The sequence below is a fragment of the Nicotiana sylvestris genome, chromosome 5 (assembly GCF_000393655.2).
Source record: "Nicotiana sylvestris chromosome 5, ASM39365v2, whole genome shotgun sequence".
NCBI classification, from domain to species: Eukaryota; Viridiplantae; Streptophyta; class Magnoliopsida; order Solanales; family Solanaceae; genus Nicotiana; species Nicotiana sylvestris.
The window spans coordinates 178204675-178276763 of record NC_091061.1 but is presented as its reverse complement, the minus strand read 5'-3'; the positions used below and the strand labels follow the sequence as shown (position 1 = coordinate 178276763).

The following is a 72089-nucleotide window of genomic DNA, read 5'->3' as shown; positions in this document are numbered from 1 at the left end:
ACCTGATGTTGCAAACACGGCCCTTCAGCGCCTGGGGACGAAGATTTATAGGGCTGTGTGGGTCAACTAGACCAAAATCCTAAACAGGACCCAAAAAAAAAAGTGGCTGTTTATGCAAAGTCAGCCTTCCGGCGTCTCTCTCGGGAACATTCGGCTATTTTTGACAAAACATCATCACCCGACTTATTTATGACTCTTTTTATCATTTTTCGAATTAGAAAAGTCAATATTGCAAACACGGCCTTTCAACGCCTCGGGGACGAAGATTTTTAAGGCTGTGTGGGTCAACTGGTCAAAATCTTAAAAATGACCCAAAGGTGGCTGTTTATGCAAAGTCAGCCTCCCGGCGTCCCTTTCGGGAACATTCGGCTATGTCTTCATAAAACAGCGTCACCTGACTTCTCTATGACAAAATTAAAATTTTGACATGTTTTTTTTTTTTGGCTATTTTAGCAAAAGGGAAGGTTGGACACCACTAGACTTATTTATGACAAAATAAAAAATTTTGATACGTTTTTTATTTATTTTTTTGGTTTTTGACTATTTTAGCAAAAAGGGGGTTGGACCCGATGAGGGTTGCCTACGTATCTCACATCCGGTGAGAATCAAACCCGCGTAGTTCGGGCCTCGCGAATAAGTAAATGAACTAATATATTATTTTTTTTAATTGGAACTGTGAAAGAACTGCTTCAAAAGAAGAAAGGAAGTATATATATATATTTTTTTTTGATTGATTTCTTTTTGAAAGAAAGACTTGTAAAAATTCCTTTTCTTTTGATTTGAACTTTTAGAATTTCAAAAGTAAAAGGAAGTTTTTTTTTTTTTTGAATTTCCATTTGTTTTTTTTTCTTATTCTAAAGAAAAAAAAATATTTTTGGAATTTTACTTTTGATAAAAGAAATGTTTCTAAAAAATATTTTTTGAATTTTGAATTTTCTTTTCAATTTTGAAAGAAGTATCAAAATATTTTCGGATTTTTTTTTTTAAAAAAAACATTTTTATTATTTTTGTTTTATCAACAATGGAAAATAAAGATATTTATATTATTTTTTGCAAGACATATCTTTTTTGGAATTTTACTTTGAATTTTCTTGGCAAGACAAATACTCTTTGCAACAAATAAAGATATATATATCTTTTGGAAATAAAAAAACTTTTCAGATTTATATATATATTTGCGACAAATAATGAAAGACTTTTTTTTTATTTTTTTATTTTTTGCATTTTCATAAGCAAATAAATAATAAAAAAAACCCATTTTGAAAATAAGACTCTTTTCATTTTCATTTTCATGGCAAGACAAACTATATATTTTTTCTATTTTTTTTTTTGAAAAACACAACAGAACAACGACTCTTTTTTTCTTTTCTTAGCTTTTAATAAAACAAACTAATAAGACATTTTTTTTCATTTTCTCAAAATTTCGGCAGAGTTTTGACAGTATTTGGGCATTTGTTTTCTTTTCAAAATAAACAATCAATTCCCTAACCGCTATTTCTTTTTTTTCAATTTCAAAATATTATTCCTGATATTCACAAGTCAGTCAACACACAAGTCCGAATCAAATTAATGCGCAAGTAGTAACAAGTAAGATGCATCAGGATGGTCATTTTCATTTTTGGTGCACCTGTCCTAGACAGACCCAACCCCTGTGTTGAGCCTCCAAAGTCAGATGCACGTGATGCAAACAAACGTTCCTACTAGGGATCCGGCATGTGGCTTTGTTATACTAGGTTCAGAACCTGGGTGTTTGTTCTAGACCTGGCTTACCCGAGCGGACAGCTCGAGCCGAGGGGGGTAGCGTACCGGGAATACAGAAGCTTCACCGGCTTAGCAACTTGTCCGAACCTCGTTCTAAATTGGGATTTGACACTATACAGAAAAGAAGTCGTACGAAGTACACCCTTCTTCATGATTTAGAAGACTCAGAGAGGAGATGGGTTTCGGCACAGTTTATACACAGTTCACGTAATATCAAAGCGGTAAAAGCAGCATTTAGCACATTAGGCTCAAACATGTAAAAATCAGATAAAACCAAATATAACAATTTATATGAGCTCGAATTTCTAACCCTGAACCACTGGTTCTGGGCTAGTCCCCAGCAGAGTCGCCAGAGCTGTCGCACCTCCTTTTTCCGCCCCCGCGAGGGTGCAAGGGAGTTTTTCCAATTAAAGGACAATCGAAACGGGATTGGTTTATTTATTTCAGAGTCGCCACTTGGGAGATTTAGGGTGTCCCAAGTCACCAATTTTAATCCCTGAATCGAGGAAAAGAATGACTCCATATTACAGTCAGCGTACCAGAAATCCGGATAAGGAATTCTGTTAACCCGGGAGAAGGTGTTAGGCATTCCCGAGTTCCGTGGTTCTAGCACGGTCGCTCAACTGTCATATTTGGCTTATTTATCTGATTTTAATACAATTATGAACCGATGTGCCAATTTTAACTCTTTACCACTTTATTATTATTATTATTATTTTTAAAAAAAAATTGTGAACATCGTTTTAAAACATGTCTTTGGATTACGTCACATGAAATGCACCCGCAATCCGGAACACATTTTTATTCAATGTTTTAGGATTTAGATTTGGGTTGCATGAAATGCGCATCCGAGTTTAAAAAGGTAAAATTAATTAAATCGCGCCTAAAGAGTCTAGCGTATCATTATTTTGGGTAGGGCCGTGAAATTTGCTAAAACGGCTCCTCCCTAATTCTAAGCGATTAAATGTACATTTATTGAGGGCCCCGCAATCTATACATTTCATTAAGCGAGACTCATCTCATTTATTTGGACAAATCTTAAAACGACTACATTTTTCAATAAAAATGAGTCTCTAAAATAAAGAAAGAAAATTCTAATTTATTACTAGCTTTTATTATTTAAGAAGACATGACATGCTAATTGCTTGATTAATACAAATATTGATGAAAAAAGAATTTCACTCTTAATTTCGAAATTATAAATAAAATAAAAATTCAACAACTAATATTCAAAATAAACAAATATAGCTAGATTAAAACTCAGCATTGTTATTTTTTTAAAAAAAAATTATTGAGATTAATTATTCACAATCATTTGAAACTAGATTTAACCATAATTACTAAAGCTTATTAGAAAGTTTATTAGACTTAAACGTTCTCTTAATCTTGCTTAAGCTCAAGTCATGCCTTAATGCCTAATTTACGATGTTTAATTTAAATTCGTGTCTTAGCTAAATTTAGCTACTTGTTCATGATCAACCTATAATCTTGAAGCCTTCATAACTAGTGAATTAACCTGTTTTGCCGAACTGATTCATTAAAGACTAACTTATGTTATTTTTTCTTATTCCAATTATTATTTAGTAATACATGAAATAGCTTAAATACAATCAACAAAATGAATAAAGAAAAACGAAATTAAAACTTCAAAATTTCATTCTTCATATGTATTCATGCTTCATATTTCGGATTACAATAACCAGCGTGTCAGTTGTGTACCTGATATTGGAAGCAAAAGAAAATGAATATGAGAATCAGCAACAGCAGTAAAATCAGTACAACACAGCAACAATAGCCCAGCAACAGTAACAACCCAGTAACAGACCGGTGGAGTAGTAATCCAAAAAAAACAAAAGCTTCCAGCTTTTATGAAACAACAATTAATTCTGATTTCAAACAACAAAAGAAAACAGAATATATTTTTTTAGTTTTTTTTTATATTTGAAAGCTTAAATATTTTTCGGAATTTTCTATCTCTTAAATGTTCAGCCCTTTTCTCTCTCTCTTATTTTCAGATTTGTTTCTCTCTCCCGTTTTTTTCTGTCTGTGTATTTCTCCTCCTGTATTCTTGTTCTTTTTTCTTCAAGACTTCACATATATAACACATCTCATAAACCTTTTAATCAATTAAATCAATACTTTTTCTCTACCCAACCCATTATCTTTCCACTCATCCCCATTACATTAAATAAACATATCACACCACCCCATTATATTTTGTCCCCCATGCTTTATTTAAAATAATGCAAGATTCCCCTTTAATTTAAATCTTGTCCCCCCTTTATATTAAATAATCATATCACAACCCACCCCATTTCATTTTGTCCCCCATGCTTCAAATAAACAATTTCAAAATGTACAATTCCTAAACTACCCCTTCCGACCTTACTGAAATTACCAAACTACCCCTAAACGTACTACAAATTTACCAAACTAACCATCAGCTATAACACATCAATTAATCAAACTTAACCAAAATATAGACAATATGATCAATTTCTAACAATGTTCAAACAACAATATGAACATGGATGAACATCATAACAACAATATCACATGAACACGATTTTAACAACATTTCAACAACAAATCACATGAACACGAATTGAACAACAAAGAACAACTAAAATTTGATTGAACAATATTTTAGCAACAAACAATCCTATTTTCGGATTCAACAACAACAACAATCAAAGTATGAAGATTTCTAAATTCAATCATATTGAACTTAAAATCAACTCTAACAACATTACAACAAACAATTCTTATATTAAACTTAAAACAAGATTATGAGAACAATTCAAGCAATAATCATAAATGGTAAACAAGAAATCAAACTATATAAAATTCGGATTCAAGATCATCCAAACAAAGTATGAACATGAATGAATCTATTTTAAGACAACAAACATGACGGATTAAACGATTAAAACAATATATTCCTTTAATACAACTAAATTCTTTAAACAAATAACAAGATCGACGAAGAAACAATTATGAACTTAAACTTGAACTTAACAATATTAACAATTTCTAACAATACATAAACACATGAAACAAATTGAAGAAATAGTTGATTAAATTTCAATTTGAATCTAACAAACATCAAACTAACAAATACTTACTTAAACAATAATACAAACATGAAATAAACATGAAAACAACTAATTAAACTTCTATTTTGAAATCTGAAAATTAATTTAACAAACAACATGAACACAATAGAAAATTATTTCAAAGATGAACAACGAACAAAACAAGGATTAAATCATTTAACGATTTTGGATCCGGAAAATATCAAACAAAATATGAACAAAAATAAAACTCAAAAACAACTAACCGGAGATGAATCAACGACGAACTTTGATTGTAAACAAATCTGTCCAAGCCTCGACCAAAGCTCGAACGAAGGACGACGAAGACGAAGAAGAAGTAGAAGCAGCGGCGGAGGAAGGAGGAGCAGCGGCAGCGTCGCGGACAGCCATGGCTGCTCGTCGCAGCTGGACACGGGCAGCAGCTGGTCGTCTACTGCTGCTGCGTTCAGCAGCTTATGGAGAAAATGGAGCAGCAGTTCGGGAAGCCATGGACGACGCAGAGGCAGCAAGAAAAAGCAACAAACATGGCGATGGGTTGACGACGAAGACGCAGCCATGGACGAGCCTTTTGAGCTTGACATGGAGAAGATGGGCTTCTTGGTGGTGTGTGCGCTTGTGTCGAAGGAGATTAAGCTGCTGGAGCTTAGCCATGGCAGCCATGGATGTGTGTTTTAGAGTTTGGAGAAGAAAGAAGAAAAGAAGAAGAAGAATGATAGGGGGGGCGGATGACTTAGGTCATTTTTAGGATTTTTTTTTTTTTTTTGTTTTGTTTTGTGTCTTTGAAATGCAAGATAGGGGTATTGGGTCTTTTGGGTTATGGACTGGGTCGACCCAGTTCGAAATGGACTGGGTCGTAGGGAAGATTGGGCCATTTTTTGGGCCTATGTCTTGAAATTGAAGAAGAGGCCTAATTCCGACTTTCTTTATATTTTCGCTCTCTTTTCTTCTTTTATTTTTTCTAAAACTAAATTATAAAAATACTTAAACTATTATTAAAGAACTAAATTAAGTTATAAAAGTGCAAATTAACTCCCAATAACAATTAACGCACAATTAAGTATTAATTAAGCATAAAATTGTATATTTGGACATTAAATGCTAAAAATGCAAACGATGCCTATTTTTGTAATTTTTAATTTTTGTAAAACAATTTTAATTACTAACAATTGTAGAATTAAATACTACATGCAAAATGCGACATATTTTTGTATTTTTTTATTAATTTAGCGAATAAACACGCACAGACAAATACAAATAATTCTTCAAAATATCACAAAATATCACAAAATTACACACCAAAGAAAAATCATTTTATTTTTGAATTTTTTGGGAGTAATTCTCATATAGGGCAAAAATCACGTGCTTACAAATCTCACTTCATTTAGTAGGCTGCCTCGTTATAACTTGCAGCAATAGAATAAATAACACCAGTTTCCATTTCAGCCTTATAAATGTTGGGCCTGAGTCGAATGAACTAACAGGCCCTTATCGGAAAAGGAATGACCTAGGTCCAGTCAATACAGTGTGCGCTGGGCCCGGGCCGTAATATCCAAATAACTGCCCATATACGCGTTCATGTTTCGGATTTTGCAAATCATATTCGGAGCCTAACTATAACTAACTTGTGAGCATGTAAATAAAGTTGGACCAGTTTTCTTCTTTCATTATTAGAGACAAACTTAATAGAAAATATAGCCACTATAGGACGACCTTTAAAAATAAAAACGAGACAAGCCTCGCCAAATAAAACTCACAGATTGCGGGGCCCTCACAAAAATGTATGTGTTAATTACTTAGAACTCGGGATAGGCCGCTTAGCGAACTCCACGGCCTTACCCAAAATAATAATACGCTAATCGCTTTAGGCGCGCATTTTAATAATCTTACCTTCTTAAACTCGGGTGCACATTTATGTGACCCAAATCCAAATCTCAACAAAGTTGAAATGTGCCAACAACCACGGGTGCATTGATGTGACGTGGTTCGAGACGTATTTCCACGATGTTGCAATTCTTGATAAAAATAATAATAATGACAAAAACGGTTAAAAGTTAAAATTCGCACATAGGTTCAACATGTATTAAATCAGATAATCAAGCCGAATATGACAGTTGGGCGACCGTGCTAGAACCACGGAACTCGGGAATGCCTAACACCTTCTCCCGGGTTAACAGAATTCCTTATCCGGATTTCTGGTTCGTGGACTGTTAAACAGAGTCATTCTTTTCCTCGATTCGGGATTAAACCGGTGACTTGGGACACCCTAAATCTCCCAAGTAGCGACTCTGAAATAAATAAACAAATCCCGTTTCGATTGTCCTTTAATTGAAAAAACTCCTTCACCCCTCGCGGGGGTGGAAAAAGGAGGTGTGACAGCTGGTCCGTCGTGGGCTGGTGGACGTGAGGGAGCTGGTTGCTCCGACGAAGAAGAAGGCGAAGCAGAATGGGTGGTCGACGGAGCAGCTGGGGTTGTCGGTAGGACAATGGAGGTCGACGAAGAGGGGGGGTGGTTCGCTGGTTAAAGAAGAAGGGAGAGGGGGCGGGCAGCCATGGGAGGTGATGGTGGAGGGGGAAGCAGCGAGGGCAGCCATGGGAGGGTTGATGGGGAAGGGGGGTGGTTTGGAGAAGGAGAAGAATAGGATGGGGGCGGGTGTTTTTTAGGGTTTTGGGGTGGAAGAATGAAAAATGGGAAGGGGAGGGGGTAACTCGTTTGGTTATGGGGCGGACCGGGTCGGGTTGACCTGGTAGGGGTTTAGTTAAGGGGTTATCCGGTTTTGGGCTTGTGGTTTAGAATTGAAGAAAAGGCCCAATCCGATTTTCTTCTTCTTTTATTGCTTCTTTTTTCTTCTTTTATTTTTTCTTAAACTAAAACGAAATTCTAAAAATCCTAAATTATCCTATAGAACTAAATTAATTTATAAAAGTGCAAATTAACTCTTAATAACAATTAACACACAATTAAATAGCAATTACGATAAAATCACACAATTTGGACATTAAATGCTAAAAATGCAACGTACATTATTTTTATGATTTTTGTTCTTATAAAACAAACTTAATTGCTCCTAATTGTAGAATTAAATCCTAAATGTAAATGTGACATATTTTTATATTTTTTATTAATTTAACAAATAAACATGCACGGACAAATACAAATAATTATCAAAAACTGCCACGAAAATTCTCAAAATTGCACACAAAGAAAAATTATTTTATTTTGAATTTTTGGGAGTAATTCTCACATAGGGAAAAAATCACGTGCTTACAATTATCATGCTTATAGTTATAGCAAGATACATATGTGCACAAATTGCACTTAGGATGTGGTACTTCAAGACCAAGAATTGTATATGCTTTAAGCAACTTATATCCTTCATGGATTGTCATATAAGTTAAGTCATATAAGCCATCTAAAGAGACTTTAGATGCATATCAAGTTTTCATGTCATGCTAGACATATAAGATATCGAAAACTGATTGCACATATCATTGACTTTATACTTTCAAGTGTTTGAACTACAGGTCCAAAACTATATGTCTTTCATATGGAATCAATTCTACTTGAATTGTTTCTCTTCCATTTGGCCAATACTTTTGTATCTATATTCGATAGACTTAAGATCCTCATCTATACTTAGCGCTATGATAGATGTCGTCGACGAACATTTTATATCGGTTCCAATAATTTTTCATAAAGACATAACATAGAGATCTCTTCATTCATATATTCAGGTACCTAAATCTCTCATGAGATTTTATGAAGTGTTATGTTATGTGATCTTCTAGATTACTTGCCTCCTTTATTATGATCATTTTGATCATTTGCTCATCTTCTTTATCAAGAAGTTTATTTGAAACCGATCTGTCTATACGCTTTAAGCGTACCATAGACTTTGTCCTTCTAGGCCTTAATATGAGCATTTGCAATAAGAATATAGTTACTTTCTTTGGGTCAGCAAATGCGCATGACATGCTTTGCAATATATTGCGAATGAATTTTTTTTATGAACTTCAAGTTCATATTATCGTATTCGAGGATCTAGATATACAAATGTAATTCATTCCACGTAACTTTTCTCTCAATTGTTTATCATATCTTCCCCTCATGTTAGAAAAACTAACTTGTTTCTTCAACTTTGAGAACCCATCTTTGTGCGTTATGGTGTTAATCAAAATGTACACCGCACATCAATAATAATAAGATGGAATTATTTGGTTCCTGACCCTGAACCACTTGTGAGGGGAGAATGTACTATACTTTCGTATATAACCTATATCAAACTTATATAGATAACTTTGTTCTCATAAGCAATAGTTTAGCTATTAAGTGGAGGCACTTAATAAATTATTTTGCTAAAACAACTGTAATGTAAACCAACTTATCAAGATGGACTTCTTGAATAGAAAATATAGAAATTATGCTCAAAATTAAATTATTGAGCAAGTTACCTCGCAAACACCGGCCATGTTGCGGGTTAATAATAATCGCACATGTAACCATCTCATACATGCATCTTATGTGGTATACATGGCAGGTGAATGAGCACATATTCACCTTTGATATTTCCAGCATTCATGGGATTCAATCCCAATTTTAGCTGGTCAATTAATTAATGAGAACAAGCAATATAAGAGATTTCGTAAAGAATTTTCTAGTTCTTTAATATTTACCCATGTGAATTCTCTATTATTTTTGCACATCATACTTAAATTGGTATGGCTAAACTAATTATTCAATTGAATAAATTATCAATATTGATAAACTTCAGATTTACACCATGATGTGTGCAATTATCAATAAACTTCAAGTTTATTATGATATGGGTTTTTATATCAATAAACTTCTACTTCATTGTGGCATTCTTTTATTTGTGTAGTACAAAATGGAGAATAAAGCGGGTAACTTTTAATATACATATTACCCCGCTACAAGTTATAGTAATAGAAGATATTAAATCTTTCCTTTATTTATAGACTCAATATAATCAACCGCTTTCGCGTATACTTTGGAAACTGAATAAGTTTCTTTAAGACTTACTACAACATAATACTTTATTGGTAATCAATTGTGTTTCTCCAAAATAGTATAATTGGCTCTTCTAGAGTTCTCAATTAATTTGGTACTACCACATATTCATCAATATCCATATGGTGAATATCTTTTTTAAAGAGAAAGTTATACCATTATAGTTATAGTCAAAATTATATGCAAAATATGTTTCTTGCATTAATGCTATTCTTTAATAATCACATTACCAAAACATTTTGGCGTGCAATAGGTACATAACCAATGACCATTCATGCCATAATAATGATATTATTTTCTTATATCATCTCAAACCTCCTTCTGTAGGTGAGTGTGGTATATTCACTACCACCAGCACGTTCATATTTTTTCAAGAATGAATATGTATTCATAAATCAAATGTTGTCACATTCACATCATGAATGGACCATAATCATCTATATGTACTTTATAAAATCTCATGTTAAATCGATGACAAATATTACTTTCACAGAGTGAAAGATTATTTTGAGAATTCTTATTATTCTCATTATCACAATGATGACGATTATAATTTCGTTTATTCCCATATCCACATCCATTGATACATTCATAGTAGTAATTTTGTCTTCTTTCAGACTTATCACATACTGCTATCACATTCTCTAAAGGGAATGAGAATGGAGCAAATTCAATGGGACGGGTTTTCAATTCTTTGCCCACATTCATACATGAATTTGATCATGACAAGACATAGAAATTTTACCACTTTGGGTGGTTATAATTTCTTTCAAACTCCATTAGAGTTACAATCAAAATTTATCGTCTTCATTTGTATTTAAAATCAAATTATAGAATAAAAGAGAAAAATATGGTAAAATACATACCTTAAATCCAGAATTTAATCACGAAGGAAATTCATGGAACAATTGACAATCATTATGCTCAATCCCAAAGCTTCTACTCAATTGTTTAGAGTCTCGTGCTGATAACGTGTTATGAAACTATAAAAGAAGAAGAGTAGTATTGCAGAGAAAAGTAGGGAGAGAGAATTCTTATTGAATTTTGGGATGAATTACAATGGAATAGAACCCTCTATTTATAGGGAGAGAGTGACTTAGCCACCAAGTAATAAACCCTAGAATCTCTCTAAATATGGACATTCACCATAAATAAAATTCTATTTATAACACAAGCATTAAAGTCCAAACTTGTATGAATTTTATAATCAAATTCATATATATGTTTTAATTAATTAGTAGAGTTTTTTTATATTATTTCAAATATGCATATAAATTATGTTAATTAATGAATTTTAATTAACATTCATCAATGTTAGGAATTTACACTATTTTCTTTAAATTCTATTTTGTAACTCAAAATACAATTCCTAATTTATGTGGGTTTTTAAAATCTTTTACTCAGCGCCACAAGGTACACGCGCAATGCGCGTACCATAAGACTAGTAAAATAAAAATGATAGATTTTAAAATGCCATTAGTCCCTCAATCTAATAGTGGCCATTCACACTAGGCACAACTCCATCACGTGAATCTTCTAACAAACGTAAAAGGAAAACTCAAGAGCAAATAACAAAAATGGTCCCTTAAACACATTCCTAAGAAGTATTGAGCTATTAAGTTTGTCAAAAGTGAATATTTTGGGTCCTTGTCAAATATTTAACAAATTATGGTATGAAAAATATGATAAAGACACCAAAACTAGATTTAACGGGCACTTTGCTGACCAGAATACTGTGCCCCCGCCGCGTAAAAATCGTGAATCCGCCTCTGGATCACTATACAGACACTAGCATTAGATTAAAAATATTTAAATTTACACCTTGAAAAGCTGCAACAGAATCCAAAAATAGACCCAAAAAAAATAGCAAAAACTGAAAAAATGCAAATTCAAATGTGAGTTCATATAAAATCATACATATTTTTCTTAGTTCCAATCAAATCTAACAATCAAAGTTGAGACTAAACTGCTCTCCTTTTACAAATTTAAAGGGCCGTTTGGCCATAAAAAATATTCCTTTCCTTTTGATTTTTTATTTATTTTTTTCTAAATCAGTATTTGACCATGAAAATTTTAAATTTTATTTAAAGTTGAATTTCAAATTTTTTTCGAAATTTGAAAAACTCCAAAAAACTGTTTTTCAAAATTTTCAACTCAAAGCATTCACAAAAATGTAAAAATAGCTCCAAATTGTTGTCCAAACACACAAAAAATCACTTTTTTCGAAAATTTACTGTCCAAACGCCCACAAAGTACCAAAACTATAGTTAGGGGTATTCATGGTTTGGATTGGATTTTCCCTAAAAAGAAACCAAATCAAGTAAGTCAGTTCTTTAAATATTGGAATCAAACCAATTAAGTCGGTTTTTGTCGGTTTTTTAGTTTTTTCGGTTATTTATCAGTTTTTTCTTAAATATGAGATATACACTAACAAATACATATTCCGACGACTACATTTTCAGCGTAACACTATCAAACCAATTACTCTTTGAGAAATCTATCATTTACCAAGGTATATTAAAGATAAGTGAACCAAATAGTGATAAATAATTTAAGTACTCAATTAAAAATCGATTATTTTTAACATAAAATAAATTCTTGTACTTAGCGAAAGAAGACTATAAATCAAACTAGAATATAAAGAATTAGATTATTATAGTAGCAAATAATTAGACTGAAAATACAAACGACTAATATGCACCATAAAATTTTAGAAGCTTTATATATATATATATATATATATATATATATATATATATATATATATATATATATATATATATATATATATGCGCATAATAATAATTTAAATAACTATTTCTATAGTCGTTTTGGTTCGTTTTTCCGTTTTTTTTATTAAAATCAAAACTAAACCAGATTTGAGCGGTTTTTAAAATTCAAAACTAAAACCAAACCAAACCTTAAAAGTATCGATTTTTTTGATCGGTTTGGTTTGGTTTTTCGGGTTTTTATGAACACCCTAACTGTTAGGGCCTGACTCTTTGTCATCGAGCATGGCAGAACTGTGGCAAGGATTTGGGCGTGATGGCCTTGTCATTGGCCTATGTGCAGGCAAAACGATCATGCGGACGATGAACAAGACATTGCATTAAGGGCTGTTGTGGGCAAGTATTGGCCAAGGCCATGAGACAGGCAAGGCGCGCTTAGCAAAGGCTTGACAAAGCTGCGTGGGCAAATGTTAGGGCGGCATGGCACGACATGCACGCCAAAGTCAGTGGCACGACACTTTGGGTTGTGGCAGCTAAGGGCAGGCTAAGCTAAGGCAAGGCGGAAATACGGGATGATGGCAAAGGCTTTCAATAGCTAAGACAAAGCTATGTGAAGGAAAATACAAGCAATGGCACGAGGGAAATGAAGGTTGACACGGGCAAGGCAGGAACTCGGCCAAGGCAGTGTGCGTGCGGCAGCGACGTCGGGCATGTGCTGCAAAATCATGGGCGGCGGATTGCGGTCATGGAATTGGTGCGGAGAAATGTCAATATGAGCCAAGGCTGGGCGCAATGCCAACCTTGGGCATGATTTAGCTGGGCAAGTGAAGATGGCACATGCAATGCACATGAAAAGTAGTTTGGCAGTTACCTTGTCATAACCTCTTTGTACCATGACTGATTTATGCTTGTATAATTATACCATTTCGTGTATATCATGTCCTAAGTAGTTGGGGATGTCAACTACATGTTAGGAACAGATTTAGTCTTAGCCCGACAAGTGGCAAAAGCTGTAGACGACAAGTGTCATTGTGCTGTCAAGTTTTAAGGGTTGCCTATATGTTATAAATAGGGCCTTTGGACTTAGTCAGATGGGTGTGGATAATTTTGTGTGAAATTATAAGTGGAAAACAAGAGCGAAACGTGAGGGTTTCAAGGTGTTTCAAAAGGGACTAAGGCTAGGCTTGGGCAGGTCTTAGTATTGGCCAAGAACGACTTGTATTCTTCGTCAAGAGTGGGCTGTGAACGACTTGTGTTCATAGCAAAGTGAGGGGTCCTTTGTATATTTTCAAAATTAATGTAAAGGTTGGGATTTTCCCGTATTTGCTGGTGTTCCTATTGAATTGCTGCCTAAAAATCGTTAAGGCCGAACTTGCTGAAAATTGGCTAAGTGTTTAGGGAAGGCTGAGTCAAGTGCGCCACTTGACTGCCGCGCGAGTATGACTTTGGACTGACCAAAAACTCCCCCGTGACAACTGGTATTAGAGCGGAGCAGGTTCGTGGCAGTGGCAAGACGATCGGTGGCAGATTTCGTTGGGCTATTTGAGAACATGGCTGGTGGCACAAATGCTGAGCTGCGTCAAAGGGTAGAGCAGTTGGAAGCACTCGTTGGGCATGCTCTTGAAGTAGATGGCGATTCTTCTGTTCTTGCGAGAATGACACGTTTGGAGGCAGATTATGCGTCGAGACATGAGACAACGCTGGCAGAAATGGCCTTGGTACGCAAAGAAAAGAAAGAACTGCGTGAGGAAGTGGTTTAACTTTGAAGGGAATTGCAAACTGTTGCCCCTAAAAGTGATGAACGCACAAAATTGAGGATTCCGGAGTCAAAGGCATATGGGGGTGCAAGAAGTGCCAAAGAACTGGAAAATTTCTTGTGGGATATGGAGCAGTATTTCCAGGTTGCCCGTGTGCCGGATGATGAAAAGGTAACGATCACACCAATGTATTTGACTAACGATGCAAAAGTGTGGTGGTGTACACGAGTGGCAGAAGTGGAAAGTGCTGGACTGCCCAAGATCAAAACTTGGGAGATGCTGAAGAAGGAATTAAAATCCCAATTCCTTCCAGCTAACGCGTCATGGATTGCACGAGATGGACTGCGTCACTTGAAACAAAGTGGCACGGTGAGGGAGTATGTCAAGGAATTTTCGTCCTTGATGCTGAATGTAAGTAATATGGTAGAGGAAGACAAGCTGCATTACTTCATGAGTGGACAGAAGGGAGTTGAGAAGGCAGAATGTTCAAAGCCTCTCTACTGCCATTACTGCGGCAGATGCGTTGGCTGACCTAAACATAGGTGATGACCCTGTTGAAACTTCGCATTCAAAAGCTGACGGGAAGAAAGACAAAGCTAGGGAATGGAAGAAAAGTGGGAAAGGCCAAGCTATCGAAGATGAGGGATTTGCCAAGAATGTGAGACAGGAGATTCACAATGACAAAGAAAGGAGCGGCAAGTTCAAGGCTGCTTTACTTATGGGGGACCGCACTTATATAAGGACTATCTAGTGCAGGCTAGGGTGAACACTATACTGGCTGCAGAAAAATAGGAACAAGTGGCGGAGGCGAATGCCATTGTGGCAGATGGGAATGGAGCACCAGGGGTGATGTATGTCAACAACCCCTTGGGGCTGCTTCATTGAGTTGGCTCGACGAGGACGTCGATTGCAAAGGGTGCGGGTGGTTTGTTAGGGCCTGACTCTTTGTCATCGAGCGTGGCACGGCTGTGGCAAGGATTTGGGCGTGATGGCCTTGTCATTGGCCTATGTGTGGGCAAAACGATCATGCGGACGACGGACAAGATATTGCATTGAGGGCTGTTGTGGGCAAGTATTTACCAAGGCCTTGAGACAGGCAAGACGCGCTTGGCAAAGACTTGACAAAGCTGCGTGGGCAAATGTTAGGGCGGCATGGCACGACATGTACGCCAAAGTTAGTGGCACGATACTTTGGGTTGTGGCAGCTAAGGGCGGGCTAAGCTAAGGCAAGGCGGAAATGCGGGATGATGGCAAAGGCTTTCAATAGCTAAGGCAAAGCTATGTGAAGGAAAATACAAGCAATGTCACAAGGGAAATGAAGGTTGACATGGGCAAGGCAGGAACTCGGCCAAGGTAGTGTGCATGCGGCAGCGGCATTGGACATGTGCGGAAAAATCATGGGCGGCGGATTGCGGTCATGGCATTGGTGCGGAGCAATGTCAATATGAGCCAAGGCTGGGCGCAATCCCAGCCTTGGGCGTGATTCAACTGGGCAAGTGAAGATGGCACATGCAATGCATATGAAAAGTAGTTTGGCGGTTACCTTGTCATAACCTCTTTGTACCATGACTGATTTATGCTTGTATCATTATCCCATTTCGTGTATATCATGTCCTAAGTAGTTGGGGATGTCAACTACATGTTAGGAACAGATCTAGTCTTAGCCCGACAAGTGGCAAAAGCTGTAGACGACAAGTGTCATTGTGCTGTCAAGTTCTAAGGGCTGCCTATATGTTATAAATAGGGTCTTTGGACTTAGTCAGATGAGTGTGGATAATTTCGTGTGAAATTATAAGTGGGAAACAAGAGTGAAACACGAGGGTTTCAAGGTGTTTCAAAAGGAACTAAGGCTAGGCTTGGGCAGGTCTTAGTGTTGGCCAAGAACGACTTGTGTTCTTCGTCAAGAGTGGGCTGTGAATGACTTGTGTTCATAGCAAAGTGAGGGGTCCTTTGTATATTTTCAAAATTAATGCAAAGGTTGGGATTTTTCCGTATTTGCTGGTGTTCCTATTGAATTGCTGCCTAAAAATCGTTAAGGCCAAACTTGCTGAAAATTGGCTAAGTGTTTAGGGAAGGCTGAGTCAAGTGCGCCACTTGACTGCCGCGCGGGTGTGACTTTGGACTGACCAAAAACGCCCCCGTGACACTAACTATAGTATAGGCCTGGGAACATTTTAAATTTGTTTGGGGGACATTTCTGTCATTCTCTCAGAAAATCTCTGTAAATATCTTTCCTTAAATGGCGACAAATTCGCTGTGCTGTGTTGACTTTTGTGTACTCTTTTAGCAGATGAGAAGAACAGTAGGAGTAGGCTCGTCTCCTCCGGCGATATTCCGCTGTGAGTTGCTTCACCTTTTTCTCCTTTGTAAAAATATGTTATTTTATACTGTTTGAGTTTATTTGTCTTGAACAAGAACAATCAATAATCTACTAAATTGCTCAATCTAAATCGGTCTCTTTTGAGGAAATGAAAGATTGTTACTAAATTCAGGTCAGGTACATCAAGTTGTATATCCAAATGCATTCAAGGATATGGCCTAGTAATCAAATTGCTCGGAAATTACCCTTCTTTTTCTTTGTAGCTTCATCTGCTTGTACTTTTAGCTATCCATTGTGTACATATTACAGGCTTACAGTGGACTAAAGAAGGGTAGTTCCTACTTCCTTATATTAAAGTTCAAAGAAAACAAAATAAATTCAAATCAACTGGAGTAGAGCATTAAGAAGAAGCTTCACAATAATTTCCTACCACATTAAATATTACAGTATGTATCAGTTGACTCGGTCCTATACCAATAATTCTATGGAGTATAGCCCAACTCATTCAAATTTTTCTTATTTGAATTGCTACTAATTGTTTATTTCTTTCTCTCCTATTATCATCAGTTTATCTCTTACCACAACACTACAATTTATCCACGTTTGGGTTATTTTTTCTTTTCAGATAATTAATTGAATCAATGGCATCATCTTCTGCTTCTGGTACTTCACAGTTTCCTCGATGGAACTACGATGTCTTCCTAAGTTTTAGAGGTGAAGATACTCGGAAAACATTTACGAGTCACCTGTACGAAATCTTGGATATCAGGGGAATAAAAACCTTTCAAGATGATAAAAGGCTAGAGCATGGCGCATCCATTTCGGATGAACTATGTAAAGCTATCGAAGAGTCTCAATGTGCAGTCATCATTTTCTCAAAAAATTATGCAACATCGAGGTGGTGCTTGAATGAACTAGTGAAGATCATGGATGTCAAGACTCAATTTGGACAAACTGTCATACCGGTCTTCTATGATGTGGATCCATCACATGTTCGGAACCAGAGGGAGAGCTTTGCTGAAGCATTTTCCAAACATGAAACAAAGTATAAGGATGATGTCGAAGGAATGCAAAGATGGAGGATTGCTTTAACTGCAGCGGCCAATCTCAAAGGTTGTGATATTCGTGACAAGTGAGTTAAAAACACATAACTGCTTATAAATATGGAGTAATTTCCATTCAGTTTTGGATGATTATGTGAAGACTAATACATATTCTACTATAGAACAAAGAATCTATACCTCCAAAAATGAGTTAAACGGAATCGACACTAAGCTCTCGTTTGGCCATATATTTTGGCTAGTTTTTTTAAAAAAAACATGAAAACACTGTTTATTTCATGGAACATGACAATTTTTGAAACAAATTTAATTTTTTTTCAAGTTCCCAAAAACTGGTTTAGGACCCCCTTTTGGTGAATTTTTCTCTTCCACGCACAAAATTTCAAGTTTTTTTTTCAAATAAAATGCATGTCCAAACACAACTTCAACTTCTAAAACTTATTTTGTAATTTTATTTTTTCAAGTTTCAACCAAATCTATGTCCAAACTCTAGCTAAATAAATCTATCATATTTACAAAAATAAAAATTAAAAGGCGGAAACATAATATTTTGATTGGTAATTCAAGAGATTGATTTATGTGCATAGTCCTTTTTATCATAATTCTGCACTCTACAGTGTGAAATACCTCTTGTAATTCTTGACTTAATTACCTGTATATATCGGCAATCTTCTTATTTTTGTAGGACTGAATCAGACTGTATTCGACAGATTGTTGATCAAATCTCGTCCAAATTATGCAAGATTTCTTTATCTTATTTGCAAAACATTGTTGGAATAGATACTCATTTAGAGAAAATAGAATCCTTACTAGGGATAGGAATCAATGATGTTCGGATTGTGGGGATTTGGGGCATGGGGGGAGTCGGTAAAACGACAATAGCTAGAGCTATGTTTGATATTCTCTTAGTAAGAAGGGATAGTTCCTATCAATTTGATGGTGCTTGTTTCCTTGCGAATATTAAAGAAAACAAACGTGGAATGCATTCTCTGCAAAATATTATTTTCTCTGAACTTTTAAAGGAAAAAGCTGATTACAACAATAAGGAGGACGGAAAGCACCAAATGGCTAGTAGGCTTCGTTCAAAGAAGGTCCTAATTGTGCTTGATGACATAGATGATAAAGATCATTATTTGGAGTATTTAGCAGGTGATCTTGATTGGTTTGGTAATGGCAGTAGAATTATTATAACAACTAGAGACAAGCATTTGATGGGGAAGAATGGTGTAATATATGAAGTGACTGCACTACCTAATCATGAATCCATTCAATTGTTCTATCAGCATGCTTTCAAAAAAGAGGTTCCAAATGAGCATTTTAAGAAGCTTTCATTGGAAGTCGTAAATTATGCTAAAGGCCTTCCTTTAGCCCTCAGAGTGTGGGGTTCTTTGCTGCATAACCTAGGACTAACTGAATGGAAAAGTGCTATAGAGCACATGAAAAATAACTCTAATTCTGAAATTGTTAAAAAGCTCAAAATTAGTTATGATGGATTAATAGAGCCCATACAAGAGATTTTTCTGGATATAGCATGCTTCTTCCGAGGGACAAAAAAAGAGTACGCCATGCAAATTCTTGAGAGCTGTCATTGTGCAGTTGAATACGGATTGCGTGTCTTAATTGACAAATCTCTTGTGTCCATCTCTGAAAATGATCAGATTCAAATGCATGACTTGATGCAAGATATGGGTAAATATATAGTGAACTTGCAAAAGAATCCGGGAGAACGCAGCAGATTATGGCTCGACAAGGATTTCGAAGAAGTGATGATGAACAATACAGTAAGTAAGCTAAACAATGTAATACTAGTATTTATTTCTAATATTCATATTCCAAAAACATATAGGGAAGTCAATTCCAATTATTTGTTCATCTTACTTCATACTCTTGCAGGTACAACATTTTAGTTGTTCCCTTTAGTTAGGAGAAGCAAAAGTAATATTAATTGCCTAATTAGTAAAAAAAGACATTAATTGCCTATTTCGTTAAGTAGACTCTTTAATTTACATTGTCTAATTCGGTTTTCTTATATTTTTAAGCGATGGATTAGTCTAGTGGCCACTTAATCTGTTTGATCCAATGTCATTCTTTGGATTAACTTGAAAATTTTATGACATTTTATTACATAATAACTCAATCAGATATTCACTTTACCATTATTTTTTATGGAAAGTTACAATTTATTGGTATTGTTTCAATTACAATTACTTTCTATCACAATACGAAAAACTTATACACTTGACTCTAATGAACTTCTAAGAAAAATGTAATAATAGAGAATAAAACTATAGAATTAATTGCAAAAAGTATTTTTCTGAAGTAACATTAGTATTTCTTAAAAAGAATCTAATTAATATTGCATCTTATACTTTGGCGTTGCAAAGCGTGAGAAAGTAGTCATATTAGCAAGCGGATTTTATACAACGTTTGATATTATACTTTGTAGACTAATGATCTTCTTACCAGGGGACCACGAAAATGGAAGCAATCTGGTTTCCTTATTACCATTATGTTACATTACGCTTTGGCAAAGAGGCCATGAAAAATATGAAAAAGCTTAGGATATTAAACATAGAGATGTCGTGGCCTTGTGATGGTTCCATTGAGTATCTGCCCAACAGCTTGCGTTGGTTTGTCTGGACTGACTATCCTTGGGAGTCGTTGCCAGCTGAATTTGAACCCAAAAAGCTTGTTCATCTTGCACTCAAATCCAGTTCACTGTGTTATTTATGGACGGAAGCAAAGGTACAATTGTTGAGTTCTATTTTACTTATATATTTCTCTCTAACTATTTTTGTCCTTTAATTTAGTGATAATGAACAAATATTATTGCTTTTTTCACGTATTATTTGAGGTACTTCCTATTTTTGCTAGAATTATGATGCATGTCTTTGAATGGACAAAAGTTATTAATTGCATAAGCTCAAATTAATGTATTTCCATCTCCAAAAAATTATTGTATTTTGTATTATTTATGGTTGTTCTCATTACTATTGTAAGATCTTTATGTCTTTTTTTCTCCAAATCTTCCCATCATCATTTTAACTAAGAAGCTCAATTTAAAAACTCATTCAATTATTTCTCATAGTAAGATTAGATTCATATAAAATTTCATCCTAGGTTGTACATAGTGGGACCGAAGGAATACTTATTAGTAAAACAAAAGGAGTTTATTCTGTACAACTATTTTCTAGAATGATGTGTACACATTCATACATTGCTTCCGGATTTAACATTTAGGTTTCCCCATTTTATATCACCCTTCTTTGAAGCACTTTTCTTTTTGCTACAGGTTTTTTCAATCAATTTTAATTGAATTTAGCAATATTATTTTAATTATAATTTACTTTTACTTAGTTTCGAAACAAGTAATTTTCCATATATAAAAAATAAATTTCTGATTTCATACAAAATAATGTGTTGCCCCTCAAATGCTATCATTCATTTGTTGTCGAGGGAGTAATAAATGGAGTACTTTTTAGGAACACTAGCAACAAGTAATTAAGAATTCAAGAAAACAGAGGTCATTTGATGCCCACAAATACAAATGAAAAAACAAAATAGTTTCTACATTCATAGATAGCCCCACTAGCCAAATATTTTATTATTGGAATCCAGCGGTGTTTAATCCAAAAATAGATTTCTCGGTCAAAGTCATTGTCAAGAAGAAATCGGATTAATGATAACCAAAATTACTTCACTTTCATGGTAGTCCGAAGAATAAAAAGAATAATGAAAATAATAGACAAGGAAAGAAAACTCAAAGTAGACCGCTAATCTCTCCCAAAATTGCGGTTTGAACCTTTTGAATAAAGTAAAAGAATAATTGCATATATTGATAAAAATTTCAGATCCCATTACAAATGAGGACCGAGTCTTTATATACGGGTACATAATTAAAACAGTTTTCCTACTTAATTCTGGCTTGTTAATGACATTAATTGCCTTGATTACCCGTTACCATATATAATTGTAACGGCAACATTAATGACTGAGGATTTCTCGTAACCACGATCAGCGTCGATATCTCTTCCTTATTTATAACAGATTCATGTACCTTCCCTCTTTATGGTCTTTATCCATTTCGTCCCTATTTCTTTTTTTCCCGCTGTCAGGACCGATTCCTTCTCTAAAGAAACACCGGGGGTGTTTCTCCTGCGCCTTCTTGAATTCTTTAATTTTCTTGATTGAAAGTGCCACTTGTCACCTTGACGGTAGTCCACGTGTCATGCCTTTTTTCCACCAATACAAGCGGAGCAACAAAATAGGTTCTTTTTTTTCTCTCTCTATCTCATTATGTTTGTATTCTGAACAGCAATTGTCGTCTCTACGGACGCTAGATCTCAGATACTCTGAAAGCCTAGTGCGAACACCAGATTTCACAGGGATGCCAAATTTGGAGTATTTGAATCTGGAGGAATGTCGTGATCTTGAAGAGGTGCACCATTCCCTGGGATTTTGCAGAAAACTCATTCGATTAAATTTGGAGTCTTGTGGACGCCTTAATTGGTTTCCATGTGTTAACGTGGAATCTCTTGAATATCTGGATCTAGATTTTTGCTCTAGTTTAGAGAAATTTCCAGAAATCCATGGGAGAATGAAGCCGGAGATACAGATTCACATGAAACGCTCTGGGATAAGGGAACTACCATCATCTATTATTCAGTACCAAACTCATATTACCTTCCTAGATTTGAGCGCTATGAAAAACCTTGTAGCTCTTCCAAGCAGCATCTGTAGGTTGAAAAGTTTGGTTAGTCTAAATGTGTCGGGCTGCACAAAACTTGAAAGCTTGCCAGAAGAGATAGGGGATTTAGAAAACTTGGAGGAGTTTTATGCCAGGTATGCTCTAATTTCACGACCTCCGTCTACCATCGTACGCTTGAACAAACTTAAAATCTTGAAGTTTGGAGGCCTCCATGATGGAGTGCACTTTTTGTTCCCTCCAGTGGCTGAAGGATTACGGTCATTGGAACATCTGGATCTCACTTGTTGCAATCTAATAGATGAAGGACTTCCGGAAGACATTGGATGCCTATCTTCTTTGAAAGAACTGTATCTCAGTGGTAATAATTTTGAGCATTTGCCTCGAAGTATAGCCCAACTTGGTGCTCTTCGAATCTTGGACTTGAGAAATTGCAAGAGGCTTACACAGCTGCCAGAACTTCCACCAGAATCAGATACAATATATGCAGATTGGAGCAATGATTTGATCTGTAATTCGTTGTTTCAGAATATCTCGTCAGTGCAGCATGACATCTCTGCTTCAGATTCCTTGTCACTAAGAGCATTTACCAGTGTGCATCTTGGGAAGAAGATCCCAAGTTGGTTCCTCTATCAGGGAATGGATAGTGGTGTATCAGTCAATTTGCCTGGAAATTGGTATATACCTGATAAATTCTTGGGATTTGCTGTATATTACTCAGGCAGCTTAATTGACACCACAACTCAATTGATTCCCGTATGTGATGATGGGATGTTGTGGATGACCCAGAAACTTGCCTTATCCAACCATTCAGAATGTGATACAAAATATAATATTAATTTTTTCTTGGTACCTCTTGCTGGCTTATGGGATACATCTAAGGCAAATGGAAAAACACCAAACGACTATGGGCTTATTAGGCTATCTTTTTCTGGAGTAATGAAGGATTATGGACTTCGTTTGTTGTATAAAGAAGAACCTGAGCTTGAGGCCTTGTTACAGAATATTGCATTGGAGGAGCAGATATGACAATGGTGAACAACATGACTCCGTGACCAGTGAAGCCAGCTGCTTCGCTTCTAAGAAACAAAGGTCACATTTCTAATATTCATTGGAGCTCTGTCTTTGATAATCTTCAGCAACATGTAGACTGGCCAGCTCTTCAGAAACATTGCAACTCTTTCCTGCAAACCCAGGATTTTAGCTCATATACAGGTATATACCTCATGCCTTGTTTTTTCCCCTAGTTGGTGTTGAAATTTGTGTTTTCTCTTTTTATGTAATTCTCTCCTTCTATTAGCTACTAAGTCTTCTTCCAAACCAATATATTTTTTCTTCTCATTCTTTCTTACTTTTTCCTTTTTCGTTTTCTTTCCCCTATTTACAGGAGCTCATCAATGGGTGATGTAGATATCAACAATGAGTTTTTGTCTATTGATTCTCCATCTTAACCATGGTGAGTTAAAGGATTCCAACAAGTATAACTTTTTATGCTCAAATCAGAACCTGAAATTGTGAATCCGGAGAAAGCTGAGTACGAGATGAAGTTGAGGTTCGTTCTCCCTCATGATCTCTCAGGCCAGGAAGTGATTTATGTTATTAGACAACCTAAGACTACCATCTGTAACTGCCTTTAGTAGGTGGATTTCGTTTCAAAAGTTAATTGGAGTGATGAAAGATGTTATCCAAATAGTATTGAAATTTGAATAGATTGGTGGAAGTTTCTCCTGACTTGTGAATGATGCTGTAAGATGGATTCCAACTAATGCAATTTTGGATAAACTGATGAAGTTGATGTTAGGTTTTGATGGCTTGTGACTCCCCATGATAGCTAGGTGAATTTTCATTAGCTCACAAAACTGCTACAAAGAGAGTAACTTTACTTTATTTCTTCTTGTTGTTATACCATTCTTTGTCTATAACACCAAAAGAGAAAAAGTCAATAATGTATATGAACTGTTGTGTGCATACTTTTTTGTATTTGTGGACAAGGATGCTTCATACTTTTTTGTATTATCTTATCACAAACGAGTCAGTTGATTCAAAGAGGCAAATTACTTTTAGCATGAACTATCTTTGGTGACATATTTTTGTTTGTTTTGTTAGTACTATTCATTCTTTCTGGTTTTTCATAACCAAGTTGGTTTCGTTATGTAGGCATATTATATTAATTAAGCTACTTTTGGGATTGTTCAACTCAAGTATCAATTTTAAGATATGTGTGTATAGCCCAAATTGCTACTCTATTGCAATTTTGCTCTTTCACCTCTATTGCAATTCGTTTGGCTTCTTTAAAGCTTGTGCCTTGATTCTTTCTTGTTTCCTGTCTTTGTTATCTTACTTCCTTTTCTGGTGTTTTGCCGTGTATTACCTTAATGCCAAGTTCAACAGCTTTGTTGAAAATGCAAGTTCAGGCTCAGAGATAAAAACAAATTTCGAGTATCCTTGTCTCACTCCTAAACTGATAAACGCACAGAGACCTGATCCTAGCAGTTTTTCCATGCAGGGAGAACAGTTCCAGGTGGTTGCATTTCATCAGTTAATTTTACTGGGGTTATGTAGGGCGATTCTTTGACGCATAGTAGCTGCAAGAAAACTCGGGCTGTTTCGATTTTTGACTGACAAGTGCAGATGAAACACTTTTGAATAAGTATGTGTACATGCAAAAGAAAACTTATGCTGCAGTCAAATTTACATAAAGAAGGCAGAATTATTTAAAAGTGGTTCACGTAGCTCAGCTGGACTGAAAATCCTTGTGTGGTTCGAAACCACATCCACTTTACGGCAAAGAAAGAGAGTATGGGGTAGAGAAATTGGTCAATTCCTCAGGCTCATGACCCGAAGATTGCAGGTTCTAATCCTGCCCCCGCCTAATGAGTGGAACATTGTTCACCAGGATAGAGGGAAAGTAATGCCATTTGACAAAGTGACGTTAAGCATCCCTAGCGGTACAAAAAGAGGGGTCGTGATAATATCATCTACGTCTGTACTGCTCTTTGTTGAGTAGATTCGATAAGACTTGACTCGCTCCTAGCCACTCCGGGGTACCATAGCATGTCGGGAATAGGAGAGACATACTCGATGTGACCACTCTCTTTGTTGGGGGCTTGTCGCCCTGCTCTTTGAGTTTTGACAAGTATCCATTCACTATTTCTTAACGTGTCAATACAACTTATGTAAAATCATGCGTATGCCACTGGTTGAATCGTTCTTTTATGTCTACTAAATTTGGTCAACCTATTTCAAGTTTTGCTTAGTCTTTTGAGAGAAAATTATTGAATTATAACTCATTTCAGTCTAATTTGATGAAATGGAAGACCGCCTGGACCAAATTACTAAATTCAGATCCATCAAGTATCCAAATGGTATATAGGTAAAGTTAAATTTGTTGTATGCCAAATATAGCTTGGGTTTGGACAGTTTCTCACCTCAAAAATTATGAATTGAGTTCCTAAGTGTGGAACAAGATTATGAACTAGTTAAGAATTTAGGTTAGATTCATGAATTTGGGAATTTGGATGCTGAACATTTATATAGAGTTTGAATAAATTCCACCATTTTTTTTTTGGTTTCCCACCCGGTATCTGGTACCCGCATTGGAGCCCGATTATATTCGGATTCGCACCGCGTAGGGGCCCATTCGAGGGGGAAGGGGGAGCGCTTCCTACCAAAGATTTTTCCATACACTAGACTCGAACTCGAGACCTCTGGTTAAAGGATTTGTTGGTAGGGAATGTAGAAAAAACATGAAATTGAGAAATATTGTTATGGATGTGATGGGAAAAAAAAGTGATACTCCCTCTATTCAATTTTAAATGTCGGTTTTGCCCCAAAAGTGTTTCAAAATATCCGTCGCTTTAAAAAATATAACAATTTTTTTTCTTTCAATTTTACTCTTGCTATTGAAGAGATATGAAAGTAATTATTCCATCCGGTCCACTTCAAAAGGGCCAAAAATACCCTGAACTATTAGAAATACATCACTTTTACCCTCCGTTAGTTTTTGGTATCAAAAAAGTCCTTGCTGTTTGTTATTTTGGGTCACTCTTACCCCTCGCATCAACAGACCTCCAAGTCATATTAAAACTCACATAACAATTTTTTTTATTGCTGAGTTGGACATACAAGTCAAAAAAAAAAAGAGGAAAAAGGCCGTGCACCATTTTTTTCAACTTTGCAGCTTGGAAATAATCCCTCGTAGACCCAAAAAAAATCTCAACCACTATAACTCCGCCATATCTCCAATAGAGGCGGGATCCAGGATTTAAATCATATGAGTTTAACTCTTAAGGTTTTTTAGCATTGAACCCATTATGCTTTTAAAGTTATGGGTTCATATCCACTATTTTTGCAATTTTAGTGAATTTTTATATATAAATTTTTACATCGTGTCGAAAGTTATGGATTCAGTTGAACCCGTTCGTTGCTAACTACATCCGCCTCTGTCTCCATCATACTTCAACTTTCTCAGTTTTTCTCTCCCTCACCTCTCTTCTTCTTAATTCTTCCTCAAATTTGGTCGCTAGTTTAATTTGATTTTGATGAGTACTTTTAAATTTGATATGAAAAAGTGGAATGCATAAGATGATAACGAAAGTGGTTACGTACTAGAGTCTGTTTGTTTATGTCCTAGTGAGCGTATTAGGTTATTCATCTTTTTTATTTATACAGACAAATCGATCAAATGGAAAAAGTATAATAACTATAACTAATTGACGCAACCATAAGACTTCCAACAATAATATTTATATTATAAATATACATCATCTATTTACAATTATCCTTGACGAGTTTTCATATTTTGAAAACGATCCATAATGACATCATTACTTACATTTGTGAATACATCACGCTTTATGTAACAAACTAAACAATCATTTAAATATTGGTCACCCATGCTATTCGTTCTTCATTCTTTATGTGCTTCATGGATGAGAGGCAGAGAGAAGAGAAGAGGTGGGAGATGGAATCATCAAGTTTTTATCGTTATTTAAATAGTTGAGAATTGGTTCTGGTTTATACATGAATCTTGTTTGAATATTGAAACTAATTTTGTTTTCAATTTCATCCAAAATATTGAAACTGATTATCGTGGTAGGTATATTGTTTAAAGTATCTCTAGTTATCACGTTTGCAGCAACGAGGTAAAATTTGTGAAATTTGTCCAAATAAGCATCCACCTCAGCAAGTATATTATTTTAAAGTTATTTTCAGTCCAAGTTGGAGGTCCGTTAGTTTGAGAGGTAAGAGTGGGCCAAAAAACTAACGGCAAGGACTTTTTTTATACCAAAACTAACGGAGGGTAAAGGTGATTTATTTCCGATAGTTCAAGGGTATTTTTGCCTCTTTACCGTTGATTTTTTGACCTTTTTTTGTGGTCCATAATTATTTAATTTTTTTAAATATCAAAAAAGAATTAACGTCATATTTCCAAAGTTGTCCTTGGCCTAGGAATATTTGTTGTATTTTCAATGAACAAATTATGGTTAATATTTTCAGTGTTAATTAATGCTAAAAGATGAATTGCTTAATATGTGTTAAAACAACCAAAAAATCAATTAAAGGGGACCGGAGGGAGTATCATTTTATAGTCAAGGAAACAAATAAGGTTGATTCAGTAAATTACAGCTAGTACTTAATAATGTTTTCTTAATAAATTTAATTGATGATTCAATTGTATTTAACACTCAGAATTTATTGAGATTTCGGAAAATGGGCGGCATAGCTAGAGGAAAATGCACTGCAATTTTGCAACAAGCGACAAAGGATATAATGCATACATTAAAATTGCTTCTTCTTCCCAAAAGGAAAAAGTGACGATATAGATTTTCAAGTCATCGACATGTACTTTACAAAGGTAATTTTTGTTAAAATCTGCTTCCTCCTCATTTTTTTTTGTTTTAATTAATTACAGTAGTTAATTCTTTTATATAAAAAATTTGAGAAAAGTAAGATTCCTTCACATTTATGGACCTACATTTGTTGTCACTTTCTATATGCGCAAAGAAAAATAGGATCATAGTACTGTTTTTTATTAGTGCAACTGTTGTCTGTGACTAAAAAAATTATCGGGATATTACCCTGCATTTTCGTTGTAGCATCATATATCGGCTTGTACTTTTAGCTGTCCCTTGTGACATATCACAGTGGAAATTGGTGCAGGGAGGGTGGGTGGTTTTTGAAGGAATTTCCTACTTCCTTTTATTACAGATCAAAGAAAACCCTATAATAATAATAATAATAATTCTGATCAACTAGAGTAGAACATTAAGAAGAAGCTTCACAAAAAAATGTTATTAAACTGTATTTGTAAAATAATTCTGGAAAATATAAATAAACATAAACAGAAACAGAATTTTAATTCGAGCCCAATGAATTCACAGTTTTTCCTTAAGGAATTTAATCCCCTCCTAGTACCCAAGGTTATGAATTATTTCCTCCCAGGATAGAACGAATTACACACTGGTGTAGTAGTACTTCAAACTCCAGTGTTTCAGCGAACACAAAGTTCGGTAGCAAATCACACTTACTGTTGCTTTCTTTGAAGTTAAAATATGCAGAAGGAAGGAGAAGAACTTAGAAAATTCGTATGGAAATTCTGAGCAGAATAGTCTTGTATTTATAGCCAAAGTTGGGCTGAAATCTGAAGAGGTACAACTCTTCAAAATGGCTGTTTATGCAAAACGGCCATAGCATAAATGCCATAACATAAATGGCTATTTACTCAACAATAAAGAGGTAAAATAAAGAGGGTAGTTTAATTTTCAGTTACACAACTGAAAAACGGATTGGATTTAATATTAATATTTATTTTAATTGTTATTAAAATAAATATTTAATAACATTTCTGTTAATATTTTACTATTAACAAATAAATTTGGTCCAAAAAACCGAAACTTTTTAGCATTCGGAATGCTCTTATGCAATCATTTGACCAAATCCGAATCCGAATCCGAGCCGAGCGACGACGACGACGATGGCGCGAGGCTTGCCTTCTTCTCAACTCTTTAAGAGCTAGAAGAAGAGCAATTGCTTCTATACCCATAAAAAACCTCTTCCTCTTCCAATATGGGACAATGTCCCTTTGCCAAGGGGGAGAACTTAAAATTTCACTCAAAAATTTCATTTTCCTCCATTTCCCATTCACCATCTTTTACATATTTAATATATTTAAATACATAAAACCCCAACAATTCCCCACATGAATGGGGAATGACTATATCACGGAAATATGTATGAAAAAACGGTGTGATTCACAAGCAAGGATTAATTGCATCTGGATAAGTAGGTTTCCCTTTGAACTTTCCGAAGTGAACTTATGTCGGATATACTCGGTCAATCGGTAGATTTGATATCTTTGAACCGTCGAAATTTGGTGTATACCTAGACGACCATAAGTCACACAACCAACCATTAACCGTTTTTGGTTCTCATTGTTGTGTTCATTTCAGCCATGAACACCGCCTGGTTTCATAAGTGCATAGAGAACTGGCCTTGCAAGATTCTCCTTGAAGCGGCTAACCCTTCACACTTACATAGGTTATTCCTAAATGTGTCATCCCGTAGATACACTATTTGATATACCCCGTATCAAATTTAGAAATCATTAAAAAACCTTAATGTTTTATCCTTGGTACTAAACATTATCTCATCACGAGAATGGACAAAAAGTTTAGTTGACAATGTTGAACCGTCATTAATGACTTTGTTTGATCTCCTTGAACCTAGATCTTGGGATCTCCAGTCTTCTAGGTAGAGTTACCGCCACTATAACTTTTTCTCGGCCACAGTCTCATTCCCCTTGATGATTTCTCAACTACCTCTCTAGTTAGGTCTTTTGTAAGTGGATCCGATACATTATCACTTGACCTTACATAATCAATCTTGATAATTCCTCTAGAGAGTAATTGCCTAACGTTTTTATGTCTTCGTCGTATATGACGAGATTTACCATCATACATAACACTCACAGCCCTTCCAATTGCCGCTTGACTATCACAATGTATACATATTGGTGCCAACGGTTGGTCCAAAATAGAATATCTTCGAAGAAATTCCGGAGCCATTCGGCTTCTTCACTGGCTTTATCTAAGGCTATGAATTCAGCCTCCATTGTAGAGCGGGCAATACAAGTTTGTTTGGACGACTTCCAAGATATCGCTCCTCCACCAATAGTGAATACATATCCACTTGTGGACTTGGAATCAGTTGATCCGGTGATCCAATTTGCATCACAGTATCCCTCAATGATCGCAGGATATTTACTGTAGTGCAAAGCAAAGTCCTGGGTATGTACTAAATACCCCAAAACTCATTTCATGGCCATCCAATGAGATTGACCTGGATTGCTCGTATATCGACTCAATTACTTATAACACAAGCTATATCTGATCGTGTACAATTCATGATCTACATTAAGCAACCCAACACACGATCATAATCCAATTGTGATATGCTTTGGCTTTTGTTCTTTGCTAATGCAAGATTCACGATAATTGGAGTCTTTGCAACTTTAAAGCCTAAGTGCTTGAATTTTTCAAGTACTGTCTTAATATAATGAGATTGTGACAATGCCAGAGGTGACGAATGAGATTGTGGGGGACCTTTCCCTTAAGATTGGTATATTTGGTAATTGAAATGCCTTGTACGTGAGGTGACGAGTGCGTACTTGTGCTAATTGTTGAAAATCCGATTTTCTTTAAGTAATTACTAGTATGTTTCCTTTCATGTTTCTATTACTTGTACTATTAATCCTGTTGTTAGTTTAGGAAAGCATGTCTATGTGACTTAATTGCTTTATTTGCTCAACCTGCCTTACGTGAATTCTGTGCAGCATGCTAGGCTAGAATCACTTGTTGCCTTAATATGAAGTTTTGCCATTTATGTATATTTTCCTGTTGCTGCTGTGTATTTATTTTGGGACTACGAATTTGGGATTCCGGTAGCTCCCCCTTGTCTGTTTATTTTGGGACTACAGATGTGGGATTCCAGTAGATCCCCCTACACAGTTATATGGAACTACGGGAATGCACCCGGTAGATTCCCTCAGTACTAGGTATTTACATTTGGGACTACAGAACGAGATTCTGGTAGATCCCCGCGCACTATGAGTTGGACTACGGGACGGAATCCCGGGAGATCCACTGGATATGTATATATGGGACTACAGGACGGTATCCTGGGAGATCCCCAATTATTATTATTGGTGCTGAGCTGTATTTCCTTTCCGTGTTTACCTTGTTTCTGTATAGTTGTTGCTGTCCTGTACATCCTGTGTTATTTTACTACCGTACTTTTTATACTGTTCTATTTTATATTGTTGATCCTTATATTTTATTTAACCTCAGTAGGGCCCTGACCTTCCTCGTCACTACCCAACCGAGGTTAGGCTTGGTACTTACTGAGTATCGCTGTGGTGTACTCATGCCCATTCTGCACATGTTTTTCATGTGCAACTCCAGGTACCGCTACGCAGGCCTACCATCCTTGAGGGAGGCGATTGCTCTAGAGACTTCGAGGTACATCTGCCGCGTCCGCAGACCGAGGAGTCCCTTTCTATTCCAGTTGTTAAACATTGTCCTTATGTATTTTTCATTCTTGTTAGATATTCTGGAGTTAGACTGTTAGATATTCTAAAGGCTTGTGGCTCTGTTAGTTTTCGGGTTTTGGATGTGTATGCCGAGCAACACTTTTTAACACTGTTTTTATCACTCTTCATTCTATTTTAATTTGTTTATATTCCGCATTTTGGTTATCTTCCGCAATTTATGCTTACTTAGTTGTAGAGGACTAGGTGCCGTCATGATAGTTCACGGAGGGCGAACCGGGGTCGTAACAAGTTACCGCCACTATGACTTTTTCTCGGCCACGGTCCCATTCCCCTTGATGATTTCTCAACTACCTCTCTAGTTAGTCCTTTTATAAGTGGATTTGACACATTATCACTTGACTTTACATAATCAATTGTGATAATTCCTCTAGAGAGTAATTGCTTAACGGTTTTATGTTTTCATCGTATATGACGAGATTTAACGCTTCCAACCCTTCCAATTGCCGCTTAACTATCGCAATGTATGCATATTGGTGCCAACGGTTTGGGCCAAAATAGAATATCTTCTAAGAAATTTCGGAGCCATTCAGCTTCTTCACCGGCTTTATCTAAGGCTATGAATTTAGCCTCCATTTTAGAGTAGATAATAAAGTTTGTTTGGACGACTTCCAAGATACCGCTCCTCCACCAATAGTGAATACATATCCACTTGTGGACTTGGAATCAGTTGATCCGGTGATCCAATTTGCATCACAGTATCCCTCAATGACCGTAGGATATTTACTATAGTGCAAAGCAAAGTCCTGAGTATGTAATAAATACCCCAAAACTCGTTTCATGGCCATCCAATGAGATTGACCTAGATTGCTCGTATATTGACTCAATTTACTTAGAGCACAAGCTATATCTGGTCGTGTACAATTCATGATGTACATTAAATAACCCAACACACGAGCATAATCCAATTGTGATATGCCTTGGCCTTTGTTCTTTGTTAATGCAAGATTCACGTCAATTGGAGTCTTTGCAACTTTAAAGCCCAAGTGCTTGAATTTTTCAAGTACTGTCTTAATATAATGAGATTGTGACAATGCCAGACCTTGAGAAGTCTTATGGATCTTAATTCCCAGAATTAAATCAGCAATTCCCAAGTCTTTCATATCAAACTTGCTAGTTAGCATACACTTAATAGCATTTATGTTGGCAATGTCATTACTCATTATCAACATATCATCCACATATAAGCAAACAATGACTATGTGATTTGTAATATTTTTAATTTACACACATTTATCACATTCATTTATCTTAAACCCATTTGACAACATTGTTTGGTCAAATTTCGCATGCCATTGTTTGGGTGCTTGTTTTAGTTCGTAAAGGGACTTAACAAGTCTACATACCTTCTTTTCTTTACCTGGAATCACAAACCCTTCAGGTTGTTCCATGTAAATTTCTTCCTCCAACTCTCCATTTAAGAAGGTTGTCTTAACATTCATTTGATGAATTTCAAGACTATAAACTGCAGCTAACGCTACTAACGTTCGTATGGATGTAATTCTTGTAACTGGAGAGTATGTATCGAAATAGTCAAGACCTTCTTGTTGTCTATACTCTTTGACCACAAGTCTTGCCTTAAAATTTTTAATAGTGCCATCATCTTTCATTTTCCTCTTAAAGATCCATTTAGAACCCAACAATTTATTTCCAGGAGGAAGATCAACCAATTCCCATGTATGGTTGTTTAGTATAGATTCTATTTCACTGTTGACTGCCTTTTTCCAAAAAAATGATTCCGAAGAAGACATAACTTCTTTAAATATTTGAGGATCATTTTCCAATAAGAAAGTTACAAAATCTGGTCCAAATGAAGTAGACGTTCTTTGACATTTACTATGTCTTGGATCCTCCTAGTTAAGTGTACATTCTTTTGTTTCTTCCCGAGGTTGTTTAGATCCTTCACCGATCGACTCACATTCCTTTTTATGCGGATATATATTTTCAAAGAACTCAGCATTATCTGATTCTATAACCGTATTATTATGAATGTCGGGATTTTCTGATTTATGAACCAGAAATCGATATGCTTTACTATTAGTCACATATCCTATGAAAACACAATCAACGGTTTTCGGTCATATTTTTATCCTTTTGGGTTTAGGAACTTGCACTTTTGCCAAATACCCCCACACTTTAAAATAATTCAAGTTGGGATTCCTTCCTTTCCATTTTTCATATGGAATGGATTGTGTTTTGCTATGGGGTACTCGATTTAGTATTCGTCTAGCCGTAAGAACGGATTCCCCCCACAAGTTCTGTGGCAAACCAGAACTTATCAATAATGCGTTCATCATCTCCTTTAATGAACGATTCTTTCTTTCTGCAATCCCATTGGATTGAGGCGTGTAAGGGGCCATTGTTTGATGAATAATTCCATATTCTAAACATATTTGTTTAAAAAGAGATTCATATTCACCGCCCTTATCACTTCTTACCATTTTGATTTTCTTATTAAGTTGCGTTTCAACTTCATTTTTGTATTGCTTGAATGTGTCTATTGCTTCATCTTTACTATTAAGTAAGTAAACATAGCAATATCGAGTACTATCGTCAATAAAAGTTATGAAATACTTCTTTCCACCGCGAGATAGTATTGACTTCAAATCGCAAATATCTGTGTGAATTAAGTCTAAAGGATCTGAATTCCTTTCAACTGACTTATAAGGATGTTCAACATACTTAGATTCCACACATATTTGATATTTTAATTTATCGCATTCAAATTTAGGCAATACTTTCAAATTAATCATTTTCCGCAAGGTTTTATAATTAACATAACCCAAACGTATATGCCATAATTCATTTGACTCAAGTAAGTAAGACGAAGTTGAAATATTATTATTGTTTTCAACAACCATTACATTCATCTTGAAAAGACCCTCAGTGAGGTAACCTTTTCCTACAAATATTTCGTTTTTACTTATTATAACCTTATCGGAAATAAAAACACATTTAAAACCATTCTTAACAAGAAGTCCAGCAGAGACTAAATTCTTCCTAATCTCGGGAACATGAAGGACGTTGTTCAAAGTCACCACTTTACCGGAAGTCATTTTGAGAAATATCTTCCCACATCCTTCAATCTTGGCCTTTACAGCATTTCCTATGGAAAGCGTCTCATCGGGTCCAATAGGAGCATAAGTTGTAAAAGCTTCTCTAACAGCACAAACATGGTGAGTGGCTCCAGAATCAATCCACACTCTTTAGGATTTCCCACCAAGTTGCATTTGGAAAGCATGACACATAAGTCATCAACATCATCATGCTTTTCAACCATATTTGCTTGACTCTTCTTCTTGTCTTTCTTTGGTGCACGACACTCCGTAGATTTGTGTTCGGCATTTCCACAGTTGTAGCAATTTCTACTGAACTGCTTCTTGCTTGGGTTGTATTTTGGTCTAGAAGCCTTCTTCCTCTTTTTGTTCTCTTCAACAATATTTGCTCCCATTATTATTGAGTTTACATGGTGTCTCTTTTCAGCAGCTTTGTTGTCCTCTCCGATTCTCAACCGAACAATGAGATCTTTAAGGGACATCTCCCTGCGTTTGTGTTTCAAGTAGTTTTTGAAGTCCTTCCACAAAGGATGCAACTTCTCAATCATCGCTGCTACTTGGAATGCTTTATTGATGACAAGACCTTCAATAAAATTTCTGTTAGTAATTACTACTCTCAACATCAATATTAATTTAATTTATACCTTCAGCAAGGAGATCGTGAATAATCACTTACAATTCCTAGACTTGTGTAATAATAGACTTGCTATCTACCATTTTGTAGTCCAAAAACTTTGCAGCAACGAACTTCTTCAACCCGACATCTTCGGTTTTGTATTTCTTTTCAAGCGCAGTCCACAGTTCTTTTGACGTTTCTATGCCACTGTAGACGTTATACAAAGCATCCTCCAGCCCGCTTAGAATATAATTCTTGCACAAAAATCTGAATGCTTCCACGCCTCAATCACGAGAAAGCATTCAATTTCTGGAGTTTCATCGGACAACACAGGAACATCTTCCTTGATGAACTTCTGGAGACTTAAAGTATTCAAACAAAAGAACATCTTTTGCTGCCAGCGCTTGAAATCAATCCCGAATTTTTTTTGGGTTTCTCCGCCGGTGCTAATGCTGCCGGTGTTGTTCGGCTCGTTGAGGCATTGGCAGTCACCATTGGAACATCTTGGTTCACATTATCGTTAGTCATTTCTGTAAAAGAATGTCACAAACGTTAAAATTACGTAGATTTTAATCTCCAATAGAGTACAAACCACAAAGATTTTACTCTCCAGAAAGAGTGAGTACAAATACAGAAAATATATTAAATTCCTTAAGCTTGTTAGTAAACTGTATTTGTAAAATAATTCTGGAAAATATAAATGAACATAAACAGAAATGAAAAACAGAAACAAAATTTTAATCCGAGCCCACTGAATTCACAGTGTTTCATTAAGGGATTTAATCCCCTCCTAATACCCAAGGTTATAGATTATTTCCTCTCAGGATAGAATGAATTACACACTGGTGTAGTGGTACTTCAAACCCCAGTGTTTCAGCGAACACAAAGTTCGATAGCAAATCACACTTACTGTTGCTTTCTTTGAAGTTAAAGTATGCAGAAGGAAGGAGAAGTACTCAGAAACGTATGGAAATTCTGAGCAGAATAGTCTTGCATTTATAGCCAAAGTTGGACTGAAATTTGAAGAGGTGCGACTCTTCAGAATGGTTGTTTATGCAAAACGGCCACAACATAAATGCCATAACATAAATGACTATTTACTCAACAATAAAGAGGGAAAATGAAGAGGGTAGTTTAATTTTCAGTTACACAACTGAAAAGCGGATTGAATTTAATATTAATATTTATTTTAATATTAATATTCTGTTATTAAAATAAATATTTAATAACATTTCTGTTAATATTTTACTATTAACAAATAAATTTGGTCCAAAAAATTAATCAATCAATCATTTGACCAAATCCAAATTCGAAGCCAAGCCGAGCGAGCGACGACGATGACGGCGCGAGGCTTGCCTTCTTCTCAACTCTTTAAGAGCTAGAAGAAGAGCAATTGCTTATATTCCCATAAAAAACCTCTCCCTCTTCCAATATGGGACAATGTCCTTTTGCCAAGGGGGAAACTTAAAATTTCACTCAAAAATTTCATTTCTCATTCACCCTCTTTTAAGTATGTAATATATTTAAATACATAAAACCCCAACAAAAACTCCTACTATTTACTTTCTATTAGCGGTAGAACGAGGTGGATCCAGGATTTTGCGAGGATGAATGCATTATTACGGAAAGGTAAATCTAGGATATAAATTTACGGGTTCAACGTTTAGTTCTTAGTATTGCATCAATTACGCTTTTGGAATTATAACTTCAAAATTATTATTTTTTAATAGTAATTTTCTTACATCTTTATTCATACTCCGTGCTAAAAATGTTGGAATCAGTTGAACCCAATAGCATACTATATGTTGCATCATCGACTAGTTTAATATGCACATTTTATTTAATCATATAAGATTTTTCGGTGACAAACAAAAAATTGGAATTTCAATTTTTGAAATTTTTGAAAGAATAAATCAAAAGAAAGAAAGAAACGAAATGTACTTAATTAATATACACCATGTGATGCCTAGTTTTAGAAGAAAAAAGAATTGACATAAGATTTGAACTCACAATCTCACTTAGAGAGTTGCATCCAATATTATATATGATCTAGCGAGAAGAGTATGAGTTTACGCCCTTAGAAGTAATACTCAATGAAACCCTACCACATATAATGCTACATTATCCAATAACAATAATTGTATGGAGTAGAGCCCATCATTTTTTAGAAACTTTTTATTTTTGGAGTGATACTTATTTATTTCTTGTCTCCTCTTTATAACTTAGTTGGAAATATCATCAATTATCTTACTACAACAACCACAATATATTTATACAGTTTTCTTTTTCTTCTTTTAGACAATTAAGTGAATCCATGGCATCTTCTTCTGCAAATGTAGAATGCTCTTTTCTATTACTATTTAGTACTCTTCAATACAACACTTCTTTAAAAATTAAATAGAAAAGATTTAAATCTTAATAAACTTCAATAAAATAGTTGAGATGGAACGAGCTAACCCAGACAATATAGTCATACTTCAAAGGGTAATTTGTATAATTTCTTTATTTGGAACTTATCTCTGAAGAGCAAGGCAAACTTATATTTCTTTACAAGCAATTACTATATTGTTCTCTGTTTTAACTTTTAAATTCACAATTCCCGTAACAATAATACTTTTTTCGTTGCACCATTAACTATATCGATTTAATGGGATAACTAGTGTCATGTTTTTCATAACATTTTCTACCAACACATGGTGGAATTTACTCAAAATCTATATAAATGTTCTTGATTACACTACAAATAACCAACTTCTATTTCATAGCTCAAATCAGATCGTATTTTTGTTTAAGAAATGAAAATAAATCACTTGGAACCCATATAAGAGAAATCTAAATTGGAAATTGTGAAAGTTAGACCCCATGGAATTCATATCTACGACTAAAATAATAGAACAAAACAAGCAAGAGTTATTTTGAAATTTCAAAATATTTTTAACAAATTATAGTTATTATGTTACTATTGTTTATCCACACTCGATGTTCATATCAAAAGATCAATAAAACTTATACTTTATAAACATTGTGACATTTCACTATTATCATTTCAAGATAAGAAAGGACAACAGAAAGGACTAATATGCTAGGCTTCACTAATTTTTTTTTTTATATGTATAAAGAATTTAATTTTAAACTAGGAGTATTATATTGAAACAAGAGGAAAATATTTGTGAAAATTTTCGCCCAGAAGGGTCACACTCATCTAAGCTCACAGGAAGAGAAAAAAAAATTATGTAGCTCTAACAAATATTTTAAAAAGTCAAAATATAATTATAAATTCATATTTAAAGAAAAAGCTATTAAGAAAAGTCAATGTTAAAAAAAAATTCTCTATCATTAAAATTAAAGAAGAACTCTCTCTCTTAATTTATTTATTGCAAATTTTCACGCATTTTAAATATCAAAAAAATCAGTCATGATTTTAAATGCGTTTTATGTAGTTTTTAAATATTAAAATCTTATTTAAAACTAAAATAATCAATATCCGAGTTATCCAAATTTTTTAAAAATTCAATCCTCATACTCAAAACCCTGCTCTATTATTCAATTTTATTTGTGTTTGTGCTTTGGAGCATATATTCTACCTTATTTAAAATCTTATTTGTGTTTGTGCTTTAGAGCAATAATTCAATTCAATGCATCCACTTGATACATCCTATCAATTTGATTCCTTGAGGATATTAAAGAAAACAAATGTAGAATATATTCTCTGCAAAATATTCTTCTCTTTGAACGGTTAAGGGAAAAAGCTATGTTTGTGCTTTGGGATAGGTAGACTCTTTCTTTCTAGCTTCATCCGCTTGTACTTTTAGCCGTCCATTGATAACAGGGGTGGTTTTTGAAGGAATTTCCTACTTCCTACTATTAAAGTTTAAAGAAAACCCAGTACCAATAATTATTCTACAATTTATCCACATACAGGTAAGATAATTAACTGAATCAATGTCATCATCTTCTACTTCTGCTAGTACTTCACAGTTTCCTCAGTGGAACTACAAAGTCTTTCTAAGTTTTAGAGGTGAAGATAATCGAAGAACATTTATAGGTCACCTCTTCAAAGGCTTGGAAAACAGTGGAATATTCACGTTTCAAGATGATAAAAGGCTAGAGCATGGCACATCAATATCAGATGAACTCTTGAAAGCTATCAAACAGTCTCAAGTTGCCCTCGTCGTTTTTTCAAAGAATTATGCAACATCGAGATGGTGCTTAGATGAGCTAGTGAAGATCATGGAATGCAAGGATCAATGTGGACAGACTGTCATACCAGTCTTCTATGATGTGGATCCATCGCATGTTCGGAACCAGAGGGAGAGCTTTGCTGAAGCCTTTGACAAACATGAAACAAAGTATATGGATTACGTTGAAGGAATGCAAAAGGTGCAAAGATGGAGGACTGCTCTAACTGCTGCCGCAGATCTAAAAGGATATGATATCCGTGACGGGTGAGTTAAAACACATAGTAATTGTATATAATAAAAAAAGAAGAGAAAACGACAAGAGAGGGTCTGCTCAAGTGTTAAGCACCCTCCAACTCCAACCCTTAGGTTGCGGGTTCAAGTTACCATAAGAGCAAAGTGAGGAGCTCAAAAGGAATATTTTCCTTTCAAATGTGGTTGCTTATGTGAAGACTACATATTTTACTATAGAAAAAGAATCTGTACCTCAAAAATGATAAACAGAAAAGACACTAAATAAATTTATCATATTTACAAAATAAAAATTAAAAGGTGGAAGCTTAATCAATTTATTTTGTTAGGAATACTGCTTACACAATCTAATTTCATTGATTGTCATTTAAACGTTAAAAATATTTTTATTTTTTTTTCCGAAAAAATGATGGTTATTATATATGATACTATCAGTAAGAAGGTATCGTTCCTACCAATTTAATTAGAGAGAATAAATAAAAAGTTAAAAACCATCTTAAACTATTCATATTTTGCAGTTATCCCTGAAATCTGAAGTGTTGTCAAAGGCACGCTTTAAGCGTGCTTGAGCCTTGAAGCGAGGCTCAAAATATGTTGAGCGCTTCGCCTCGCTTAGCGGGCACTTCAGTGTCATCATCAAAGTTCTAAGGCATATTTTTTCTTGCCAATGAGTATAACATTAAAAAAGCGACATTAAACAATTGATATTTTATTTTATCATAATTGTTTTTTTTCAATTTTCTCGTTCATATGTTTGCCATTTATGCTTATAATTATTAGTCTTGGACTACAAATACATATTTGTATTTTTCTCCTTTTGCGCCTTTCTTTAGTAAACCACATACTGTATTTGCGCTTTACGCTTATAGCCCCAACGTGCCTTAGAGTTTTTTGCGTTTTTCGACTTTGATAACACTGATATCATGTTTCCTATTTAAAACCCTCATGGAGTGCCACTGAATGGAGAGTGGCATCACTAGAGCTTAAAATTAACCTAAAAACTGTTATCCAATTTGTATTGATGTAATAAACAATAAAACAGTAAACTTTCTCAAAAAAAACAGAAACAGAAAGTTAGTAGAACCAGAACGATAAAATAAATTATGAAAAATAATATAGGAATAAATCGAGCCTACTGAATACACGATGTGTCCTTAAGGAAATTATTTCCCTCAAGTACCCGAGGCGCTGGAATACATTCTCCCACGATAGAACGATTTAACTCATCAACGTATTGGTACCAAAAACTCCGGTGAATGGCGAACCACTCAATGGTCGTAAAACACACTGGAAAATATTGTGCAGAACAAGAAGAAGATAATTAGAAAATTTAGTAAGTAAAAATTCTGGGATTTAAGGCATATTTATAGCCCATTTGGTCTTGTTTCTGAAAAGGTTTGCAACCTTTCAGAACAGCCATAGCTGTTGGAACATGTGAAAATATTGCGGGAAAATTAGAAAACGGATTTAAATTAATCCGGAAAATAAAACGGACCGGAGCGGACTGCGTCACGGGTCATGAGTTATTTCGGATTGAATTTTCGTTAATTAATTTAGTCAATCTGTATTGCTGTAATAAACAATAAAACATTAAACTTTCTGGAAAAATAGAAATAGAAAGTTAGTAGAACCAGAACGACAAAATAAATTCTGAAAAATAATATAGGAATAAATCGAGCCCACTGAATATACAGTGTGTCCTTAAAACAATTTATTCTCTCAAGCACCCGAGGTGCTAGAATATATCCTCTCAGGATAGAACGATTTAACTCACCAGCGTATTGGTACCAAAAACTCTGGTGAACGGCGAACCATTCAATGGTCGTAAAACACACTGGAAAATATTGTGCAGAAGAAGAAGAAGATAATCAGAAAATTTAGTAAGTAAAAATTCTAGGATTCAAGGCATATTTATAGCCCATTTGGTCTTATTTTTGAAAAGGTTTGCAACCTTTCAGAACAACCATAACTGTTAGAACAGGTGGGAATATAGTGGGAAAATTAGAAAACAGATTTAAAATAATCCGAGAAAGAAAATGGACCGGAGCGGACTGGGTCGCGGGTCATGGGTTATTTCGGATTGAATTTTTGTTAATTAATTTAGTCAATCTGTATTGCTGTAATAAACAATGAAACATTAAATTTTCTGGAAAACAGAAACAGAAAGTTAGTAGAACCAGAACGACAAAATAAATTCAGGAAAATAATATAGGAATAAATCGAGTCCACTAAATACACAGTGTGTCCTTAAGAAAATTATTCCCCTCAAGTACCCAAGGTGCTGGAATGTATCCTCCTAGGCTAGAACAATTTAACTCACCAGCGTATTGGTACCAAAAACTCTGGTGAACGGCGAACCACTCAATGGTCGTAAAACACACAGAAAAATATTGTGCAGAAGAAGAAGATAATCAGAAAATTTAGTAAGTAAAAATTCTAGGATTCAAGGTATATTTATAGCCCCTTTGGCACTATTTTTGAAAAGGTTTGCAACTTTTCAGAACAGCCATAGCTGTTGGAATAGGTGAGAATATTGCGGGAAAATTAGAAAACGGATTTAAAATAATCCGGGAAAGAAAACGAACCGGAGCAGACTGGGTCGCGGGTCATGAGTTATTTCGGATTGAATTTTCGTTAATTAATTTAGTCAATCTATATTGGTGTAATAAACAATAAAACATTAAACTTTATGAAAAAACAGAAACAAAAAGTTAGTAGAACCAGAACGACAAAATAAATTCTAGAAATAATATAGGAATAAATCGAGTACACTAAATACACAGTGTGTCCTTAAGAAAATTATTCCCCTCAAGTACCTGAGGTGCTGGAATATATCCTCCCAGGATAGAACGATTTAACTCACCAGCGTATTGGTACCAAAAACTCTGGTGAACGGCGAATCACTCAATGGTCATAAAATACACTGGAAAATATTGTGCAGAAGAAGAAGAAGAAGATAATGAGAAAATTTAGTAAGTAAAAATTCTGAGATTCAAGGCATATTTATAGCCCATTTGGCACTATTTCTGAAAAGGTTTGCAACCTTTCAAAACAGCCATAGCTGTTGGAACAGGTGGGAATATTGCGGAAAAATTAGAAAAAGGATTTAAAATAATCCGAAAAAGAAAATGGACCGGAGCAAACTGGGTCGCGGGTCATGGGTTATTTCGGATTGAATTTTCGTTAATTAATTTAGTCAATCTGTATTGCTGTAATAAACAATAAAACATTAAACCTTCTAAAAAAACAGAAACAAAAAGTTAGTAGAACCAGAAAGACAAATTAAATTCTGGGAAATAATATAGGAATAAATCGAGCCCACTGAATATACAGTGTATCCTTAAGAAAATTATTCCCCTCAAATACCCGAGGTGCTGGAATATTGTCACAACCCGGATTTCCCACCATCGGGTCTCGTGATGGCGCCTACTCATGAAAACTAGGCAAGCCAAGTATTATAGATTCACTAACTCTTTTATTTAGCCCTTTTTTTACAGTTTTAAAATAATATGCGACCAACAGTAAAATATTAACAATAATTAAATACACGCGGAAGACGTAATCTGATAACTTAGCCAAAAACAAGTATGACAATACCAAGTACATCTCTACTCGGAACCGGTGTCACAATATCACGGACTGTCTACGAATACTACACACAATTGTCTGAAAAGAAATATACAATCTGTCTCTGAAGTAAATGAAAACAGAATATAAAGATAGAAGAGAACGTCAGGGCCTGCAGACGCCTGCAGGACTACCTCGGGATCTCTGACTGGACTGAAGGCAGCCACCCAAAACTATGGTCCAAAAGTTGCCGCTCCGGGATATGCACACAGTGCAGAGTGTAGTATCAGCACAACTGACCCCATGTGCTGGTAAGTGCCTGGCCTAACCCCGACAAAGTAGTGACGAGGCTTGGACCAGGCCACCAGATAAACCTGTGCAGTTATATAATATACAACGAAAAATAAAACAGAAATAAACATGTAAAGATGGGAGGGAGACATGTTGCAGTGGAATATCACTTACCAACAGTAATTTAAGAGACAACATAAAGAACAATTTAGAATTCACAGCAAAATAATAAAGAACTCGTAACCAACCAATAAGCACTTTTATTATCTATTATTGCGGCGCGCAACCCGATCCAAATCATAAAAATACTGTTGCGGTGTGCAACCTGATCCATATCATTTATCACTGTTACGACGTGCAACCTGATCCAGATATATTATTGTTGCGGCGTGCAACCCGATCCAAACATAATATTGTTGCGGCGTGCAACCCGATCCAAATATAATATTTTTGCGGCGTGCAACCAGATCCACATATGCAGTTCAACACCAATCACAAAGAGAGTCCCGGCAAGGGATCAATGAAGAAACAACACTATCCCGACAAGGGAATCGACAGTTTAAGTAAATACGTCCCAGCAAGGGAAAATCAGCTATAACCAAACTTGTTCCAACCTCTAACTTCCTCAACTAGCACCAATATTCAATCATAAGTAATTTCCACGAGAATAATCATAATCCTTGCTCAACACAGAGAATCAACAACTTAGGCATTCAAAGTATTTGTTAAGAACACAACAATTTCAATTTAAGACTCACGGTCATGCTTGACACTAACGTATAGATACTCGTCACCATGCCTATACGTCGTACTCAACAAGTAACATGTAGCAAATATGACACAACTCCTAATCCCTCAAGTTAAGGTTAGGCCAAACACTTACCTCGAACTTCCACGACCAACTCAAACCTCAAACACCACTTTTCCTTTAGAATTCGTCTCCGAACAACTCGTATCTAGTCCAAATTGATTTAACAACATCAATAAATGCTAAAAAATTCATACCCAATGCTTAATTATAGATTTCCTATCATTCTTCCCAAAAAGTCAAAAATTGACCTCGGGCCCGCTTGGTCAAAATATGAGGTTCGGACCAAAACCCGATCACTCATTCACCCACGAGCCCGAATATGTAATTAGTCTCAAAATCCGACCCCAAAACGAGGTCCAAATTCCAATTATACAAAAAAAGCCCTAACTCTACCCAAATCCCTAATTTTCTACCCTTAAAAATATGATTTAAGCCTAGAAATCTAATGAGTGTTAATGAAAATTGAAAAAAATGAGTCTAAAATTACATACCTATGAATTTGTGGTGAAGTTCTCTTTAAAAAATCGCCCAATTTGGAGTTTGGAAGAAGAAATTATTAGTTTTGGGTTAAATTCCGTTTCTGGTACTGTTTTAAAATCACTGGGCAGACCTTCATCGCGTTCGCGAAGAGCATCCTTCCTTAGGCTTACGCGATCGCGAGATCCTCTACGCGTTCGCGAAGGATAAGCCCTCTGGCCTTCACGTTCGCGGACAGCAGTACGCGTTCGCGTAGAAGGAATGACAAGTCTCCAGCCCACCTCCATTTTACACTACGCATTCGCGATGAGCAACCCCCCCAGTGCTCCACGTTCGCGACTGTGACTTCACGTTCGCGAAGAACAAATGCACCCCTGCCCAATTTCCCCTTTCGCAATCGTGTGATAGGCTTCGCGATCGCGAAGCATAGAAGGTCTGTGCATCAGAACAACAGTTTCTGCAATTTTTCTAAGTTCAAAAACCTTCCGAGACCTATCCGAAACTTACCCGATCCCTCGGGGCTCCAACCCAAACATGTACACTACCTCAAAAACACCCTACAGACTTATTCGTGCATTCAAATCACCAAAATAACATCAACGACTCAGAACTTCAAACTTTCCAATTTTCTCAAATACGGTCCGATTCACGTCATTTCAAGTCCGTTTCTCACCAAATTTCACAGACTCAACTTAAACCACATATAAGACCTGTACTAGGCTCCGGAACCAGAATACGGGCCCGATACCATCAAATTTTAAACACATTTCATTCTCAAATGCTCATAAATATTCCGGAAAATAATTTTCTTTAAAAATTCATTTCTCGGGCTTGAGACCTCGGAATTCGATTCCGGGCATATGCCCAAGTCCCATATTTTCCTACGTACCCTCCGGGACCGTCAAATCACGGGTCTGGGTCCATTTACCAAAAATATTGACCGAAGTCAACTTAAATTTATTTTAAAGTCAAAATTCATCATTTTCATAGATTTTCACATAATGGCTTTTCGGTTACGTGCCCGGATTGCGCACGCAAATCGAGGTGATGCTGAAAGAGGTTTTTAAGGGGTCGAAACACAGAATTTATTTCTAAAATAAGTGATGACCTTTCGGGTCATCACAAATATATCATCCCAGGATTGAACGATTTAACTCACCAGCTTATTGGTACCAAAGATTCTGGTGAACGGCGAACCACTCAATGGTCGTAAAACACACTGGAAAATATTGTATAGTAGAAGATGAAGATAATCCGAAAATTTAGTAAGTAAAAATTCTGGGATTCAAGGCATATTTATAGCCCATTTGGCACTGTTTCTGAAAAAGTTTGCAACCTTTCAGAATAGCCATAGCTGTTAGAACATGTGGGAATATTGTGGGAAAATTAGAAAACATATTTAAAATAATCCGGGAAATAAAATGGACCGGAGCGGACTGGGTCGCGGGTCATAGGTTATTTTGGATTGAATTTTCGTTAATTAATTTAATCAATCTGTATTGCTGCAATAAACAATAAAACATTAAACTTTCTGGAGAAATAGAAACAGAAAGTTAGTAGAACCAGAACGACAGAATAAATTCTGAAAAATAATATAGGAATAAATCAAGCCCACTAAATACACAGTGTGTTTTTAAGAAAATTATTCCCCTCAAGTATCGGAGGTGCTGGAATATATCCTCCCAGAATAGAACGATTTAACTCACCAGCATATTGGTTCCAAAAACTCTAGTGAACGGCGAACCATTCAATGATCTTAAAACACACTGGAAAATATTGTGCAGAAGAAGAAGAAGATAATCAGAAAATTTAGTAAGTAAAAATTCTGGGATTCAAGGCATATTTATAGCCCATTTGGCATTGTTTCTGAAAAAGTTGCAACCTTTTAGAATAACCATAGCTGTTAGAACATGTGGGAATATTGTGGGAAAATTAGAAAACAGATTTAAAATAATCCGGGAAAGAGAACGGACTGGACCGAACCGGGTCGCGGGTCATGGGTTATTTCGGATTGAATTTTCGTTAATTAATTAAATTAGTAAATTAAATAATTTAAAGGAATTTTGTCCAAAAAGATTAATCAGTCAATCGTTGACCGAAGCCGAAGTCGAGCCAAGCGAGGACGACGGCGCGAGACTTGCTTTCTTCTTAACTCTTTAAGAGCTAGAAGAAGAGCAATTGTATATATACCCATGTCCTTTTGCCAAGGAGGAAAACTCAAATATTTTATTTTTCCTACATTTCTCATTCACCCTCTTTAAGCTACACCAAGCTTAAAATTAAGCTACACCAAGCTTAAAATTAAGCTACACCAAATTTAAAGCCCAACTAAAACCACAACCACTGACATTTTTCCTTTATTATTTTTCAAATTAATTATTTTTTCTTTTTTTTCTTGTTCAATTTTGTTGAAGTAAACCAAGTTGAAATTCGTAGCCCTAAAATAAGAGCAACACCAAAAACAAAAAGTTGGAGCAATGCTCTAACTGCTACCGCAAATCTAAAAGGATAGACATCCGCCAAGGGTTGACTAAAAGATATATGCAACAATTTATTTAAAATGTAGTACTTTAGACGTCAGAAATGTTTTATTTTAAACGATAACAATCCAGTATAATCCTGAGAATTGACTAATATGTTTCAGCGAGAAGACACTATAGTTCCTATCACTACAATTCCTCAATAACATTCTCGCACATACGTATTTTGATTGCTCCTTCAAGCGTTTGTTTTATGTGCATAGTCTTTTAATTATATCTATGCACATTAACAATGTTTAGTAGCTGAGTTGGTTGGCGATTCACCAAGTTGATGAGAGTTCGATTCCTCATCTTGTAATCTTCACTCCTTTTAAAAATACAAATACAAAAATATTATGAAATGCTTACTAATACTTGATTTTCTTACATTTATCCACAATTAATCTTCTTATTTTTGTAGGATTGAAGCAGAGAATATTCAGCAGATTGTCGACCAAATTTCCAAATTGTGCAATAGTGTTACTTTGTCTTCTTTGCGAGATGTTGTGGGAATAGATACTCATTTGGAGAAAAGTCCTTACTTAAGGTTGGAATCAATGATGTTCGGATCATATTGGGGATCTGGGGCATGGGCGGTCTAGGGAAGACGACAGTAGCAAGAGCTATTTTTGACATTTTATCTCATCAATTTGAACCTGCTTGTTTCCTTGCGGATATTAAAGAAAATGAAAAACTGCATTCTTTGCAAAACACCCTTCTCTCTGAATTGTTAAGGAGAAAAAATGATTACGTCAATAATAAGCATGATGGGAAACGGATGATTCCGGATAGACTTTGCTCTAAGAAGGTGCTAATTGTGCTTGATGATATAGATCATAAAGATCATTTAGAGTATTTAGCAGGTGATATTGGTTGGTTTGGTAATAGCAGTAGGGTTGTTGTAACAACTAGAGACAAGCATTTGATAGAGAAGAATGATATAATATATGAAGTGACTACACTATCTGATCATGAATCCATTCAATTGTTCTATCAACATGCTTTCAAAAAAGAGGTTCCAAATGTGTGTTTTAAGGAGCTTTCATTGAAGGTAGTAAATTATGCTAAAGGCCTTCCTTTAGCCCTCAAAGTGTGGGGTTCTTTGTTGCATAACCTAAGCTTAACTGAATGGAAAAGTGCAATAGAGCAAATGGAAATTAATTCTAATTCGGAAATTGATGAAAAGCTCAAAATCAGTTATGATGGATTAGAGCCCAATCAACAAGAGATGTTTCTAGATATAGCATGCTTCTTGCGAGGGACGGAAAAAGAATACGCCATGCAAATTCTTGAGAGTTGTCATTCTGGAGCTGAATACAAATTACGGGTCTTAATTGACAAATCCCTTGTGTCCATCTCTAAAAATGATGAGATTCAAATGCACGATCTTATAGAAGATATGGGTAAATATATAGTGAATTTTCTAAAAGATCCCGGCGAACGTAGCAGACTATGGCTCGCCGAGGAAGTCGAAGAAGTGATGAGCAACAATACAGTAAGTAGGCTAAACAATGCAATAATATTTGATTTTTATTTTTATATTCCAAAGACACACAGAGCGGTCAATTCCAATTATTTATTCATCTTGCTTCATACTCTAGCAGGTACGTCATTTTAATTGTTTGCTTTAGTTAGTAGGAAAAGCAAAGATAATATTAATTGCCTAATTAGTAAAAAAAAAAAAAACAGACATTAATTGCCTAATTCGTAAGTAACCTCTTTAATTTACGTTGCCTAATTCGTTTTCTTGTATTTTTTAGCGATTGATTAGTCTAGCTAGCGGCCACTTAATCTGTTTGATCCAATTTCATTCTTTGGATTAAATTGAAAATTTTATGACATTTTATTACATAATAACTCAATCAGAGGTTCACTTTACCATTGTTTATTTTTTTATTTTAAAAAGTCACTACAATTTATTGGTAATGTTTCAATTGTAGTTTCTTTCTATCCCAACATGAAAAGCTTATAAACTTGACTCTAATGAACTTCAAAGAAAAATATAATATTAGAAAATAAAACTATAGAATTAATTGCAAAAAGTATTTCTCTGAAGTAACATCAGTATTTCCTAATTATCTTCTTACCAGGGGACCATGGCAGTGGAAGCAATTTGGGTTCCTTATAATTTTGGTATACTACGCTTTAGCAATGAGGCCATGAAAAGTGTGAAAAGGCTTAGGATATTATACATAGACAGCAATTTGTCCGATTTTGGTTCCTATATTAGCCATGATGGCTCCATTGAGTATCTGTCCAACAACTTGCGTTGGTTTGTCTTGAATGGCTATCCTTGTGAGTCGTTGCCAGCTGAATTTGAACCCAAAAAGCTTGTTCACCTTAAACTCTCCGACAATTCACTGCGTTATTTGTGGAGGAAAACAAAGGTACAATAGTTAAGTTTTATTTTTCTTTCTAACTATCATTGTCTTTTAATTTAGTGATCATGAACAAATATTATCATGAACAAATATTATTGCTTTTATCACGTACTATTTGAGGTACTTTCTATTTTTCCTAGAATTCCTATGCATATCTTTAAATGAACAAAAGTTATTAATTCCATAAGCTTAAATTAATGTATTTCCATCTCAAAAAAATTATTGTAATTTATATTATTTTGGGTTGTTCCCAGTATTATTATAAGATCTTTATGTCTTTTTTTTCTCCAAGTCTTCCCATCTTCATTCAATTATTTCTCATAGTAAGATTAGATTCATATGAATCTCATCCTAGGGTTGTACACAGTGGGACGGAAGGAATACTTATTAGTAAAACAAAAGGAATTTATTGTGTACAACTATTTTATCTCGAATAACATATGCGCTTTCATACATTGCTTCCGGATTTAATAAATACTTTTCGGAAAGTTAGTAATAAGTAATTAAGAAATAAAAAAAAAACAGAGGTCATTTGATGCCCACAAACACAAATGAAAAAACAAAACAAAAAAGGTTTCTACATTCATATTAGCCCCACTAACCAAATATTTTATTTTTGGAATCGAGCTGAACACCAAAATATGTTCTTTCTTTTTTCTCATTATGTCTGTGTTCTAAACAGGATTTGCGGTCTCTACGGAGGATAGATCTCAGGCTGTCTAAAAGACTGATGCGAACACCCGATTTCACGGGGATGCCAAATTTGGAGTATTTGAATCTGTTATATTGTAGTAATCTTGAAGAGGTTCACCATTCCCTGGGATGTTGCAGCAAACTCATTCAGTTAAATTTGAAAAATTGTAGTCGCCTTATAAGGTTTCCATGTTTTAACGTGGAATCTCTTAAATATCTGAATCTAAGTGATTGCTCAAGTTTAGAGAAATTTTCAGAAATCCATGGGAGAATGAAGCCAGAGGTACAGATTCACATGCAAGACTTTGGGATAAGTGAACTACCATCCTCTTATTTTCAGTACTAAACTCATATTACCAAGCTAGATTTGAGCTATATGAAAAACCTTGTAGCTCTTCCAAGCAGCATCTGTATGTTGAAAAGTTTGGTTAGTCTAAATGTGTCAGATTGCTACAGACTTGAAAGCTTGCCAGAAGAGATATGGGAATTAGACAACTTGGAGAAGCTTGATGCCAGATGGATTCTAATTTCACGGCCTCCGTCTTCCATCGTACGCTTGAACAAACTTAAAATCTTGAGTCTCAGTTACTGCAATTTAATATATGGAGGACTTCCGGAAGATAGAGTGCACTTTGAGCTCCCTCCGGTGGCTGAAGGATTACGGTCATTGGAACATCTGGATCTCTGTAACTGCAATCTAACAGATGGAGGACTTCCGGAAGACATTGGATCTTTATCCTCTTTGAAAGAATTGTTTCTCGATGTAAATAATTTTGAGCATTTGCCTCGAAGCATAGCCCAACTTGGTGCTCTTCGAATCTTGGACTTAAGATATTGCAAGAGGCTTACACAACTGCCAGAACTTCCACCAGAATTAGATACAATACATGCAGATTATTGGATGAGTGATTCCATCTGTAATTTGTTGTTTCAGAATATCTCGTCTGCTTCAGATTCCTTGTCACTAAGAGTATTTACCAGTGAGAATCGTTATGGTGGGATCCCAAGTTGGTTCCACCATCAGGGTTGGGATAATAATGTATCAGTCCATTTGCCTGAAAATTGGTAGATACCTGATAAGTTCTTGGGATTTGCTGTATGTTACAATGGCGGATTAGTTGACACCACAACTCAATTGATTCTCGTATGTGATGACGGGATGTCGTGTATGACCCAAGAACTAGAATCATCCGATGATTCAGAAAGTGATGAATCTGATTTTTTCTGTCCAGAATATAATATACATTTTTTGTTTGTACCTTTTGCTGGCTTATGGGAGACATCTAAGGCAAATGGAAAAACACCAAATGACTATAGGATTATTAGGCTATCTTTTTCTGGAGAAATGGAGGAGTATGGACTTCGTTTGTTGTATAAAGAAGAACCTGAGGTTGAGGCCTTGTCACAAATGAGGGAAAATAACAATGAACCAACAGAACATTCCACTGGGATAAGGAGGACCCGATATAACAATAGCGAACACCATGACTCCGTGACCAATGAAGCCAGTTCCTCCTCCTCTTCCAAGAAACAACGGTCATATTTCTAATATTCGTTGGATTTTAGCTCAAATACAGGTATATACCTCATGCCTTGTCTTTTTTTTTTCTCTAGCTCCTCGGGTATTGAAATTTTGTGTTATCTCTTTTTATGTGATTCTCTCCTTCTATTAACTACAAAGTCATTCTTCCAAAACCAATAGTTCATCAATGGGTGATGTACATATCTAGTCTCCGCTTGTTTTGAGCCATGATTTTCCATCTTATATGTGCTTGTTTTGCGCCACGATTAACCATGGTGAGTTAAAGGGTTCCAGCAATTATTTCCTAAAAGTACTCGATATTAAAAAATTTGAACTTGAAATGTAAACTCTAAAGTGAAAAGATAATACTACAGATTGAGGGAAATGGAGATGAAGTAATAGTAATAGCCCATGTTGAAAAGATGCCAAAATTGCAGGCAACGCTAATGCAGTCACATAAAAATGAAAATCCTTGATATTCCACAGGCTTTTACTTTTAGCGTAACCCTGAAGAGACTACACTAAATAATTGATACGTATATCAGTTATCGTAATTTTTTTTTTCAATTTCTTTGTCCATATATTTGTTATTCATGTGTATAATTATTAATTTTGGACTGCACATGCATATTTGTGTTTTTTCTCTATTTCTCCTTTCTTCAGTATAAAGTTACGCTTTATTTGCACTTAAGCCTCAACAAACCTTAAAGCTCTTTTGCACTTTTCGCATGTGATAACACTGTTGATATATCATGTTTCATTTGAGAAGATGAATAGTTTAATTCTTATTTCCTTTGTTCACACTGATTAATTGGAGTCTTTAGCAAGGACATGCACCTAAACTTCTTTGGCTCTCTGATTGTTACATTTGGGGAGATCTTTGCTTTACTCTGATTTTTATATTAGGGGAAAATCTCTGATTTAAATTTTAAATACAAATATTTCTCTTGTTATGGTAGGGAGGTCCGGAAAAAGATGAAACAATTGATGTTGAGACTGTGGAGAAAGCTGAGTATGAGAAGAAGTTGACTAATTTTGTGGTAGATTGCTAGATTATTATACCAAATGTTACTTGGAAGCCTTTTCCTTTCAAGACTGTTTGCACTAATTCATCTAATATGACCGTTTCAAATTAGGAATATGCAATCTCTTTTTATCTTGACTTCTGTTGTTACTTGTTAAAATGGATCTTGATAAAGCAATAACATCTATATCTCTATATTACTTATAAGTGGTTTTAACAAGTTCACTCTTTTGCTTTTGAGAGCTAAACCGATGACACTGCATATGAAGGAAGGGCACAACTAGATTCTTGCAGATGCGCATTGAATTACCAGAAACAGTGATTTTGGAAAATTATTGCATTGAATTATTGCATGTTTTCTTTGTTTTCTAATTCTTTTTCCCCACATCTCTACCATTCTTTCATTCTTCGTCTTGGTGAAGAAGGATACAGTCATTAACCAATTCCCGTAATACTCTCACCTTTTCGTCAGAAGAGCCGGCCCAAGGCTCGGCAAACGAAGTAATGGGGAGAAATTCAAAAATAGTCATATTTACGAGTGATCATCCAAAAATAGCTACAGTTTTAAAAGTAATCGAAATTTAGCCATTTTTTATGTAAAAATAAATCTGAAGGAAAACATTGTTCAAAATCCAGAAAATACTTCAGTATAATATACTGGAATTCCAGTATAATATACCGGTCCAACATAATATGCTGGAAGTTCATACACATGTGCTTCAATTTTTAGTATATTATGCTGGAACTTTTTACGCGTTGGAGTTTCAGCATAATAAGCTGGAAGTGATCGGAGCTAATCTATTGTTGTATGTGAAAGTAGACAAAACAAAAGAAAGAAAAATCAAAAAGAGATGAAAATATGATGTAAGCGCTTACATCGACATTCTTGCGATGTAAGCGCTTATCTCGACATTCTTATGATGTAAGCGCTTACATTGACATTCTTATGATGTAAGCGCTTACCTCGGCAGGACATTCAAATGCCTATACATAGGGGTCTACATTTTCATTTGTAGATCATCCCAAAACTTCTTCTTTCTCTCTTCAATTAATAAAGAGTTATTCTTTGTGTGGCCGTGGAGTAGGCACAAATTGCCGAACCACGTAAATCTTATTCGTGTCTTGTCTTGTGCAATTTATTACTTTTTTCTCTTAAATATTATTTTCCTTCTATTAGCTTGAAACACTTCCTAACAACTGGTATCAGAGCACAGACAGTGTATTTCTGGCAGAAAAGTACAGTATTGGTGCAGGTACTATTCACAAGAATAGTGCAACACTATTGATCATCGTTACTATTCACAAGCACTATTCACATAAATTATTTTTTGTGAAAAATGGCATCAGAAGAAGGGAAGGTTAAGATTGACAAATTCAATGGCAAAGATTTTGGATTCTGGAAAATACAAATAGAGGATTATTTATACCAGAAAAAATTACACTTACCTCTGACCGAGGTGAAACCAGAGACTATGGCCAAAGTGAATTGGGATCTATTAGATTGCCAAGCTCTTGGTGTGATTCATTTGATGCTAACACGAAATGTGGCATTTAATATCATTAACGAGAAGACCACTGCAGACCTGATGAAGGCGTTATCAAATATGTACGAGAAGCCATCTACTTCAAATAAAGTCTATTTGATGCGTCGATTGTTCAACTTAAGGATGACAAAAGGTGGATCAGTCATGGAACATATCAATTAGTTTAATATAATATTAACTCAGTTGAGTTCTATTAATAATAATTGATGACGAAATCAGGGCGTTGATTCTACTATCATCTCTACCGGAGAGTTGGTCCGCAACAGTAATTGCAGTTAACAGTTCATCAGGAAGTACCAAACTCAAATTGAATGATATTAGAGACTTGGTTCTAAGTGAAGATATTAGCCGAAGAGAATCAAGTGATTCCCCAGGATCTGCTTTTAATACCGAAGCAGGGGAAAAAGCAACCAAAGAGGACAGAGTTATGGTCGTGGTAGATCAAAGTCAAGGAGAAGAGGACAATCCAAAATCGCAAGGACATTACTTGTTGGAATTACGATAAAAAAGGTCACTATAGTAGTCAATGTAGAGAACCAAAGAAGAAGGAAGAAAATTCAGCAAATGTAATTGTTGAACAAGTCGGTGATGCACTAATTTGTTGTGCAGACAGTCCAGTCGAATCTTGGATTCTGGACTCAGGTGCATCCTTTCATTCTACATCATGCAAAAAATTATTGCATAATTATATTGCTGGAAAATTTGGGAAAGTTTATCTAGCAGACGACGAACCTCTCGACATTGCCGGGAAAGGTGAAGTTCGTATAAAGACTTCACAAGGCATGCTATGGAAATTGCAAAATGTACGACATATTCCTGGCCTCAAGAAAAATCTGATATCTATGGGTCAGATTGATAGTGAAGGATATATAACAACATTCGGCAACAGATCGTGGAAAATACTATAGCAACTGCAATACAAAGAGATACTATAGCAACTGTTGATCATGGTCGTGATACAACATTGTGGCACCGGAGGCTCAGGCATATAAGTGAGAAGGGAATGAAGCTGTTGGCATCCAAAGAAAAGTTGTCAAACCTAAAACATATTGAATTAGGTTTGTACGAAGATTGCATTTACGGGAAACAAAAGAGAGTTAGTTTCTCAAAGGTGGGAAGGACGCCAAAGAAAGAGAAGCTGGAACTAGTGCATACAGATGTGTAGGGACCATCTCCTGTAACTTCTCTAGGAGGCTCACGCTATTATGTCACCTTCATTGATGATTCCACAAGAAAGGTATGGATTTATTTTCTGAAAAATAAATCTAATATGTTTGTTACCTTTAAAAGATGGAAAGCTGAAGTTGAAAATCAAACAAGTCTAAAACTAAAATGGGTGAAGTCTCACAATGGAGGAGAGTATGATAGCAAAGAGTTCAAAGCGTTTTGCTCGGAGAATGGGATCAGAAAGATCAAGATAGTTCCTGAAACACAGAACAAAATGGCGTTGCTGAGAGGATGAATAGAACCTTGAATGAACAAGCCAGAAGTATGAGAATACATTTTGGATTGCCGAAGTATTTTTGGGCTGAGGCTATTAACACGACAACTTACCTCACAAATAGGGGACCCTCTGTACCGCTGAATTTTGAAATTCCTGAGGAGGTATGGACAGGAAAGGAGGTAACTCTCTCACATCTGAAATTTTTTGGTTGTGTTGCTTATGTGCATGTAAACTCTAATGATAGAGATAAGCTTGATCCTAAAGCCAACAAATATTTCTTTATTGACTATGGTGATGATAATTTTGGTTATCGATTTTGGGATGATCAGAATAGAAAGATCCTAAGATACAAGAATGTCACATTTAATGAAAATGTGATGTACAAGGACAAGCTTGAAATAGAACCAACCAGCACCAACAAACAGACATCTGAAACAGTTGAGTTAGAAGAAATCTCAGAAAATGAAGTGGCTAGAGGGATTACAACTGATTTTGAAATTGAAGATGAAGAACCAGAAGCAGAATTTGAAGAGAACTAGAAGCCGAACCTGGATCAGAATCAGAACCGGAACCAGAGATAGAATCAAATGCAGAACCAAATTTGGAATCAGGTCCTGAATCAAATTCGGGTTCAGTTACTCATGAACCTACATTGGGGAGATCTAAAAGAGTCGCGAATGTTCTAGATAGGTTAACTCTCTCTCTTCACTATTTACTTCTAACTGATGCTGGAGAACCATAACATTTTGTTGAAGCAATGCAAGTAATAGACTCTGATAAGTGGAAGCTAGCCATGAAAGAAGAGATGAATTCTCTTCAAAAGAATAAAACATGGATACTTACGGAGTTACCAAAAGGAAAGAAGGTATTGCAGAACAAGTGGGTGTACAAAGTTAAGGAAGAGCATGATGGTAAGAAGAGATACAAAATATGATTAGTAGTAAAAGGCTTTCAACATAAGGAAGGAATTGACTACACCGAGATCTTCTCTCCTGTAGTCAAATTAACTACTATCAGGTTGATCCTAAGTATCATAGCTACAAAAAATTTGCATTTGGAGTAGCTAGATATTAAAACTACTTTATTACATGGACCTTGAAGAAGACATCTACATGAAACAACCTGAAGGTTTTCAAGTTTCTGGAAAAGAAAACCTTGTGTGTAAGTTGAAGAAGAGTTTGTATGGTTTGAAACAAGCTCCCCGACAATGGTACAAGAAATTTGATAGATTCATGCATAAAAATGGTTTCACACGATGTGAGATGAACCATTGCTGTTATATAAAAAATCTTGATGAATCCTATATCATTTTACTATTGTACGTTGATGATATGCTAATTGCAGGATTTAGCATAAATGAGATCAATTTGGTTAAGCAACAACTGGCGGAGGAGTTTGAAATGAAAGACTTAGGACCAGCTAAGCAAATGCTTGGGATGAGGATTAGTAGAAACAGGTCGGAAGGAACCTTAAAGTTATCTCAAGAAAAGTACATATAGAAGGTACTAAGCAGGTTCAGTCTTAATGATGCAAAGACCAGAAGCACTCCACTTGGAAGCCATCTAAATCTGTCAAAGGACCAATCACCTAAGACAGATGAAGAAAGGAAGTACATGTCCAAAGTTCCGTATGCTTCAGTAGTAGGAAGTTTGATGTATGCTATGGTTTGCACTAGACCTGACATAGCCCATGCAGTTGGAGTTGTCAGTAGATACATGTTAGATCCAAGAAAGGAGCATTGGGAAGGTGTAAAATGGATATTGCGATATCTCAAAGGCACCTCAGGTATGACACTTTGTTCTAAAAAGAGCAATATTATCTTACAAGGTTTTGCTGATGCAAATTTAGGTGGCGAGCTGGATAGTCGAAAAAGTACCACGGGCTACGTGTTCACCTTGGGTGGTACTGCTGTTAGTTGGATGTCCAGACTTCAGAAAAGTGTTGCTCTATCAACCATTGAAGTGGAGTACATGGCAATCTCAGAAGCTGGAAAAGAGATGATTTGGCTCAAGAATTTTCTTAAAGAGCTAGGTAAAGAGCAAGACAATTGTGAGCTTTTCAGCGATAGCCAGAGTGCAATTCATCTTGCCAAGAATCTAGTGTTTCATGCAAGATCGAATCATATCCAGTTGAGGTATCATCATATCCGAGAGTTGATAAATGAAGGAACTCTTTCCTTGTAGAAGATACCAGGATCAAAGAACCCATCAGACATGTTGACCAAAGTTGTCGGTGTTGACAAACTGAGGTTGTGCGTTGCCTCAGTTAGCCTTCAAGACCGATAGCGTGAAGGCACCACCAGAGAATAGCAAATTTTTTTCTTTCTTGATGTAACATAGGTTTGAGGGGGAGATTGATAGGACCAAACCTATTGTTGTATGTGAAAGTAGACAAAACAAAAGAAAGAAAATTCAAAAAGAGATGAAAATATGATGTAAGCGCTTACATCGACATTCTTGCGATGTAAGCGCTTACCTCGGCATTCTTATGATGTAAGCGTTTGCATTTACATTCTTATGATGTAAGTGCTTACCTCGGCAGGGCATTCAAATGCCTATACATAGGGGTCTACATTTTTATTTGTATATCATCCCAAAACTTCTTCTTTCTCTCTTTAATTAATAAAGAGTTGCTCTGGCGAAACTCCATTATTGTTGACCATTTTGACTGTTCATACGTTCTTACTGAATCATGCCCATTGCTCCCTCTAGTTGTAGCTCTGTTTCTGTTATTAAACACATGAGCTTTTTCTGATTTACTGCACAACTATTTTGGAATCTCATCAAGTACTTTTCGTTCACGAAATATGTACGATGTATATTCTGTCTTATGGTTTTATTCTTTGTTGTTGTGTAGTTTGTTACTGAGAAGACATTGTGTGATGCTCCTGGAGTGAAAGACGAATACCTCTTGTGCTTGAAGCATCTAGTGGATCTATTAAGTGATAAAAAGACCTCGAGCACTGATCGATCTAGCAAGCCTGCTTTACAAGAGTTGAAAGATGAAATTAAGAGCGTAGAAGTTGAACTCTCTAAGAAAGGAGGGCGTAGAAGTTTAACTCTCCACGAACGGAGAGTGTACAAGTAAGCAACTATATGTATACGTCCACAGCATGTGCAGTAAAAGACAGAAGAAATGAGTAGAAAACCAGTCGGAGATGGAATGTAAATATTTGATCAAGCCAGTAGCAGAGATGGGATGTACACTATTTTCTAATCCCTGAGATTTGTAGGGAAAAAATAAAATAAAACAGGAAGGAGAAAGAGAAGTTGGTGTGCTATGATTTGACTGTAAAATGCTATATTTAAATATAATTATACATGCAAACAGAGTTACTATTAGCAATATTATTGAAATATGTCACATATCTATTATATTTTTCGGTGTTTATTTTGTGTCGATGTTTTCGAAAATAACCTCTCTACTTTTCTAGGATAGGGATAATGTCTGCGTACACATTACCCTTCCCAGACCCTATTGGGAATAAACCCCCACAGAAATAATATTCACGGTAATAAAAGTGGAATAATAACATAGCACCGAGATACGGTAATTAACAAGAATAAAAGAGTAAAACCGACACCAAGATTATTACATGAAAAACCCTTTTAATAAGGGAAAAAACCATGGCCCCGAGAGGAGCAACTGATATCACTATAGGAAGGAATTTTACACTTTGTAGGTCCGAGTAAAATACTCCAAAGACCACTACAACACTCAAAAGAAATAACCCTCTTTTGATATTTACACCTCACTACAATATCGCTCTCTCTCTATTTTTCTCACAAATTATTTTCTTATACATTGTTTGTGAAACCTCACTCTTTCTTTCTCTCTTTGTTGGTGTATCTTCAACTGAAACAAAACCCCGCTATTTATAGCAGAGAAATTACTCATGTGATGTCATTAGTGACCTCACTATAGTATAAACACAAGAAAATTCGTCTTCCATTTTTTCTACATTCAAAGAAAACACAATTCTCAATTCAAACTTTCACACATGGGGCTGAACCCCACAAATCTCCCCCTCCAGTCCCATTTACCTGAAAGAGGTAACATCGGAGATTCTAGTTTGAGTGCATGCTGACAAGTTCTTTGCATAGCTCGAACTTGTCTCTTGGTACTACCTTAGTCAGCATATCCGAAGGATTCTCACTAGTATGAATCTTTTTGACATGCATAGATCCATCCTCTATCCTTTCTTGAATCCAGTGATATCTCATGTCAATATGTTTCGTCCTTGCATGATACATGGTGTTTTTTCTCAGGTCTATTGCACTTTGACTATCAAAATATAAGACATACTCCTTCTGATGTAATCCAAGCTCTCGATGGAATCGTTTCGGCCAAACCATATTCTTGGCAGCTTCAGTAGCGGCAATATACTCTGCTTCAGTCGTAGAGAGTGCAACACTGATGGGTTTACAGTACCTTAGCTTTATATTTTGATGATCTAACAAACTTATTGTCAAAGAACTAGATAAGGAACCTGATACACTTGGTACACAACTCAATTAACAGACTCAAGCTAATGTGAGTTGCTGTGACTTCAGAAGATTAAGAATCAACACAAGGACATGATCCCTTTGGGTTCCCCTGACAGCAGTACGAAGTCAACTATCTACAGCTGGAAAGTGACTGTCTGCACTATACACGCAAACAGTGCAGCACAGTACAATAGTCACTTCTCATTGACCAAACAAGTGATTACATCATTCAAGTGATGTCATCCATGTTGTATTAACAATAAACATTACAACAAAATATCACTTAAACACTTGAGAATTCATTCAAGCATCTGACAATCAAGTATTCAATTCTCAAGTGAATCAAGAACAAAGAACAACACTACTACGGACCAGTTCCTACAGCAAGTCTCTTGTATGTCCTTTGTTGAGTTATAACTTTATAATTGTTCTTCATTGTAATTCCTACTTTACTTATCTAGAAGCTTTAATTAGGAACCCTTTGTAAACCATAAATCTTTAGTGTTTGTGTCGTGACTAGAGTTAGTCATGAGTTGAAGTCTTTGTAATAGGTGTATTGCAATGCGGCTTGTAATAAGTGTATTACAAGTTAGTGAGGGATTAAGAGTTTAATTCCTAGATTGTATAGGTTGTAATCTAAAGATTGCTCATAGTGAAATTGAAATCTTATCAGTGTAGGTCATGGTTTTTTATCCCCTTGAGCAGGGATTTTCCAAGTAAAACTTCCCTGTTCCATTTACTTACTGTTGCATTAGCGTTATTTGTGGAAACCTATATATGACCTGGTCTCTATATAGTTTAGTGGACTCATATATTCTATTAATTGGTATCAGAGCGGGTTCTTTCTATCAGGTTAACACCTAGAAAGGATCCTCATGGCTGCTCCACTGAACTTTGAAGAGGGTCAGTCTACCTACAGACCACCCAGGTTCAATGGCCAATATTATGGGTGGTGGAAGACAATGATGCATGATTTTATCATGGCTGAAGACTCCGAGTTGTGGGATGTTATATGTGATGGTCTTTATGTTCCTACAAAAAAGGTCAGAGATCCTGCTGTGATAGTGCCTAAGACGAGGAAACAATACAACGATGCTAACAGGAAGGCTGTGGAGAAAACTTTTCGTGCCAAGATAATTTTGGTGCGTGGTATAGGTCCTGATGAATACAACAGGATTTCAGCTTGCCAATATGTCAAAGAAATATGGGAAGCATTACAAACAGCACACGAAGGAACTACTTAAGTAAAGCAATCTAAGATTGACATGCTCACCACTGAGTATGAGCTCTTCAGAATGAAGGACGATGAATCCATTTAAGACAAGCACAATCGATTCACTTCCAACATAAATGAGTTACAATCTCTTGGTGAAATCATTCCTAGGAACAAGCTCGTGAGGAAAATTCTCAGTGTTTTGCCAGTTCACGGGAGAGTAAAGTGAATACCATTCCTCAAGCAAAGGATTTTCAGGAGCTGACTATTGATGAGTTGGTTGGGAATCTGAAAACCTATGGAATGAATAAGAAGAAGGACATTAAAAGAAGAGAACCAAAGAAGGAAAAAAACCTAGTACTCAAGGCAGAAAGCAATGACTCAAGTGGCGAGATAGTGACATGGCTTACTTAACCAGAAGATTTCAGAAAATAGTTAGAAAGAATTGAGGTATACCAAAGAGAGGCAGTTCTAGCAAGCCAAAAAACTATGACCTCTGTCATAAGTGTGGAAAGCCAGGGCATTTCATCAAATATTGTCCTCTCCTGAAGCAAGAACACTTCAAACACAACTCTGACAAAGCATCCAAGAGGAACTAGATTCTTGATAAACGTTTCAAAGAAAGAACGCCGCTGACAATGTTGTGAAGCAAGTTCTTGCAGCATGGGAGATTCTTCCAGTGGTCTGAAAAAGAAGATGATGTAGGTGACAATTCAATGATGGCAGTTGAAAGTGAAGCAAATGAGTATGACTCAATATTTGCTTTGATGGCTCAATCAGATGATGATGAAGGCGATGACAATGATGAGGTAAATTTTTGGGATGTTCAGAGAAATCTGAAGTCCTACTCTTCTAGAAAACTCATGTCATTAGCTAATGTGTTAATTGATTCTTACCATAGTCTTGTAAATGATAAGTATGCCTTAACTATGGAGTTAGGAGATGCTGACAAACTAGAGATGACTTGGTAGTTTGTGTGGTTGATTTGAAGGAAACCATAGGTAATCTGGAAAAATGAAAAAGAGGTTCTAACTGAGAGAATCACTAGTGTAGAATACGAAAGAGATGATCTAATGGTAGTAGTAGTTGATCTAAAAGAAACCATTGAGAACTCCAGTAAAGAAATAGATGCCTTAGTGGAGAAAGTGGTTGTTATTGAGCAGGAAAGAGATGACTTCTGAGTGGCTAGTAAGGCACATATTAAACTTGAAAACGAGTTAAATGCTGTAAAAACTAGTCTGTGTGCTGAACTTGAGAAAAATAGACAACTTCAAGCAGAATTGGAAAGAGTAAAAAATGATCTTGAGAAGTCTCTTAAGTGGACCTGGTCCTCAGATGCTATTACTGCCATGTACGTTAACAATGGTGGAAATAGGTAGGGAATAGGATTTTAAAGGGAGAAAACTCTTTATAACCCTCATAGCAAGTACGTTACTATGCCCGATAATTGGCTGTGTACCTACTGTGGGAACAATGGGCACTTCAAAGAAAATTGCCAAGCCAGGGTTCAGTCTCTTTAGAAAAATAAAGTTTTTACTGAAAGAGTAACTGCTGAAAAAGGACCAGGTGCCACCCATAAAAAGCGCATGATACCTGCATGGACTAGAAGAGCACTTATTCAACATTTTATTTATTACAATGGACCCAAACTTGCTTGGGTTCCTAAATCTAACCCTTGATTTCCTTATGCATGGAACAGTGAAAGGAAGCAGTCAACAATGGTTCATGGATAGTGGATGCTCAAAGCACATGATCTTAAGTACAGTCTCTTGAGTGTTTCTCAGATATGTGATAAAGGAAATAAGGTGGAGTTATTGTCCAAAATATGCATAGTTACAAATATAGTAACGGGTGAAGTGGTACTTGTGGCGAAAAGATACAAGAATTTCTACGTTGCTGATTTTGAGTCCCTACAAAGTGGTGATCTAAGCTGCTTAAAAGCAGTTGATGATGATGCTGAACTGTGGAACAGAAGGCTGGGGCATGCAAGCTTCTCTCTACTGAATAAACTGGTTCAGAAGGACCTGATCTATGGTATGCCCAAGTCGAAGTACAAAGAGCACAAGGTTTGTGATGTTTGCACTAGAGGAAAGCATGTGAAATCCTCATTCAAGCCAAAAAAGGATGTCAGCACCTCAAAACCACTTGATCTCCTTCATATGGATCTGTGTGGTCCTATGACAGTACAAAGCAAGGGAGGAAAAAGATACATTTTTGTAATAATGGATGACTATTCCAGATTCACTTGGACTCTGTTCTTTAGAACAAAAGATGAGACCTTTGAAGTTTTTGTAGCCTTTGTGAAGAAAATTCAAGTGAAGATGGAATCAAAAGTAGCATGTATTAGATAAGATCATGGAATAGAATTTGACAATGCTAAGTTTGTTGAATTCTACAACGAGAATGGCATTACCCACAACTTCTCATCCCCAAGAACTCCACAACAAAATGGAGTTGTAGAAAGGAAGAACAGAGTGGGATTGCTAAGAACTTCTGGGTTGAATCTATCAACACTGCCTACTATTTGGTGAACAGGTGCATGATTAGGTCTCTCTTGAACAAAACTCCCTATGAGTTGCTGAATGGAAGGAAGCCCAAGCTGACTCACTTAAGAACATTTAGGTGCAAATGTTATGTTCTCAAAAATGGAAAGGATCGGCTTGGAAAATTTTATACCAAGAGTGATGAAGGAATCTTTTTGGGATATTCTTCTCAAAGTAAAGCCTACAAGGTATACAACAAACGGACTCAGTGTATTGAGGAGAGTGTACATGTAATCTTTAATGAGTCCTACCTCTCCTGTAAGAAAAGCAACAATGATGATCAAGATAGAGAGCCTTTACTGGTTCCAGGTGAGGTCATTGATATGGCAAATAAAAAGACAGATATGATGAGTCAAGTGAAGGAGACAAGTGAAGACAATGCAGTCTCTTCCTCATCAGCTGGGGAGGAACCAGGTACTACAATTACAACCACTAAAGTTGAAGAAAGAGTGGTTGATGTAGTTCAAAGTACTCTACAGGTAGCTGAAAGAAGGATACAAAGGAACCAATCAGGATTACCCAGTTCCTCTACAAATGAAGCTCAAGTGCCCAATTGGAAACACAAAAGCTCTCATCCTCTTGACAACATAATTACTCCTCTGAATTCAGGAGTCCAAACCAGATCAAAAGCTAGAAATTCACTTGCCTTCTCAACATTTCTCTCCCAAATAGAGCCCAAAAATATTAAGGAATCCTTAAAAGATGCAGATTGGATCACATCCATGCAAGATGAGCTACATCAATTCGAATGGAACAACGTATGGCACTTGGCACCTAGACCCTCAGATCGAACCATTATAGAAACCAGGTGGGTATTTAGGAATAAGCTTGATGAACATGGAAACAATACAAGGAACAAGGCAAGGTTAGTTGTCCAAGGCTACAATCAGGAGGAAGGAATTGATTATGATGAGACTTTTGCTCTGGTTGCTCGCATGGAAGCAATCAAAATCCTCATTGCCTTTGCATCACATATGGAATTCACTTTGTTCCAAATGGATGTCAAAAGTGCATTTCAGAATGGTTTCCTCAAAGAAGAAGTGTATGTAAAACAACCTCCAAGTTTTGAATGTCATGAACACCCTGCATATGTGTTCAAATTGGACAAGGCATTGTATGGATTGAAGCAGGCTCCTCGAGATTGGTATGAGAGGTTGTCAAAGTTTCTCTTTGAAAATGGTTTTGCAAGACAAAAAATTGACAACACTTTGTTTATGAAGAAACGAGGGAGGAACCTGCTTATTTTTCAGGTATATGTTGATGATATCATCTTTGGGAAAACAACTGATTCACTATGTGAGGAATTTGCAAAATTCATGGGAAGTGAGTTTGAGATGAGCATGATGGGTGAGTTAAATTTATTCTTGGGTCTTCAAGTGAAGCAGTCCACAAATGGGACATTCATTAGTCAGTAGAAGTATATCAAAGAGCTTCTCAAGAGGTTTGACATGGAAGCATCAAAAGTGATTGACACTCCTATTGCCACTGCTACTCAACTTGACATGGATGAATCTAGCTCTCCGATGAATCAAACACTATATAGAGGCATCATTGGATCTCTCCTCTATCCTACTGCAAGCAGGCCAAATATTGTTTTCAATGTGGGACTATGTGCAAGGTTTTAGTCAAATCCCAAGGAAACTCATCTGAAGGCTACCAAAAGAATTCTAAGATATCTTAAGGGAACACAGGACCTGGTTCTATACTACCTTTCAGGTGACAATTTTAAGCTTATAAGGTATGCTGATGTTGATTATGCAGGTTATCTTGTGGACAGGAAAAACATATCTAGAATGGCTTACTTCCTAGGAACATGTCTTATTTCATGGGGCACAAGGAAGCTAAATTCAGTAGCTCTTTCAACAGCTGAAGCAGAATATGTTGTTGCAGCTTCCTGTTGTGCTCAGGTCTTATGGATCAAACAACAATTGGAAGATTTTGGTGTGCACTGACTGTGTGCCTCTTCTTTGTGACAACACCAGTGCACTCAACATGGCTAAGAACCCGGTCCAGCATAAAAGAACCAAGCACATTGATGTGAGACATCATTTTCTCAGAGACAATGTGGAGAAGGGGCTTATCTACATGAAGTACTGTAGTACAGAAGATCAAATTGCAAATATCTTCACCAAAGCCCCGAGTAGAGAATATTTTGAGAGAAATAGGATGGCACTGGGGCTAATAAAGCCTAACGGATAACCTAATTCCTTCCATATGGCTATGAAAGTTACATTCAGGTGAAATTAGCTAAGGTGTTTTCTGGTCAAGTCTAACTCACTTCTATACCATTGCAGGTAGACACGCATGATGATTATAGAAGCTGTAGAAGCACTGCATAAGCGGTAAAAGAGGGTTGAGAATTTTTGAAAGACCGGTCAAGAACCTGGTTCTTGTACCACAGGTTAGTATTCTTGTGTCTTTCTCATATATATCTCAAAAGAAACAAAAAATTGAGTGCCACGTCATCAACCATTTCAGACCTTGTATGTCACGTCTTTTTGTTCAAATCCTTTCACTTCCCTCTGAAATGTTGCATCTTCCCACACATCTACCATCATTTCAGAACTCATTCCTCTCTCCCTCATAATTGCCTTTTTCCTCATTAAAGCCCTCTCATTTCCAAACCTTGAACGACCACCTCTCTCTTTCTCAGCCTCCACAGAACTTTCAAACTAATCATCTACCATGACTGAAGATCAAACAATCCTTCCTACCATTGAAGAGAAAACCCTCGACTCCTCTGTTCCTAAAGGAACACCTCTCAACACTCCCCCTTCCACCACTATTGAAATTGAAGCACCTAAACCTGATTCTACTTCACCCTCCATCTCTCTCACCACTCCCTCATACCACACTCTCTCTTTAAGTGTTAAGAACTCAGAAATCCCTAAAATCGATAGTATCTCTTCTCTGTCGCCTAAGATTCTCAAAGAATAGAGCAAAGACGAAGAAAATAGTGAGACTCCACATGCAGAAAAGGTCTCTGAGGACGGTGTTGATCAGTCTACAGGTACTCTTGTCTCGGACAATGTTGCACCCATGGAATCTTAGGAGAGAGAGGCCATAGAAAATATGTTGGCCATCTCTACTGAAGGAATAGTGGATGAGGAAACCTTTACTATGCCTGAGTTTTAGGGGGAAGAGACTCAGTCGTTGGTGGGAGAAGGGGCAATGGTGCTCTTTGAACAACCTGCACCAGAAGAGACTACTAGGACCCCTCTTGAAGGACCTGACCCCTCTCCTAAGGAAATAGGTCAGGTATCTTCTTCCCATGTCAGTTTCGACCATGCTCCTTCTTCTCACTTTAATGCTGAGCCTTTGGAAGTAGTGGCTCCTGTTATAATGTCCAGTGATGAAGAAGATCAGGATGATGTTGGTTTGAGTGCGTTCATTGGTAGAAGGAGGCCAGTAGCCACTCCTGAGCCCTCTCTTAAGCGACCTACTATAAGGTTGCAGAAAAAAGAGGCTCTTGAGTCTGCCTTGAAGATGGTAAAGGAAGTAGCAGGAGGAAAAAAAAGAGGTTGGTGAAGGATGGAGAGATTGTTTGTGACAAAAATATTCTGGTAGTAGAAGTGGATGAGGTAGCTCATAAGGAACCAAGTTCTTTGGTCAAGAGATCTCAGAAAAAGAAACATTCTACTGAAAGTGCTTCAAAGGAGGCTATTGGAACGCCCAGTAAAAAGTCCGTGAAAAGTAGTGACAAGTTGAAGCAAGTGGTGGTTGAAGAGTCAATGTATGATGATGATATTCTAGTGAAATCGAGTGGAAAGGGTAAGTCTAGTGGAAAGTCGAGTAAAAGAAAATTGGAGAATGTGAAGGAACCCGATTTTGTGAAGAAAGTGAAAAGTGGAAGTGTGTCTGGTAAAGAAATGTTGAGGTACCATAAAGTACTATAGGGTCGCACATTTAAACCAGAGATATCTGAGATGGCTGGTATGAGGCAAATACTTGAGATGGTCGAATTTCAATAGTGGGGACATCTGTTCAAAGTGGATGTGCCCAAGGTTTATGAGGATAAAGTCCAAAGTTTCTATGTTGACCTCTTCACTGTTGAATCCGACAATATATGTGCTCTAGTAAATGGTGTAGACATTATTATGGACTCTGATCTGCTAGGCGACATACTTAAGGTTTCTGCTGACGGTCTGTCTTCTGTTAGAGATGTCTGTGGCTCAAACTTTAGGCATGTTATAGTTAAGGAGGGAGTAGTGCAGTGGGGGGAACAAGTGCATAAAAAAGCTTTGCTTCCTATTTATCAGCTCTTGTTTGAGTTGGTGAACAAGTACCTGCTACCTCGCGTTGAGAGGAGGTCTATCATATCCAAGTCTGATCTATATCTGATGGAAACACTGGATAGGTTCTGAGCTGTTAATCTGCCAGCCATAATGATTGAGCATTAATGATCTGCCAGCCATAATGATCTGCCATCAAAAGGTGGCAGCATTCAAAGATGGATATCATGGTCTCCCCTATGAATTTCTTCTCACACATGTCTTCAAATTCTTTAATGTGTCTTTGGGATAGCCCAAGATGGGGAGCCAAGAAGTAGACCTTGTGAAGTTCCTGTTACGTTATCTGGTTTATTTTGCTCTGCATATGGTTGTCAATTTTTAAGTTTGTCATCATCAAAAAGGGGGAAATTGATAGGTTTACAGTACCTTAGCTTTATGTTTTCATAATCTAACAAACTTACTGTCAAAGAACCAGATAAGGAACCTAATACACTTGGTACACAACTCAATCAACGGACTCAAGCTAATGTGAGTTGTTATGACTTCAGAAGATAAAGAATCAACACAGGGACCTGATCCCCTTGGGTTCCCCTAACAGTAGGACGAAGTCAACTCTCTACAACTGGAAAGTGACTGCATGTACTGTACACGCAAACAATGCAGCACAGCACAATAGTCACTTCTCATTGACCAACCAAGTGATTACATCATTCAAGTTATGTCATTCATATTGTATTAACAATAAACATTACAACAAAACATCACTTGAACACTTGAGAATTTATTCAAGCATTCAAGCATCTGACAATCAAGTATTTAATTCTCAAGTGCATCAAGAATAAAGTACAACACTACTACGGACCAGTTCCTACAACAAGTCTCTTGTATGCCCTTATTTGAGTTGTAACTTTGTAATTGTTCTTCATTGTAATTCCTACTTTGCTTATCTAGAAGCTTTAATTATGAACCCCTTGTAAACCATAAACCTTCAGTGTTTGTGCCGTGACTAGAGTTAGTCATGAGTTGAAGTCTTTATAATAGATGTATTACAAAGTGGCTTATAATAGGTGTATTACAAGTTAGTGGGGGATTAAAAGTTTAATTCCTACATTGCATAGGTTGTAATATAAAGATTTCTCATAGCGAAATTGAAATCCTACCAGTGTAGGTCGTGGTTTTTTATCCCCTTGAGCAAGGATTTTTCCACGTAAAGTTCCCTGTTCTATTTACTTACTGTTGCATTAGCGTTATCTGTGGAAACCTATATAGGACCTGGTCTCTATATAGCTTGGTGGACTCATATATTCTGTCAAACACACTTCTGCAACTTTGATTGTCATGATATAGCTCCTCCTGAAAATGTGAACAGGTATCCTGTAATAAATTTACGATTATCAAGATCACCTGTCATATCAGCATCCGCATAACCCTTCAAGATTAGATCAAATCTTCCAAAACATAAGCATTCTCCTACAGTACCTCTTAGGTACCTGAATATCCACTTGATTTCTTCCCAATGTTCCTTTCCAGGATTTTCAAGAAATCTGCTAACAACACCGACTGCATGAGCAATATCAAGTCTGGTGCATACAATTGCATATATCAAGCTTCCGACTGCTGAAGAATAAGGAACTCTACCATATTCCCTTTCTCCTCCTCTATTGTAGGACACAACTTCTTGCTCAACTTTAGATGACTAGTAAGAGATGTTCTGACAGGCTTAACATTCTCCATATTGAAGCATTCCAGTACACGTTCAATGTACTTCTCCTGAGACAGCCACAACTTTCTTCTTGTTCACTCTTGAACTATCTTCATACCAAGAATTTGTTGTGTTGGGCCCAAGTCCTTCATATCAAATGACTTGGACAAATCACCCTTCAACTTTGCGATCAGCCCCTTGTCTTTTCCTATAATTAACATGTCATCCACATATAATAACAATATAATAAAGTTATTCTCAGAAAATCTTTTGAAGTATAAATATGGATCAGAATAGGTCTTTATGTATGTTTGACTTTTCATGAATGAGTCAAACTTCATGTACCACTGCCTTGGTGCCTGCTTCAACTCATAAAGACTCTTATTCAATTTTCACATCATGTGTTTCTTTCCAGCTACTTCAAATCCTTCTGGATGCTCCATATAAATCTTCTCTTCCAAATCTTCATGAAGAAATGTAGTCTTCACATCCAACTGCTCCACTTCAAGATCTAGGCTAGCTGCTAAGCTCAAAATTGTTCGAATATAAGTCATTTTGACAACTGGTGAGAAAATTTCGTCAAAATCAATGCCTTTCTTCTGTTCGAAGCCTTTAACCACCAATCGAGCTTTGTATCTGACCAGCTTGCCATTTTCATCTTTCTTGAGTTTAAAGACTCATTTGCATTTGAGTGGTCTTTTACCCTTTGGAAGTTCAACCAGCTTGTACGAGCCATTTTTCTATAGAGATTCCATCTCTTCTTGCATTGTTTTCATCCACTGGTTCTTTTCTGGACAGAACCTCCTTAAGACTTCCTGGCGTCCCTTCATCACTGATGAGGACATACTCTATGGAAGGGTACCTGCATGACTCTACCCTTGGCCTCTCTGATCTCCTCAAAGGTTGAGGTTGTTCTTCTTCCTGAGTGGGGTGCTCCACTTGCTCGACACCTTCATCAAATTACTCCCCCTGCTCAATAACCTCACCAGGTTGCTCCTCCTGCTCGGCAACCTTATCGATCCTACTTTCTGCACTTGTGGGATTGTAAGAAGTAGAAGGAATAGTAACAAGGTTAGGAATTATACCATTCTTGGCCTTCTCTGACATATCAGCAGCAGTTCCAACTTCACTTTCTCGGAAGACTACATCTCTGCTTCTGATGACCTTTTTTTTATAGGATCCCACAATTTGTATCTGAACTCTTCATCTCCATATCCAATGAATATGCAGGGAACAAATTTATCATCCAGCTTTGTTTTCTACTCCTTTGATACATATGCAAAAGCTCTGCAACCGAACACCTTCAGGTGTGAGCAGGACACCTCTTTATTGGTCCAAACTTTCTTTGGGATGTCAAATGCCAATAGAACTGATGGACTCCTATTGATTAGGTAACAGGTTGTCTGAACTGCTTCACCCCAGAATGACTTAGGCAGTTTTGCCATTCTGAGCATGCTTCTCACCTTCTCCACAATG

General features: G+C 36.1%; 1 protein-coding gene and 1 pseudogene across 4 annotated transcripts; both read left to right on the top strand.

The window, feature by feature from the left end:
* Nucleotides 1-16603: 16603 nt before the first annotated feature.
* On the top strand, nucleotides 16604-25690 carry LOC104228731 (TMV resistance protein N-like). 4 transcript variants are annotated; one of them, XM_070145701.1, is made up of 7 exons: nucleotides 16604-16707; nucleotides 17314-17820; nucleotides 18435-19530; nucleotides 20216-20494; nucleotides 22065-23669; nucleotides 23842-23910; nucleotides 24961-25690. In XM_070145701.1, exons 2-5 carry the CDS (start codon nucleotides 17330-17332, stop codon nucleotides 23481-23483), a joined length of 3285 nt encoding a protein of 1094 aa, XP_070001802.1. In that variant the 5' UTR covers nucleotides 16604-16707; nucleotides 17314-17329; the 3' UTR covers nucleotides 23484-23669; nucleotides 23842-23910; nucleotides 24961-25690. The 4 variants fall into 4 exon arrangements, with proteins under 4 accessions (XP_070001802.1, XP_009779559.1, XP_009779558.1 ...); XM_009781257.2 differs by having other exon boundaries at nucleotides 23842-24006; XM_009781256.2 differs by lacking the exon at nucleotides 24961-25690 and having other exon boundaries at nucleotides 23842-24249.
* A 13844-nt stretch (nucleotides 25691-39534) lies between these two features.
* LOC104228730 (TMV resistance protein N-like) lies at nucleotides 39535-53618 on the top strand (annotated as a pseudogene).
* Nucleotides 53619-72089: the final 18471 nt, after the last annotated feature.

Coding starts and splice junctions, on each gene's coding strand:
- LOC104228731 (XM_070145701.1), top strand. CDS start 17,330: ATGGCATCATCTTCTGCTTCTGGTACTTCACAGTTTCCTCGATGGAAC. Junction 19,531..20,215: donor AAGTGATGATGAACAATACA/GTAAGTAAGCTA, acceptor TCTTCTTACCAG/GGGACCACGAAAATGGAAGC. Junction 20,495..22,064: donor ATTTATGGACGGAAGCAAAG/GTACAATTGTTG, acceptor TATTCTGAACAG/CAATTGTCGTCTCTACGGAC.